The sequence below is a fragment of the Electrophorus electricus genome, unplaced genomic scaffold (assembly GCF_041902795.1).
Source record: "Electrophorus electricus isolate QZ-2024a unplaced genomic scaffold, ASM4190279v1 Scaffold40, whole genome shotgun sequence".
Classification (NCBI taxonomy): domain Eukaryota; kingdom Metazoa; phylum Chordata; class Actinopteri; order Gymnotiformes; family Gymnotidae; genus Electrophorus; species Electrophorus electricus.
Window position 1 is genome coordinate 1020931 of NW_027658693.1, and position 72089 is coordinate 1093019.

At 41.2% G+C, this 72089-nt stretch overlaps 2 protein-coding genes and 1 long non-coding RNA gene across 3 annotated transcripts; 2 read left to right on the forward strand and 1 right to left on the reverse strand.

Annotated features, from left to right (window-relative positions):
- Positions 1–927: 927 nt before the first annotated feature.
- LOC145643366 (ubiquitin carboxyl-terminal hydrolase 29-like) lies at positions 928–6231 on the reverse strand. The gene is made up of 13 exons (XM_081709392.1): positions 5997–6231; positions 5531–5816; positions 5400–5439; positions 5008–5178; positions 4629–4760; positions 4380–4506; positions 4085–4221; positions 3563–3656; positions 3355–3434; positions 3111–3236; positions 2555–2624; positions 2340–2478; positions 928–1473 (listed from the first exon to the last, which is right to left on the reverse strand). The coding sequence occupies exons 4-11, from the start codon at positions 5160–5162 to the stop codon at positions 2573–2575; spliced, it is 903 nt and encodes a 300-aa protein (XP_081565518.1). The 5' UTR covers positions 5163–5178; positions 5400–5439; positions 5531–5816; positions 5997–6231; the 3' UTR covers positions 928–1473; positions 2340–2478; positions 2555–2572.
- Positions 6232–23799: 17568 nt separating this feature from the next.
- LOC145655923 (protein NDRG1-like) lies at positions 23800–27964 on the forward strand. Its single transcript, XM_081709388.1, has 13 exons — positions 23800–23897; positions 24009–24129; positions 24567–24629; positions 24743–24803; positions 25157–25243; positions 25722–25808; positions 26353–26456; positions 26562–26612; positions 26713–26764; positions 26887–26934; positions 27111–27146; positions 27235–27286; positions 27519–27964. Exons 1-13 carry the CDS (start codon positions 23834–23836, stop codon positions 27632–27634), a joined length of 942 nt encoding a protein of 313 aa, XP_081565514.1. The 5' UTR covers positions 23800–23833; the 3' UTR covers positions 27635–27964.
- Positions 27965–43495: 15531 nt separating this feature from the next.
- Positions 43496–43827, forward strand: LOC145655929 (uncharacterized). Its single transcript, XR_014121755.1, has 3 exons — positions 43496–43529; positions 43640–43683; positions 43769–43827. It is a non-coding gene; the product is annotated as an uncharacterized LOC145655929 (long non-coding RNA).
- The last annotated feature ends 28262 nt before the right edge of the window (positions 43828–72089 follow it).

Genomic DNA, 72089 nt, shown 5'->3' on the forward strand with positions numbered 1-72089 from the left:
TGTGTGTCTGGAAAGAGAACTATAGGTCCCGGTGAGATTTTTGGTTCAAGATTAATCATCATGCAAATGATTGTGATTAACACTTTGTCTGTTTAATTAAACTGTTATACTATAAACCTAATATTTTAATAGGGCTGGCAACTTTCTAGATCCGATTACTACACGTGTGTGAAGTACAGGTGCTGTAGCTATACAAAATACAAATGTCCACAGTAGCCTAATTATAATATATGCATCCAAAATAAACACCAGAAGCCTGGACTAATGCTAATGTACATAAGTGCATTAAATCTAGGTAGAACTGTTCGATAGGTAGGATAAAACACTTGTCCCGCCATACAAAGAAATGAGAGCGTGATAAGGACTCCAAGTCGCCACCAGATGGCGCCCGAAACCGCTTAAATGTATTCCAGTCGGAGATGCCTTTTACCTTAACATGCCAGGATACACACTCACTGGATGTTTAATCTTTCGAATGGGTCAGCTATATTTTTATAGTCAGGAAAGATTTTTTATTATTATTAATCAGTTAAGTAATTCAAGCTGTTGCATTTTGCTGAGTTGAGGGAATATTGCATAACCCTGTAATAGCCAAATAATTAGATTTGATGTGCTATTTTGTGGATTAATACCATACCTGGCATGGTTTTAATGGCACATGGTCAGTAATTGCTGTCAAAATACAGAGGTTCATAAGAACCTCCTTCCTTCATAAGGAGACTCCTGTTTTTGAAACTGTTTTGCGCTAACACCACTGTTTCTGCATACTAGCTCTTACTGCTTTTTTGCAACATGTTTATTCTTCGCCGTTAGCGATAGTTTTATCTGTGAGAAGTGTAGATGAATTGCTGTTCTGTGACGTGGGAGACAAGGCAGGATGCAAAGACGAGCCGTGGTTCACATGAGACATGTTTATTAACACACAAAACAAAATGAAACCAAACACGAAGAACATTAAGCACTAACATCGGAGGCTCGTCGCTTTCAGAGTCCTCTGACCCTGTCTATAAACCACAGGAAGGATCCTCATGGCGGGCCTCCTCCACCTCCACTGATGGATCCTCAGAGCGGTCGGATTCGGTGTCCGACCTGAGGCCGACGTCAACATACTCCTCACTCCTGCTGTAATCCTCATAGTCCTCCTGGTAGTCCGTGGGGGGAGAGTAGGACCCTGCAGAGTCAGACCCTGGATATTGGTAGTCGTAATCGTACGGGTCCCGGTAATCCAGTGAAGGTAGGCAGGACTCTGCAGCATCTGATCCTGGACCACCACCAGGGCCCCCCCAAAATCCTCCAGAGATACTCTCCCCCGATGTGATGACAGGGAGTGTTCCCACAAGCATGGAGGATTCTCCTGCATGGGTTGGGTAGAAGCAGCTACACTGCTTCTTCCCCTTTTTCTTCTTTCCCTTGGCTCGAGGCAACCTTCAACGGTCGGTGTTCCTGTGACGTGAAGCCGGATGCAAAGATGAGCTGTGGTTCAGATGCCACAGACGTTTATTATCATACAGAACAAGACAAAACCAAACATGAAGAACATTAAGCATTAACACTACTTAGAACATAACAGGCAGTCTTAAAACACAACAAAGCAGCATACATGGGGTCAAACACTGACAAACAACAACAAAACAAGGGTTTAAATATGTGTGCTCACAATTAAAAGAACTATAGACAGATGCTGGTTCACTCCTAACATCTGCAAATTAAAATACAAGTTGGTTATTTCTCAAAAAGGACTGAAGCTCTTCCTCTGTCAGTGAAGCACCCTGGTAGTGTTCTCATATGTGGCGATGGAAGTGACGTCCATGTAAATAGGTGTTTAATCACTGCCATGTGCTACTTGGAAAAGAAATGTATCTTTTAGTATGAACAATGTTGGGGATAAATAATGGGGACTTGTACATCTCCAATAGCGATTAGAAGACAATAACTGACACTAGGACACCTCATCTAAATATGTTGACTTGACAAGTATAGTATTATTCATGTTATAAATCTATGGGATAAAAATATGGAAAAAGTGTTTTAACAAGAACGCCAGAGGGGGCATTTACTATTTTGTGGAGAATAAAAAATGGCTCATTTTAATGGGTTAAAATTTTTTTAATTCTTTTACAGAGAGGGAAGGGTGAAAGGACTGAGAAAGAAGGTTAGCACCTGCCAACCGGTGCTGGGAGTAGGCCTCACTCACCTGTCATGCACAAAAGACCTGCAGTCCCAGGGCACAGTAAAGGCTAATTTACTCCCTACATATATAAGCTTGTAAAACTTGTTTCTGTTAGAGTGCTCCTAGACTGAGGTACCTACATTCCTAAGTCTGAAAGGTGAGATTCTACCTGTGCACGTAGAAAATCAGGTAGGCTGTTTTTGTCCTGCTCTTCAGGATGGCTGGCTCAGTGCTTCTTGATACTTTTAAGTCACTGAATGACAACCAGCTCTGTCCTTCTCCCTCAGCTGTGTCACTGATATAGTGGCCTGTCGGAGTAGTCGGTGGTCCTTAGTCATTTAATAGTTTCTACTGCACGTGTATAAATAATGTCAGATTACTCACCATGGTCCATGCTGTCACCTAAATGAGAAACCACCGCCTGGAGTCTGTAGGTGCCAGTGGGTGCACATTCCTGCAACAAACAAATACATCTTTTTTTTCATACGATTAACTGAAAACGCATCACGGATCGAACGCCATCTCTGTATTAACAGGCCTCTTTCATTCTCTCTCATTCTGTCTCTGTGTCTCTCTCAGCTTGCATCTCTCTTCTTTTTGGTCTCTCTCTCTCCTCACCGGTAGGCTTACTTGCTGTCCTCTAGCTCCCTGTCCTTCTCCTCTCTCATTTACTACTGATGGGTTAAAAGAACTTAGTCATTATGGCAGATACTAATACACAGCCATATTATCACTCCACTGTAAGAAAATGGCACAGCTCTACCTGGCTGGGGACTGGAGTTTTCCCCCAGTTTATCATTTTGCATTTCTTGCGGTTTGTCCTGGGTTCCCGCTGCTCCACTGAGGACAAACCACAAAGCCATTCAGTCGGCATTTTGTAGCTAAATGGGAATGGGTGGACAGAGAAGTATGTGGGCACGGGTTGATGGTACGAGCTCACCTCGACTGCTGCCTGAGAGAAGCCACCCCAGGAAGGGCAGAGAGATCCAGCTCGGACGGGACGTCCATCACGTCTGAGAGCTTTTGGCCCAGCATGTCAAACCGCTTAAGGTGGAGGACGAAAATACTGTTCCAAGAGGAAAAGTGACTTAAGGACTGGAAGTGTGTGTGAGTGGAGGAGGGTGTGTGTGTTGGACTGGTTTAAAACTCATTCTTTAAGGTCATCTACGTCAGACGAGACTCACCGTGGCAGTGTGAAAAACTCCACCTCTTCAGTTGCCTCGCAGCCTGCTTCACACTCACAAAAACGCTCCAGTAGTGTTGGCTGAAAAAAGAAAGAGGCCCTTTCATTGAGAGTGATAAAATCAAAATGGTAGCATGTCATAACTGTATTCTCTCCTTTACAACAGGGTAATGAAGCCTTATCCAAAGAGGGTGTGTGAGGTGACCGACCTTAAAGTAAGTGTGTAGGCTGTCAGTCGTAGCAGGGCTCAGATTTACAGAGAGGTGGTTGTAAACATCCACTCTGCAGCTCTGCTTTCCACAGCTTTCACAAAATGGAGAACAGAAATGTTACAACATTTGCACAGAAATAATCTCCTGCATCCCTTATACAGTTTGAGTTATCACATGCTAATATGCTCAGTTTTACAAGTAGATAACATCTTATCTAATGTGAAGCATCAGAGCAGAAAACATTTAGAATGCTCAGTCCATGTCTGTTATGTTTTCCCAAACTCACACACTCTCTGAGATTTGAAAGCTATGTGATGAATACAAGCTGAACTTGTGAGCATTTTAAATGTTCATATTTAAGTTATGTATGTTATGAAACTTTCATGAATACTTTAAACAGAGATGTCCGGAGAAAGCGCCTACTCTCTGTGAGAAAATGTACTTTAAACAAACACGTTAAGACTGGTTAAGACCAGTCCATTAACACAAAGGAGATATGCAACAGTGATACCTAATTACCTGGTGCATGTGAGCACAGACTTGATATGAAACTCAAAGTTTGCCACAGGGCAGATGTAAGAGAAGAAAGAGGCCCTGAGTCTCTCTCCCTCCTCTTTCAGCTGCAGTAAGCAGAGCATCAGGAACTCATGAGCATCCTGTGGAGGACAGCACAGGAGAACATCAGAGGAGGATTTGCTCCTGGACTTCAACAGCAGCACGGTGAGAAAACAAAGGTGGCCGTGTGCAGTTCCTGCAGGGTACTGCGTGAGGTTCTGATGTGTTCTGAATGGCTGAGGGGGCCATTTAGCTGGACCTGTTCATAGTCCTCTTCGAATGCAGGGCAGCGGGCTGAAACACACTCAAGCAGGGCTCCCAGGAGCTGCACCTTCTGCTTTGTGCTGCGAGTGGTGAGCCGGGCCTGCTGCAGATCTGAAAAACATCTACACACAGCAACAGGGAGACCAAGTGGTTTATATCTCTGAGCATCACAGCACCTCCTTAAGCACTCATGATTAAACAGTTCATTTAGACCCATGTGAAGCCTCTGGTTCTGAACGGGTACCTGAGCATCTGGCAACTAGAAGGATCCGTCAAGCAGGATGACTGAGCTCTGATGGGTCTCCAGAAGCAGGAGATACTCAGTAGGCACTGCAGAGTGGCGTTCATATAGCAGCTGTTCCCAATGTTGGGAAACCTAACAGGTCATCCATGTTAAAAATAGATTTAGTGCACAAGCTCTGAAACATCCAGGCCACTACATGTCAGTATAATGGCTGTTTCATAATGTGAAGAAGAACTGCTAAATGACTTACTGCTCATTTAATTACAATATGTTTGTATTTGTATAGGAGAAAAAGACTGAGCTTCACCTGTGTAAACTGTAAAATCATCTACTCTTAATAGGCTGTGTAGTAAAACGCGGTGTGTATTCTCGTCTTTACCCGAGCTGCCGAATGTTGAGGTGTTCGACAGCGGAATGGATGGGGGTGTGGCCTTGGCCCTCACCCTGACCAATCTGACGCCTCCTTTTACTCCTGAGGACGTGCAGCAGCTGTCCCAATAAATTCCGCGGCTGAACACGAGTGTCTGCTTGCATCAGAACAGCCGGAAACCTGAGAGACAGAAAAGAAGGGAGAGATGAATACACAGTGGCCAGTTATGCACAAAATGTTCACATAACAACCCTTAGACAGATAAAGGTGTGAAGAATGAAAAATACAATGATGTTTTTTCTCGTTTTATGCCCCAAGGAAGTTACAATGGCAGTGCCATTGGGTAACCACCATGCCACACTTTTCTCTGCCACGAAGATTAATTTTGATAATGTACCCACCTCTCAATGCGCACGGAGTCCACATCTTTATCTGCAGCCTCTGTATAGAGAACAGAAACTTGGAGTAAATGTCCTTAACCAAAAACAGACTATGCATTTGAACAACATGATCAAATCTGCTGAGCTCTAACCAGGAACAATCACTGCTGTAGTCCTGAGCGACTCATATGAGGAGGAGGAGGAGGAGGCTTGACCAGGAAGGCACGACTGGGTAGAAGAGGCATTGTGGGATATGTCCACAGGTGAAAAGGAAGAAGCAGTACTGAAGATCAGGGACCCCTCAGAGGAAGAGGGGCAAGAAGTGGAGGTGGTCACATTCGCGGCGTGACCGTCTAATGCCACGCAGGAGTCAGACACTTTGGAGGATGAGATTATGTGTCTCCACCAACTTCTATTCGTTTTCTCCTTCTTCTTTTTCTGTAGAAAAGCATTGTAGAAACGTATTGATTTGTATATGAAGTATTATCGCGACTTAGCGATATCTCGGTATTCTTACAAGAATCTCATTTTGATTTAAAAAACAAAACAAAAAAAACTTTTTAATCATCTGCATTTGCGCTAGTTTTTTTAACAGGAAAATGCTAATTAGTTACGCACTGTAACGGCCCGAGTGCCGCTGGTCAAGGAACAGGACGTACAGACTCGCTCCACGGAGACGTTTATTAACGATTATTAACATACGATACAGACACCGGCACTCACGTATAACACAAACTGTGACCGTGAACACGAACATGATCAACGACTGACAATAAGGCACACACTAACAAGGGTTTAAATACATACAAACATGACAAGAGTAAACCGATGCAGGTGTGTGCTGAACAACATAGGCAAGGTTACGCACGAGACAGTCAACGAAGAACTCCCAGTGCACGCGGCGGGCCATACCACGTGACCAGTGGAAGCGTTCCGTGACATGCACAATAAATCTTAATCCTTTTCAGATTATCGTATTTAAAATCGTTCCCAAAGTGTAGGAAAAAACATACATACCTTCATACACGAGCAAACACAGCCCATCCTGTTCGAATCTGTGATCTACTCGATTAGAGAATTAAGTAAAATATCAAATATGGTTTTTACAGGTCCTTTAACTGATATTCGCGATACAGCGCACCTCATTGTTTTGTTTTAAAACGGAGTTTTGACTCTTAGATGTTATGAATATGTATTATTTCGTCATTACTGATGCAAGTTCTCAGTTCTCATACGTTTTCACCCTCTTGAAAATAAATATTATTTACGTGTGTGTGTGTGTAAGCGTTTCAAACGTAAGATTCTTTAACTTCCGCAGTATAGTTTGGTAAATTCAGGTAGCGTAATGTTTTTCCTAAAATCCTCACTGTCTCGCCCTGTGGTAAGGAGAAATGTTCCAAATATGACAGGTTACGTTTTATCATAGATAACTGGCTACAAAGTTACATTTGCGCCCTAATTTCTCTAGACATACATCTATAAGCATTGTTACTTTAAAACGCAATTAGTCTTGCGCTCTGGCAAACGTGTGCACCTGTAAATAATTACAATTATTTTAATGTACAACTTATTTTATTGTATAACCACACTGTAAATAGAATCCATAAGAATGTATTCAAAGCCAGAGTTGTAACGTTCAGTTATTTTTACAGGTAGCGGATTACTGTGCTTCTACTATCTCTTAGCAACAAGTGATTTTTTTTTCTTCAGTATGACATGTGGGATAGTTTAGGGAACCTGGTTTTTTTGTTAGATAAATATGTGTGGGTTTTGACCGTTAAAAAGACCTGAACAAAAAAAATGTTTGGATTTTTATTCGCTGTCACCTTTCATCACGGGCAACATAAAAAATCATACTACTGCAATATCGCTAACATGTTACTGGCATGCGAATAAGCCACCTGAGCACAGAGAGAAACCCAGTGTTATGATTACAGTTGACATTGGAACTAGCTAGATAGCTCATATTAAGACACTTCTTTGGAGAACACGTGCTAAAGTGTTTTCCCCACAATCTATATGCATAATTTATTTGCCAACTGTGACCAGAGAGAGAACATAGCTTACTCACAGCCTAGGACTTGAATGGATTTTGATGAGGACTGCATATGTCTGGGATCAATTCAAACACGTCATGACGATGATATAAAACCTGATGAAACAAGCTTGACAAGCAGCAGTTCCGTTTTTCCGTGAAAGTATCAAGCACAGATGAAGACGTTTCTATGGTTATCTCGGTTTTATAAATATTAGCCTATAGAGTTGGGCTTAGTACGTGAATAAAAGATGGAATTAAACATGCATAAATTACGGTGTCCTGGAAAACCCATCGTGCTGCAAATACACAAAGCATATTCATCAAAGTGGTAACACACTTTAGAAATGCGGTGCAAATTTAGAAAACGCATACAACTTCAGGAACAAATCCTGTCACAACACAACGGAAGTGCTGTTTCCGGAGGACACGGAAAGGGGTGGACTTCTATGAGATTAGCGTGAAGTCTATTGGAAGTAGTGACAACTGAGTAAAAAGGGTTGTTTTTTTTCCAGTTACCACAGTGTTATCAAGGGTAGGTATGTGATACAGAATGGAAGACTGACCTATTCATGCTCTGCATTCTTGCTTTTTTATACATAAGGCAGCCTTAAAAACATGGGATGGAAATCCCATTTAACACAATATGGACTGTTTTACATTCAGAGTGAAATAAGTAACATTCACCTTTTAATATATATTATATATTTATTTATTTTAAATGTTAAAATTCTTAACTAGGTCAGTGTTTTAGTTAGCTGCAAAAATGCCCCCATATTGAAATTTGTATTTCTAATGTCACAAGAACACTTTATTGACCTATCTCTGCCTAGTCAGCCTATAGAGGTTTAGCACACCCACTTAAATTGCCTTTCTCAGGCATTTCAGCTCTGAGTACCTTTTGAATGAAGCACAATACAGGGCAGCCAATCATAAAGGAGCTCATTTATCTTACATCCGTCTTAAAGGTGCAGTAGCAACAGGTGCCTGTTGAATTCCAAGCGATATCTATAGAGGTTGGAAATTGGTTGTGTAAAAAAAAAAAACAGGCTGAAAACGAGTCGTTTCCGTTCTGTGAATTGGGAGAAAGGGACAGTGTGTGGAAGCCCAACCCCAGTCATATAGGTTTGCTTCAAACAGTACCATTACCATCACCCACTCTGGTGCACTAGTTTGAGTGTATTAGAACTAGTAGCAATGCTGAAGCATTACATGTATCTATAACAAATATTCTGACCATGATGAAGTGATAGATTTGTTAAGGCAAACTGTGTATGCAAAACATGTTGCTTAGGTCACTTGCTCTAATTGTACACAACTCTAAAGCTACACAACTGTACATTAGTTAAAGTCTACACAGTGTCAGTCATGTGAAGTACAACTGAAAGTTCCCCTGTTGTATTCTTCCAACAATCAAGTTCTGCGTAAGTGGGGGCAAAATAATATGAGCTTCACATCAAAGAACATTTTAAACAAATGGACTGTATGTACATCTTTTTTTCTAATGTTACAATTGGAGTCTAAAGTTATATCTCTTATCAGTGGAGGATGCACTTGCTCAAACCTTTTCTTTAGATTCCTTTTGTACACACTACAGACTGTGACCTCGAGATGCTTGAATGAATGTTGAACATTCACACTTGTGTATGAGTGCCGAATGTTAGCTAATGCATCATGATGAGCCTATCCTTTTTGAGTTACTTACTGAGATCATTCTCATAGCAAGTTCATTACACCTTGTGTACTCGATGTAGTGCGGTGAGCAGTTTCAATCTTAGTTACAATCTTAGTTATCAAAGACTCACTCCACCGACCAAAGCCTCTTCTCTTAGACAACATGACAAAACCATAGCAGCTTGAGAGCAAAAATCGAGCCTCGTAAGAGGTGTTATGTTCCATAGGCAGATTGACATCTTAATGCGATACACATGAACTCAATTTTCTTTGCATACATGTACATTGCACTTGTAATGTTTCTGATATTGCTTCTCTCCTGAATAGCTCAGTCAGTAGAGCATCAGACTTTTAATCTGTGGTCCCTGTTCAAGTGAAAATATTGTTCTTTGCCACTAAAGTGCGCTTGAGAAGTTTCTTGAAATACCTCTAGATCAACCTAAGTCAAGGGACAGGACCCTGTTGCCTTGAGCCTTGCCGATTAAACTGACATTTCACATCCGTTTCCCCCAGCTGTGATGCTGTGCATTGGCTGTCATCCCAGGTTAGGCTAGCTAGTTCTGCTGGCAAGCTTGAAATATCAAAATCCTTCCTACTTTAAAAAAAATCATCACTTCTGAGCGTATCCTTTTTGAGTTAATTACTGAGATCATTCTCACAGCAAGTTCATTAGACCTTGTTCACTCATTGTAGTTCGGTGAGCAATTTCTATATTGGATGAGAGAAGGAGCAGACTTGTTCAAGTCACAGAATCCATTTACACTTAAACAACAGGAGCTTGTCAGTGGAGGGTGTACTTGCTCACACCTTTCTTTTCGATTCCTGTTGCATAAGGGAATAAGTGACAAGGGAAGTCATTTTGGAACAAACCTGTGAGGCAACTGTCTTTGAGGCAAAGTGTCTGTATCCAGGGAAGAACATGTGCATGTTCAAGTGCTTGCCCTGTACTTCATTCTCTGAAGTTTACTGAGAAAGACCTGACAGCAGTTGAACACCATTGGTTGTTGTCTGCTACCTTGTCTCTGTCTCTCTCTGTGTTCGCATGATAGGCACCACTGCATGCCATGCACCAGGCCTCCTTTCTTGTGAGGCTGTCCCTCATGACATCTATGGAGTGCATAATTGAAGACTAAGTAAAAGGATTCCCTTAAGATCTGAATACCTTTGGTTGTTGTCGTACATTGTCTCTGGCTCTCTCTGTGTTAAATGCAGACTGCTCAGGTCATGGTGTTGACAGCTTCTAGTATTTTCACTAGATCCAAAGCAGTGTCAAACCTGTTTTTACATTTAAATGTTTTCACTTGGTTTTACATTTTAATGTTAACAAAATAAGAAACAATACACATTATAAATGTTAGATAGCTACATATTTGTACTTCTTGTACAAATTAAGAAAATAATAGAACACTAATTTAGTTATGTGACATATTGACACCTGAGCAAGACATGAGTGAGGGATAAAAAGGCAGGATATTAGTCACACAAAGCACTGCCAAAAAGTTTTAAAAACACAGATGTGTGGAAGCTCATGAAGACAGGCTCAGCTTTAGTCCACAGTATGCTAAATGGGAAACACTGGAGGATGGTACATGAGGGGTTTAAATAGGGAGAGAGTTAATTAGAAGCAGGTGATCGTGATGGTTGATAAGTGTGTGATTGTGAACCGAGCAGTGGTCGTCGTGGGTGATTTGTGCGGATATGTGTGTACGTGTCTGTGTCTGCGTTCCTGGTTCGGTGCGGACCAGAACCTGACAACTTGTTTCCACTTGATATCAGAATTAGTTGAAGAGAATTTCTGGTCCCGTCCTTTATTGCAACTTAAATATAAACATGCTTTTGAGGGACCCTCCGGAGAATGTCGGAGGGGTACACAAGAGTTTAATTCTTATAAACTTTTTCAAGGGCAATTATGTAAACAACCCTCCTTTTTTTCCATATTGTTCTTTGAAGTTTCCACCATTATGCTCAAATTACACATGAAATTATAAAAGCTAGTCACCTATGAACCTGCGGGCTTATATAGAAGGGAAAATAAACTATGGACTATTTGTGCTCTGCATTCTTGCGTATTTATTTATGCTAGGCTGTACATAACGCAGCCTTAAAAACATGGGATAAAAATCCCCATGTAACACAATTCAGGTTCTGTCTAAATACATGGCTAGCTAGCTAGTTATTTTACAATCCCATTTAGCCCATATATCGTCGTGAATGTCCTGAACAAAACGCGCTGTACCTAATCCCCATAAATGACATATCTCTCAGTGAATAAAAACTCGTATGCTTCAACAGTATACAATGGGAGAAATGGCGATCACCTTTAAAAGGATTTCTTACTGTAGGCCTATTATAAACAACATGGAGGAAATAAAAATAAAAATACTTGAGTCAGACCGTGGGCACAGGCTGCTAATAAATCAGGTAAATGAAACTGGATGGACTGCTTAATTTTGTAACAACACAACATTTATGGTGACAAGGATGTTTCACACATACACTCTTAAGTGATGCTGACCTCAATATCCATATTTCACATTGTTACTGTAACACTATAGATGAACCTAAACCTCACATTCTCATCACGTTGATAAGCTTTTTGAAAGTTCCGCTCTGCACGTCTCTGAAAGGCAGGTGAGTTAATCTTCTGGAAACATAAAAGCATGATCTTAAATCTTTCACTTTGTTCTTATATGCGAGTTGTCAATAAGTCAAAATTCTTGTTAAAACTCTGGAACTCTGTTGCAGCTCAGTGTCTCTGTTTTGCATTGCCAGATCACTGGACAGGAGTATGTCCAGCTTTGACACACGTGCCCTGCGCTGACCAGTACCGCCAGCAACCACAACACATGTGGAGACGAAATGCTCTTTAACTACTTGTCCTTCCTCCACGTATATACACTCAAAACTCCAGTTTAGAGTGGTTAATGGCACTTACGCCAGCACACTGTACCGGTTTGTTCACCTGTAGTCAGAGATGCACGGACCCGTTGGTGCGTATGCGTAACTCGGAGCAGGTGCTGCTCTACAAGGTTATGCTGCTGCTTATTGTCACTCTCTCACGACCACAAGCCCTCATCTACTTTAACAAGGCTAAGTCACTGATAATGTAATAACAAACATGTTTGACAAAATACTAGGTCATGGTTTGCAGTCTGAAGTATTTCTGACCTGCTGAGAGTTAGCCTGATTTGATTTAGCTTGTTCTTAACCTTTGTTTAGTATGTTACGTAAAAGCTCACTCATTAGGGGTTTTTTTTAATAGGCTGTAGTAATTTCAGGAGCTCAGGCAGGGGCATACTTATATTTATGAGTGGCTATGCAACACCCACTGAAATAAAAGCTGAGGATGTCATTGCAGAGGTAGGAGGAGCCAGAGCAGAATATTACAGAATATTACATTGCTTGAATAGTGGCTCTGTCTGCCCTGGGGGTATTATTGAAACCCAAAGGCTGAAAGGATGGGAGAGAGAGAGAGAGAGAGAGAGAGAGAGAGAGAGAGAGAGAGAGAGAGAGAGAGAGAGAGAGAGAGAAGAGAGAGAGAGAGAGAGAGCATGTGTGAACATATTCTTGTCACGGTACGGCCCCTCCCCCCAAACGTCTCCCCGTGTGCGTTTGCTTGTGTGTGTGTGTGTGTGTGTTCATCCGTGTGGCCACGCTCACTTGTGTTTCACGCCTGCCCTTCGTTGTGTTGTTATTGTTTGCGTATATAAGTCCTTTGTGTAAACGTTAACGTTGTCAGTGTTTGATCCCACGATAGCCTTATTGCTACGTTGTCTTCCATGTCTCTAAATAAACATCGTTGTATGCATCATGGCTCCTCTTTTGTATCCTGCCAATCCTCCCTGCGTTACAATTATGATAAAATTTGATAAAATACAAGATCATAGTTTGCAGTCTGAAGTACTTTTGACCTGCTGAGAGTTAGCCTGATTTGAGTTAGCCTGTTCCTAACCTTTGTTTAGTATGTTGCGTAAAAGCTGATGGAAATATTTCAGATGTAACATACATCTAACTGACCTAGTAGAGCAAAATTACAGAATTTTAAGGAGGAAGTGACGTTCTTGGGGCATATCATTAAGGGAAATACACACAAGCTGTCTCAAAACCGACCACAAGCCCTAATTTCGCTACCTAAACCATAGTGGCATACTCCCATCTTACTCTTTTAGTCCCACACGCAGTACACCGAATACTGCAGGACCAAAGAGTGTCACACTTCTCAGCCCAGTGGTAGCTGAGATACCACACCACCCTCTTAGATATGCCTAATATAACTGTCAAAAGGTGTATAACACTGAACCCAGCTACACTCCTTCCTACGGAGGAGGATGGAGATCCACAAGACTGCACAGCAATCTTAGCTGAAGTATATATACCGCGGGTTGATCTCTTGGAAGAAGCCATAAGTAACCCAGACCTATGCCTCTATGTGGATGGGTCAGCAAGCAGGGACGACACAGGGGTCAATAGGGAAGCATACGCGGTAGTAACAGATCATGAAATACTTAAAACAGAAGTATTACCATCCTCCTATTCAGCGCAGGCTGCTGAACTAATAGCACTGACGGAAGCATGCAAACTAGCTGCAGACAAAACTGTTAATGATTTTGGAGCCATATGGAAACATAGGCAATTCCTGACAAGCTCGGGGAAATATATTAGACATCGCCATCTTGCTAGAAGCCATTTTGCTGCCAAAGACAATTGCAGTTGTTAAGTGTGCAGCTCACAAGACTACAGAAGACCAAATCAGCAAGGGGAATAATTTTGCAGATAGAGTAGCAAAGGCAGCTGCAACTAAAACCGCTGTGCAAGCAATACAGGAAACCGCTGCTACCCCGCAGGCCACATTACGGGAGATTCAGTCATGGGCTACCGCCACCGAGCGCACCAGGTGGAGATAACTAGACTGCACAGTGTACAATGGTGCTTGGACACACACACCTACGGGCAAACCTTGCCTACCCAAATCATACGTGCAGGGCCTAATCAGAATTGCTCATGGGCGTAGCCATATGAGCAAAGGGGGAATCGTGGACAGCATATTAAAGTACTGGTTGAGTTGGAACTGTGTTGAGTAGGGTGTTAAAGGCAAGGCCTACCCTTTCAACACTCGGAACCGTCAAGAAACCCATAAGATGGGTGTGTTGGTGCTTGTGATACTTGGGGTCTGGCATAGTGTCCACTTGAGTACATCCGAACGTATAACCTGGGATACCTCCTCCTCCGGTTATTGGACCAGGTTAAACAACGGCTATTTTAGCACCTCTAACAAGGAACAAATCCCATGGTATCAAGCCTTCAATAAGCCAGTGCAGCAGACAATTACAGGTCACCTAAGAGAAAACACCACAAAGCAGAGTCAAATCATTAGGGTTCCGTCTGGTTCTTATGATTATTCTGCAAACAGAAACTATGTATGGGACATCAGAACTGATAGTGAAGTTAAACAGTCAATCTTACTATTGCCAGTGCGCCCGGGGATGGAAATGCCATTCAGGTAAAGTTACGAGGAAACTGGAACAATCCCAATGGTAGCTATCTGTGCTGTATAGAAAGGGTGGGGGCTGACATTTGTGTGCCTCTGACACATGTAGCACTGCCACATAGAGAAAATCAGACACAGCTAACACAGTCAGAACATAGACTGCATATTAACATGGATGAAGAATCCCACGACTTATCAGAAGACTTGTTGCCATTTCAGGGTCCCAACGCCACTGAGGCAGAACGATTAGCAGCTAAATGCCAGCAAAATACAGCGTGTATGTCAGTCATTGTGCATGCCCAACATATCGAGCAAGAGTGCCTGGTGTGCCAGCATACCAGTGTTCCATGGACTGTAATCCCTCTGAAAAACGCAGACGTAGGAGAAGTGAATATGACAATCTCTATGTGCCAGGTTATTAACCAGACCTCAAACTGTCCCAGTCCCACTAACCCCGCACCACCGAAAATGATGCTGCATGTGGCAGCTAGTAAGGGTGAGATATTTGTATAGCAGATGAAGCAGCAGGTGCCGGAAGGCTGGTCCAGATGCGTCGACTATGTGCAGGTGCACAGCAACGGCACTTGCAGTGACTCCAATAGCAGTTCCCTGTGGAATTGCTCCATGACAACCCTGCAGGGGTATTGGAATGTAATGCGGGTCGGTGGTTCGGTGGCCTATGGTGAATTGCCACAGAACTGGACTGGATGTTGTTATCCAGCTGTAGTGCGCCCAAGGACACAGGTGTATACACTTCCCCATGCCAAGCAGCACAGGGTGAGGAGAGACATAACCAGCATAGACTCTTGTGGTAGAATTCTGAGGGACCCATGGACCACTCCGGGTGAAACCATTGGTTGGTCCCTTTTCCTGGGCGGTGGCACAGTAGCAGCCCTGCAAAAGATCAGTGGCTTAGCTTATCAGTTACTGCAAGTAGTTAATGACACCTTAGCAGCAATAGGTGCCGTAAAGATAGAACAACAAGCGATAAGGGCAGTAGTGCTTCAACATAGAATGGTATTAAATCTCCTAACCATGAAGGAAGGAGGAGTGTGCAAAATGATTAACACTTCCTGCTGTTTTTACATTCCAGATCTCAGCGCTAATATTACTGATTATATGAATCATATGTGATCTGCCTTCACTCCGCAGCCTACAGTTCCAGTAGCGGCTGTAGCGTTGCCCATTCTGCTACCCATTCTTCTTCTTTTTCTTCTTCTTCTGTGTTTACCTCCTTTTTTGTCATTGCGTGTCAGACGTCTTTCTAGTGTGTTCACCATGCCAGCGCTCAGCGGCCATGCCAATGACCAACCGCAGCTCAGTGAAGACATTCTGCTCCCCAAGATGGGCGGTGCTGGTGATCCACATGAAGACATCGTAGTGCTATTTGCTGAATAAATGTGTGATAATGTGTGATATAGAATAAAGGGGGGAAATGTTGTGGAAATTTACCTTACTTCATTTTGTGGAAATTTACTTTGCTTTATTTTACTTTGCTTTATGTTTCTATAGTCACAGCATAACAGTCTGCAGATAAGCATGTGAGTCAGGTACACCAGCTGCTCACATACCGTTCTAACCATAGAGATAGAAGAAGCCTTCAGCGCTCAGGCTAACCAAAACATGAATTAGCAGATACTCTGTAGGAGTCGTTTTTCTTTTTTTTCTCTTTCTTCTGTTCTGTGTATAAGGGGAGGGGGACCGTACTGCGGGTCAGTCCTCTTACTCTGTTATACAGGGGACAGAACTCAATAAACTTTTACTCTTTACTACTCAATGCATAAAGCTGTCTGTGTTTGATGTGCTCTCATTTTCCCACCACATCCATTTAGCAGTACTTCTGAATAACCGAAATGGCTTAAAACAGCTGAGGGGATGTTTGAAACTGAGTGATAAGATGTTCAGCAATTTATATATGATAATACAAGGCAGTAAATTAAATTGGGCTGAACTGGACAATAGTACCTGGCATGAAAAGTATGTCGTAGAAAGAGTAACAAAAAACTCAACCTCTCACCTCGCGCTCTGAGATGTCTTCGTCACTGTCTGTAGTGTCCTCTAGGATACTTCTGCCCTCACTAAAGTGTGTCAACCTGACCGGGTCAAACATCTCTTGAACATAATAACTACACAATGGAAAATCAGCTTCAAGTGCTGCATTGAGCAAGAGTGCACTGTAAATGGCCAGATATAAATGGCAATGTCAGTAGTAAATTTATATATGCAGTCATGGAACAGGACCTAGCTGTAGAGCACAGCTTTAAGGTGCATATTATGATGTGCTCTTACCAATCATCCTCCTGGCTGTGTCTTGCTCTTTTGGCCAAATGTTTCTCTTCCAAAGCAGACAGACCAGACTCGCTGCATATTACTCTGTGCACTATAAATAAACCACATGTATAATGCCTTGTAAACAATGGAAGAAGGGAAATTTGAACTGTGACTACTCTGTTAAAGGGGCGGATAAGGCACCCCACCCAAACCCCCGAAAGCTGTTCTGTTATCCCTAATTGCTATGCAATAGTCCTGTGATTAACTCAAAGGCTGGAGAAGTTTCACCTTTCTCTATTTGAATCCTGAAGGCTGTTCGGTTCCGTCGCCCACAATCCATCCTGTGTAATTAAACATTCACATCATAACTCGACACCGTGTAATAGGGCAAACTCACTCGGATCGGGGAAAGGATCACAGACTACCTGTACTGCTGCTGCAACTCTGCGGCCATTCCAACAACATCCACATACATTCCAGCAACATCCTATTATAGGACACAGTGTATCTGGCTTAAGTACACCCATTTAATAGCATGTTGGACCTTCTTTGGCCTCCAGAACTGCAGCAATTCTTTCTGGCATAGTTTCCACTATATGCTGAAAATACTCTGCAGGAATCTTGGTCCAATCTTCATGGGATATTTTCTCTCAAATTACATAGAGGGACTGACATGTTCTAAACTGCCTGTTATACCTTTACCCAGGGATGTTCTATAGGATTAAGATCTGGGGACTGTGAAGGCCAGGAAAACATTGAAAATTTGCTGTCTTGATACTGGAACAAATCCGTGATTATACAACCCTTGCGGCAGGGTTTCTTGTCTTGTTGAAAGTGTCCTTCTGCCATAGTTTAAGCAGCTGCATGAAGGGATGCACTCGGTCGCAATACATAGGTAAGCCCTTCTGTTCAAACATCTACTGATTTCAGAGGACCCATGGTGTGCCAAGAAAACATTCCTCACACCTTTATGCCACCTCTACCAGCTTGAACTGTTGACACCTGACAGGAAGGACTCTTTAATTCATGCTGCTTATGCCAAATTCTTACCCTCCCATCATCATAGTGCAACAGAATTTTGGATACATCTGACAAGATGATGTTCCACTGTTTAGTTTTCTGCTCTTCTGCCCACTGGAGTCTTGCCGTTCTGTTTGCCTCAGACAGCAATGACACTCGAACAGATCATCTGAACAGGTCATCCAAATGTGCTAAGGTGATGACCTGTGCATTCAGACATGTTAGTTGGAGCAACAGCATTGTATCTGGCTGCAATTTGCTTGACCGTGCACCACTTGATCATCAGAATTATTCTTGATGTCATCCTCCTTTGATCCCTTTCAAAATATTGGTCCTGGTTAGTCTGGTCCATGCCTCGTTCGCAGTTCGCTTCGCTCAGACCACTTGACTTTCCCATTCTAATGTTTACATGGCGTTTTTTGCAATTAGTCAAAACTGACCTTTCATGACCTTCATTATAAACTTTTCTAAGCAGTCATGACCTCACCCTGTCATAATATTTACTATCATATCTTCCCTGTGTCCAAAGTGATCTCATGGCAGGAATTTTCTAGCCAACCATTTCTAAGTCAAGCCAATTCAAGCAGAAATGCCACTGAGAGTGTTTCTGATGAACTCCTGTCATTGTACTAAGTCGGTAAGAAAGGGTTAACTACATAAAAATAAAAGTGAATGACTTAAAAGTTTGATCATTTTAACTGAATCTATATTTTATGGAATGGTGTAATTAACCTTCATTATAAACTTTCCTTAGTCGTCATGGCCTGTCCCTGCCAGAATATTTACTATCAGATTTTCCCTGTGTCCAAAGTGATATCATGGCAGGAATTTTCCCAAGTGTTTACATTAAAGGAATCTGACTATACTGATTACTCTTTGCCAGCTAACAGCAAATAAAAGATGCTGGATTTTGGATTATGTGAGTATATAACACGTGACTGTGTTTGTGTCAGAGAAGGGAGAGGAGAGGCTTTGTCTCCAGCCTCCCGCTGCTTGCCGCTGTTCAGCTTCTCACTCCTGAGATCCTTCTCGTTCTCCTTCTCCCCATTGCGTCCCACTCCGCCAATGCTGCTGCAACTTCAACTGCTGACAAAGTGCACCAGCTCAAAGCGTGGTCTAGAGCCAAATTTCAACACGGGCATCTTCCTCATTGGCTCATCTCCTCAGAGGGGCAACACATGCACAGTTTCAGCTCCTATCGATGCCTACGTAGAACCTTATAAAATCAAACTGACAATGACAAGGAAACCATATTTTCAACACCTCCAGCACAAGTAGTAGTTTTTAGCAATGCACTACTTTTAGTGGTTGTTGAGCATCTGGAAAGAATGCAAGTCACCAGGGTAACATCATCAAGAAGCCCTTTTAGACTTACTTCCATCAGATGAATTCGGCCTCTTTTTTGCTTCAGTATTTGGGACTAATTCGTAGGAGGGCATTTTGCCAACATGAATCCCCTCTGCCATGTCATGCACTCTCTGCATCAGTTGTGGGCCATACCTGCTAGACCAAACATTTACATTCTGAATACTTTGGCTCAAGTTGTTAAAATCTTAGTATAAAAATCAACACTTTTATCTGTATCTTAATTTCAGGCTGATTTAACAAGTAGATAAGCTAACGTAGTGAGCGGTTGTCTTGGCTTGTCCTAATGGCAGTCAGGGGCCAAAACACTTACTGTAACACTTTATACTTATAACACACTTTCCTTAACTATTACAGATGCCGTTTAACAATGTTCTATTTTTAAAATATGGAAACAGCAACTCAGCACATAAGGCGTTAGACCATACCTGCATGCTAAGAACACATGGTTCACTCAGACCATCGATAGAGACAACAGCTGATCTAAGTCTCTTGCTTCGTAATTTTCAACGTGCTTGTTTATGAATAACTTTCGAGCTAACCACTGCTTATCACTTTCAAAGTGTTGTCAGAATTTATTGATATGAAAGGCTCTCGTCATGCTGATAATTGTCTGGTAGGACCAACTGACAACGTTATTGCCCCGACATACGCCCGGTGAGAAAAGCATTGTGGGAATTTCAAATATGGCCTGTGCAATGCTCGGTTTGCCTGCTAGTGCCTGATCTTCGAGCAGGGAACCTCCAGCTTTGGTCACGTTCTGCCCAGAAATCTATCCGCTTCAAGATTGGTCTAATGGGCCAGTCATTGCTCATCCTCCGCCGCTCTTGTTCAGTCGGCAGAGGGTGGATTTTCATCCTGCTCTGTCTCTGTCCCATTGTCAAATGCGCTAACATTTGCTGAACTTGAATCTTTTTAATTCTATGGCAGGGGTAACATTCCAGAACTGTTGTCAGTGTAGATCATTTGAATAAATGACTGTTCTGTTTGCCTGCTACGAGCTGCCATAGCTGCAGGTGTTTGGTGACTAGACCAGTCAGCATGCAGGAGTCTGCCTATGTTCAGTTAGAACAGGCATCAGTAAGACAAGACTCGCTGTACTCACTCATTATCTTAATACTGTTCATTAAATTAAGTCAGCGGTTTATATTGAGTTTACGTCATTTGGTACGACGACTCTACAGTCTTGAATTGATTTATGCAGTGTAATATGGATATAAATGTTAAAATGTTCTATTACAGAACACGACACCTGTTGCGTTTTATATTGGTAAATATCTGATATGACCGCTGTAACATAAAGTTGCGGTTATAAGTACGTGAAACATTTTGATCAACTGAAATGTAGATGTATGTACATGCAATATATTTGTGATTATGTAAATCAAACAGCTATTCTTATTCTTATGGCTAGCTAAATTGATTGCAATTTCGTCGTCTTCAAGGCATGGCATGGTGTTTATTCATTCTTTGGCATACAAAATGACACCTTTTCACGTTTTGGAACTACAAATATGGCGGCCTTTTTTCTTTAGCGTTTTAATGACGTAAAAGCAGAGTCTCACCGTAAAGTCGGGCAGGAGGATCTGGACTCATTTATTTCTTCGTATCTTCCCCCATCTAGCGGTCAATAACGGGTAGTCTTGAACTGATTTCTATCGCGTAATACTTCGGATATAAATGTTTAAATTTCCTGTTGCAGAACAGACAAAGTATAGTCAACCAGTTCTAACCTTTTGATAAAAACTTGAACTTCAAAGTAGGTGAATCTATTTCCTTAAACCAATCAGATCACAGTTCATTTACATAACATCAATGCTTTGAGTGCTTTAGATATGAGAACATCACAGTGATCTTTCTGCTCACACATCAGTCAGTCTATAATTCTGTATTATGTGTTTCTATAGCTTCCAACTTTCATGAGTTCCTTGAATCTGTGGAGAAAAGTGCAGACCAATGTAGTTTCTTATTTGTGAACATTTATACATTTATTGTAATTTATTTATCATTTAAATGTTTTAATTCTTTTAATTTATAGACATAAGGATACAGAAAACAGTTCATATATGTATAGTACATCAATCAATGTATAACACTTTTAGTACTTAGTATATGAATCAATGTATAATATTTGGACTGCTTTAACACCAGTACAAAAGTTTAATATAATAAAGAAATAATGCACTGTGATTACGTGTGGCGGCACGAGTGCCGTAGGGCGAGGGGCAGGACGCACAGACTCCACTGACTGGGACGAACATTTATTAACATAAATGACAGCGGCACTCATGTATTAGAAACAATAAACATGGACCTGAAACAAATGAAGTTAAACAAACATAATACACAAGAATACATCTAACATAAACACGTTACATTCAGACATTACACCGACAATGACCAACACCCTGTACACTTTAACACGGGTTTATATACATTGAGACGAACAAGGTGCAGGTGTGGTTGCAAACACAGCCCTCCCACTGAACGTGGCAGGCCAAACCACATGACTCGGGGGAGGCTAACATTCCATGACATTATGCTTCATCTTGTAAAAGCTTTACATGACTGAGAATTTCAGCTTTTTCAGAGGACCTATTTAATTCTTTCTTACATTGTACTTCTTTCCATTCCTAGTCTAATCTTGAAATAAATTTAATTTTAATGGAAGTCTTCATAATGTGTGTTTCAGGTTATGCAAATACTTTGGGAGTTGTTTAAATCAGTCAATCTACTGAATTCCCCACCAACAACAGTATGAATAATTAATTGTCATTTACATTTATAACTTTTAACATACTAGTAGCATGTGAGTTTCATGAATTTGTACTTCATTAACTATTTGTATCACATTATTTACATTACTGTTGTAATAGTAATAGTAAAAATTCAATGGTAATAGGGCACATTGATTTGACACAGTTCAATGGCATTAAACTGCTATTAAATGAGTTCCAGTGAAGTAACTTGCTACTTGAGTATTCTTGTAACAGATACTTTCTTACTTTTACTTAAGTAATAATTTAAATGACTACTTTTACTTCTACTTCAGTAGTTATTATTTTAAAGTAACAGTAATTTTACTTGATGACAGTTTTGCCTACTCTACCGACCTCTCTCTGTATTACAGTTAATGTCTTGATCTTTATCAAAAACCCATGTAGTGCCTGCATGGAGGGATTTCGTGTTGTATTGGAAAACTGTAATAAATGTCTATATAACTGTACCCATCTTTCAGCTACGTACTCAGCTGCCACTAAAAATAGGGATTTCACATATTTTTTAAACTTTTGACTTATTTTCCCAATGACCAAAATGTCAGCGCAACCCTGTAGTAACATCACAATGTCTATGACGTCACAATGGCTACGACATCACTACATCTATTTTAAAGGTGAGCGCAAGCATCTATATGTTATTTCACTTGACACACTTCAGCAGTTCAAAGGTTGGGAGACAATAGGGTGAATTAAACCTAACCATAGGTGGTGGATTACTACTGAATTTTACAGAACAAGGTACAGTGGAATCTTTAGTCTCTTAGGGATCATTTTGATGCATTTCAAACAGAGAAGGTCTGTCAGAAAAACAGCTGTAACATCCAAAACATACTTCATCAAGCATTAAAAAGTGGCATGGTGTTCTTGTCATATAGATTTTAGGGAATCTGTCATTAAACTGCTCAAAAGTATTTTAGTGATGTCATAATATTACTATTACAGGAGAGCTGCAAATATTCTAAATTGGAACTGCACAGCCTAATATCCAAATAAGTCTGTACTGAATCTCTGTGACCAAAAGGAAACGACCCTTACAGTGGCACCAGCAATGCAGACGGTATTCAGACAGGGAATCGATTTAGCGAGGAATATTTGCTCGTCAACTTTTGGGATAATGGCAAAAAGGGTAGGTTGGGCAAATGTTTTAAAAAGAGAATACTTGTTTAATACTACCTTACAACCAAGTTTTATCTAACTTTGTACTGAGAATTTTTGCTTCTTAACCCCCAGGCCCTCTATAACCCTCTATTGGAGGATGATGAAGAAACATCTGATGATGCCTTTTGTATGGACCCGTTGTGTCCGGTAAAATAAGGCTGTATTTTCAGACATTGAGTACTGTTAATAGAATAAAGTCTATGGGATGGATCTTTTCACATCCAGAATGAAATGTTACCACTCCAAAATCTATTTTTCTCTGTGTTTTGTCTGAAGGATTTTAAGGGGGCATTTTGGGGTCAAGTTGTGGTAAGTAGCACTACCTTTTCACAGATGTTTCAATAGGCTAAAGCTTTTACCCATAAAGCATGTTTTCAAGCACTGTCATGTGTCTTCTGAGTCAAACATGATCTTTTGTAAACAAATTAACTTGGTTAATGATAAATAATAAATAAATGATTGACATTCCTCATGATAAGAGGCTCATTCCACAGAAGTAGTTCTAAGTGTGACAGAGTAATGTCCTGACACACAAAACCACTGCAGTGGAATCAGACCTCTTTTTAGAGGTTTTTCTTATACATCTAGACCTAGACCTTTATACTCCACCTGGGTCTTATAGGAGGACAATGTGGAGACCCCTTTTGGCACTGTATGCTGCACCATGGCAGGTATCCCCAGGGATAACCGACCGGTCATCCTCACCTACCATGACATCGGAATGAACCGTAAGACTCTGATACTGTTGCTTGTGGCACGTAGCTGATTGCTCTAAAGTCTAAAACTTAGCATAAGCGTCATTTATTGTGTTGTAATGACCCTGGAATGCATGTCTGCAGACAAAACTTGCTTCGACGTTCTTTTCTATGATGAGGACATGCAGGAAATCATGCGACACTTTGCCGTGTGTCAGGTCAACGCTCCTGGGCAACATGAGGGTGCCAGCACCTTCCCTGCAGGGTGAGCGTGAGTGCACCATATGCCACAATGTTCTTTCAGGGGCTGAAAGACATTCCAAGGTTAAATCTAATCTAAAATGTGACCTTCAGCTACCCCATACAATTTTTTCCAGAATGTATATTTATCAGAACGTACTCCATAGCCCTCCGTCTGCCCTCAGACCACTCCTTCCTGGCAGTCAGACAGGACGACTCTATGCCATGGTGTTGGTGCCCACCTAAACTAACATCTGGAGGCCCTGACTGTCAGCATGTCTAGCTGGCACCGGCTTGTCATGCACCAGGGTTTCTTTCATGAACTTTTTTCTTAGCGTTCATATGCTACATTGATGGCTGTGGCTCCCAGTACATCATAGCTAGGTTTAGCAGGTTCAAATCCTGAAGAATCAGTGGCGTCCCTTAGAATTATAACTCACTCAGTGCAATTTTTTCCTGTAGATTCACATATCCCTCAATGGACAAGCTCTCCGAGACCCTCCCAATTGTGCTCAAGCATTTTAAGTGAGTGAACCAGATTAGCCATTTACTCTGAGATTAAACTGTCAATCCTTGTTCTAATCTGAAACCTTGCGCTTTAATGGTTTAAAGTTATGTACATTTTTTTCTCTCCACAGAATTAAGAGTGTTATTGGAATGGGTGTTGGAGCAGGAGCAAACATCCTCACACGGTTCGCTGTGAGTTGTAGCACTGTCTTTCTTCCCAATAGATTTTAACACAATGATCAAACAAGGATTACTCCTTGGTGAAATTCTTGCTTTGTAACAAAGTGTTGATACTTGCAGCATAATCCTAATCATTACACTGTCAAGCTAGCTAGACATCAACTCTCCAGAATACTGACACTTCACTATTGTTCCTCTGCTTGCACATGTAAACAAACCTTTTTCTAAGTGCAATGTAAAGTGCAAGAATGCCAAATATGGAGACTCTTAATTGCTCATTTAACTACAACAGTTTGACATATAGTAAGTAATTTTGCCCTGAAGGTTCATCTCCCTTTGACTGCTCATGCATAAATGTCTTGCAGTTGAAGTACCCAGACTTGGTTGAGGGCCTTGTCCTGATGAACATTAATGCTCAGGCAGAGGGCTGGGCAGACCGGGCAGCATCCAAGGTATCACAGTCTAATGCAATAGTAATTATCATTCTGTTAACACCCTGCTTAAACATCACGATCCCTGTATCTCTACAATTATGTCGTTTAGCTGGTCCCACCTAGCGTCCATGTCTATGGTTTCCCTGTCTCATGTCTTTTGTTTTGCTTTACTTCCTTGTTGTGGTTCCGTTGCTTAGTTTCATTTTCTTTGCTCCTTATTATTTGCACCTGTCTTGTTTAACTCTTATTACTTCATGTATTTAAACCGTCTTGTTCCCTGTGTCTTGGCTGTTCACTGAATCCATATAACTTTCAATGTGATAACAAATAGTTCTCAGCATATTACTCTTAGTTTTCTGCAGTTTCCAGTTAACCTTTCATGCCAATCATATGGTGACAATCGACCCTATATTTTTATTCTTTTGGGATCCTTAGAAAAGTGTCAAGCCTCTTTTAATAAAGTAATGTATTTGATCAAAGCTTATGTGTACTCCAGCCACTAAAGATCAACCCACACTTTCCACAGATTTCCAGCTGGGCCCTTGGTCCCCCCAGTGTTGTCATCTCCCACCTGTTCGGTCAGGTACGAAATAACGCCTAAAATGAAATGTATATTGTATGTATTATTGAGCAGTACTTGTCAACCCAGTCCTTGTGATACATCTGACATCCCACATTTTCCCTCTATCCCAGCTCCTGACAACATCATCCTAGCTCCTAAACCAAGCCATTAGGAAAATGAACACCTGGTACAGGTGTACTGGGCTGGGTTAGAATAAACATGTGGGCCATTTCATGTGTACTGTGGACTGGGTCACTAAACACTGAACTAGAATATTTAAAAGTTAAATGCCTTATTACTAAAGATGAGTGTTCCAAATGAGCTGTCCTGAATTTAGACTGTGTCCTTTTCGTAACTAAAGAACCAGATGCCTACATTATTGTCCATCAAAAGGTCAACAATGTTTTTTTTTTTTACATATTCTTTTTATTATACATTTCTGTCTCGAGTGCCTGTGCAGACTGTGCATATAGAGGAAGAGACATTTAATTTCATATTCACATCAAGTTTTGATGTTTTGTGACTGATTGCGTCTTGGACTGACTCCTTTATGGCACCGTGGCAGGAGGAGATTAAGAAGAAGGCAGAATTTGTAAAGACCTTCCATCACAACATCAGCAAAAGGATTAACCAGACCAACCTTCTGCATTTTATGAAGTCCTACAACAGGTATGACTGACATCTGCATTCTATGGAATCTTCTGAGCTCTCTGCTTCTAGACTTGTTTGTCATATGAACAGCTCCCAGTCTTATTAGATCTGATCAATTTTCAGCCGAAGTAAACTGAACATTAAGAGAACTTCTCTGGGTAGAAAGACTCTAAAGTAAGTGAGAAACTGTTTCTCTTTTATCCTTATTCCATGTTATTTTTTGATGTAAAATGCCCCTGTGCCACCACATGGCTGAAAGGTTTTGTTGCTGTAGGTGTCACACTCTTCTGGTGGTAGGAGATGACTCTCCTGTGGTGGATGCTGTGGTATGTACAGCTTGTTTTACATGCAGAAGTTTAAAAACATTCAAAATCCAACCCAGCATTCAAATCAAACTTCTATATGTACCTGGGAGCCTGCGTGCAAATGTTTGTGTTTTCTGTCGTAGGTTGACTGCAATTCCAAAATGAATCCCTCAAAGACAACCCTCCTCAAAGTTAGTGACCTTCAAACCTCAGCAAAGCAATACTTAAAATGTTATGTTTTGCTTTTTTTATTTGACTCTCATTATAAATGCAGAAGTCATTATATGTCACTGGGGGCTTATAAATCATGAACGTTGTGATGAACTTGTGGTGAATAACATTGTCCTTCATGTTGTCCCTCATGAAGATGGCTGACTGTGGAGGTCTACCACAGCTTGATCAGGTCTGTCGTTACCCATTAAAATAATGCTCTTGCATTCAAACTGAGTGATGCACTGTGTAATCTATTGTGTCCTGTTCTTACCTTATAGCCTGGCAAGCTGGCAGAAGCCTTGAAATACTTCATTCAAGGACTGGGCTACAGTAAGTAAATACTGTAAACACACTGTCAAAAGGTCGAAATTAAAAATCGTTCAGCCTCTGCGCAATGTAAAACCCATAAATCCAGTTTAGAAAAGTTCATTACTGCCTGTTGTAGACCTTCAGGCTTTCACAACTATCTTTAAGTTATGCATGCTTTCTAAATGGTGCAGTTAAGTAGGGACCTTGAGCTATATTACTTCACCTTGTCCTTCTGCTTATCTGCCTCTGACAGTGTCTTCTGCAGGCATGACACACCTGTCTCATTGGCACCCCGCCTTCTCCACCAGAATGGCATTCTTCCACCCCTGGGCCATCACTTCCATGGAGAGCACCTCCAAGCAACGCTGAAGATGAGGCTCTCCTACCCGCTGCTCCATCCCAGTGTTGTCATGCTCAGTTCGGCTCCATTTCAAATAAAAAATACTCTAAATTGAGGGACCATTGATGTGTTGGTGTTAGTGTTTGTGTGTCATTGTCCCAGTGGACTAATTTAGACTTGCACAAAAGGAAAAAAAAAAACCTAAACGATAAAAAGCTGTTTAAAATGTTTATACTTATCAGGCTCAGTGTTGTACCTTTATTTAGTAGCCATAAAAAAGTTGATGTATAGTACATCAATCAATGTATAACACTTTTAGTACTTAGTATATGAATCAATGTATAATATTTGGACTGCTTTAACACCAGTACAAAAGTTTAATATAATAAAGAAATAATGCACTGTGATTACTTGTGGCGGCCCGAGTGTCGTAGGGCGAGGGGCAGGACGCACAGACTCCACCGACTGGGACGAACATTTATTAACATAAATGACAGCGGCACTCACGTATTAGAAACAATAAACATGGACCTGAAACAAATGAAGTTAAACAAACATGATACACAAGAATACATCTAACATAAACACGTTACATTCAGACATTACACCGACAATGACCAACACCCTGTACACTTTAACACGGGTTTATATACATTGAGACGAACAAGGTGCAGGTGTGGTTACAAACACAGCCCTCCCACTGAACGTGGCAGGCCAAACCACATGACTCAGGGGAGGCTAACATTCTGTGACATTATGCTTCATCTTGTAAAAGCTTTACATGACTGACAATTTCAGCTTTTTCAGAGGACCTATTTAATTCTTTCTTACATTGTACTTCTTTCCATTCCTAGTCTAATCTTGAAATAAATTCAACTTAATTTTAATGGAAGTCTTCATAATGTGTGTTTCAGGTTATGCAAATACTTTGGGAGTAGTTTAAATCAGTCAATCTACTGAATTCCCCACCAACAACAGTATGAATAATTAATTGTCATTTACATTTATAACTTTTAACATACGAGCAGCATGTGAATTTCATGAATTTGTACTTCATTAACTATTTGTATCACATTGTTTACATTACTGTTGTAATAGTAATAGTAAAAATTCAATGGTAATAGGGCACATTGATTTGACACAGTTCAATGGCATTAAGTACCCAATGCTCTGCTTTGAAGAAGAATAAGTACAACATTGAATTATTTTACTGCACTTGTACTGCATATTTTCAATGTATTTACATCATTTTAGAGAATGCAATATTAAGGAATAAATAAATAAATAAAGTTTATTTACCTACTATTGTTCTTACGTCCACTGAAGTCCAAAATAATCTTTAAGGCTCTAGGTTCCTTAATAGCAAATATATTTCTGTGGTATTCTGATTTATTTTCTACTTGAAAGACAGGGAATATTCTGATGTCTTTATTAGTAACTTTAATGCACCTAATGCACCCTTTTGGGGCACCCTAAAACTCTGACTAGTATTACGTGAGTAATCGTTCTAGAGCAGGGAATTGAAGATAACAGGATAATTGAGGAAAAAAGGGGAACATTTTTTTTTTTCTAAAATGAATGATGTAGCCAGCGATATGAAGCCCACCCAGCCTCTTTCACTATTTGGTAACTATAGGCCACCACGGCCCTACTCAGAATTTATTAAGGAATTTTCAGATTTCCTTTCTAATCTAGCCACTTTTGTAGAAAGAGCCATTTTTTTTTATGATTTCAATATTCACCTTGATAATGCCCAAGACCCTTTGAGATTGGCCTTTAGCTGTATATCAGAATCAGTTGGTTTCATCCAATGTATAAGAGAACCCACACACTCTGATGGACATGCACTTGACTTACTATTGACGTACGGTGGACACGGAGAACATAGTCAGACTACCCCAGTCGGATGCCATCTCAGACCATTCCTTAATTTCATTTGAACTACATACAAGCCACAATATAATAACCTCGCCTCGCTATCATAGCAGACGCACGATCACATCAGCCACCGCATCCCCTGTAGATTCACACACTGTTCTTTATAAAGGCATCTCTCACAGTTTAGTTACATGTAACATTTTAGCTTTTAAGCATGTAGCTACCTTTCCATATCCTTTTCTAACCTTTAACGGGAGATGTTTCTAGCATCACCTTTGACCACATTTCCATACTTTCAAATGCAATAAATTCTTTACAAGAGGTGGTCCCTGTTATTACTGAGGTAATAACATGCGTGTTTACAGGGAAAAGAGGCCTAACAGTGCATTGGACAGATTAATAACATAAAACATAAGGGAGTTTAGAGATTCTGTGTCCTTTCAGAATGACTTGTATACAGGGCTTCAGGCTTCAGTAAAGGATCCTGCGTAGGCTTTTGGTGGACCTCAGGGTAAGATATATGAACTCTCCACCAGGCTCAGGACCATATAGAAAAACAATCTTCTTTAGGACAAGGCTAATACAAATCTTCTCTTGGAATGTAGTGGTAATGGCTTCCAACTGGTGTGGGTATTGAATAACAGTTTGCATATATTGACTACTGTGTGGTTCAGATGTAATGGTGGTGAATGCAAACACTAATATGTAAAGGAAGGTGGGGTGAATACATAATCACTTCTGAAAAGTGTATAAAAATATCGGTTCTATGTTTGACAGTTAGACCTTCACGAAGGGTGCCTCAATAATGCTTGTTAAGGTTAACCGGCAATAAAGGATGGGACCAGCTCTTCTCTTTAACTAATTCTGAAGGCTGACTGTTCATGTTATGTTTGAATGTTTAACTTTAAAAGTAACTGACTGGGTATTTAGGAACAACATTACTTTCCAAACTTCATTACTACTTTTCATCTCTTCTCATACCTTTCGGTTTCTACCTTTTATCATCTTTGTTAGCTGCACAGCAGGGGCAGGATATTGGTGGAATCCTGCAAGGCATTCCAGCACTCTCTTGCAAAACTATTAAAACTGTTTTTTGCCATATCCATATAAGATATCTCAAATGTGTATAGAATGTAGGTAAGCAATTCTGCTTCCTCCATGGTGCAAATTTGGTATAGATTGAATAACCCTATTTATAATCTTCAGTAGCATATAAGAAATCCAGATCCTCAAATAGCCACATTAGAAATTGTAATTTGGTACAATTTTAAATGCTTGTCTATCACAGGGTAGACTTAGATTGAGACACCATGTTTGACAATTGTATTCGAAACCACCATACCTAGTAAAATTTACTGGGCTCAACCAACCCTTGTAATTGCACATCTTCCTACATCTCACAAGGGACAACTTTCTGGAGGGACATTACTTCACATAATGTCATTCCTTTAATCTAGCATCTTAAACACTGATGATGGGTTTACTCCAGCTACACAAGCTAATGCTAACACTTGCTAATGTCTTCTTTTCTCAGGCCTGATGTACTTCCTCCTTTCTAACAAAAGGCTGTTTAATCCTGTCAATGATTTGTGATACCCAGTTTGTTTTCTTTGTATCATCATTTTAAAATCAAGTGAAAATCTAAGACTTACATTAGTACACTTACATTGCTTTAGGTAGTTTGGTTAATCAGCCTTGGTTACTACCAAAGAGCTGCACATATGTAATCATGATGTCAGGACATCTCAAGGATTACACTATGAACCGGATGGACAAGTTGACTTGTGGAATTGATCACCTGCAAGTGAATATTACAGTAAACCTGGACTGCATGGATAGCCGTTTGTGCTCTTCAGGACTATGACATCAGCCCCAGCCTGAAGACCAAGGGGGGGAAATTTAGGTACCATGCCAATCCAGCAGATAGCAGCACCATCATCACCGCATTGAGCAAACTTGCATCAAATGGAAGAAAGAGGGTGTGCCTAAAAGCAGGTGGAATTCAGGTGTCTTAAATACCCTGATCAACAGACCTTTACACTCTCTCTGGTTTTTCCTCCATCAAGGTTAGACCTAAAAGAGGGGCTTTGTCATCTCTCTCTCAGATACTTTCTTCACTAAGTACCATGTGGACAGTTAACAGCAAACAGCTGAGAATCATATTTCTCCATTTAATTGATCCAAGAGATGGTGGAATCTAGACTAACGTCTTGTTACCACCCCGTCTAGGCTATGGCACCGTACCAAGGAAAAAGAATGATAAACGGCTAAAGGAATGGAACATGCAACTGTTAAAGAGTAACAGAAAGAAACATAAGCACAAATGGTAGACTCTTTTTAGTGTATTGTTGTATAATACAGAAGTTACAAAGAAACACACTGGTGCAATTTCTTCTGAAGTGACCCAGGCCAAAACAATAAATAAGACGCACACCAGCGAAAGAAAATTGAGGTCCAAGCAGGGAAAAGAAGGTCATACACACAAATGATACAATTACAAACAAGCCAAAACCGACTGCTGAACTAGCTGCCACTGCCGCCACCCCCGCTGCCGCCGCTGCCTCACTGCCTCCAACAGCCTCACTGCCTCCCTCCTCTTCTGCCTTCGGGAGGGGCCTTTATATAGGAGTGGCCAGGAGTGGCCAGCAGGCAGGTAGACCTGGGGAGGAACAGAGCAGAGTCAAGTTCAGAAAAGGTGAGGAAACCTGGCACCGGATCTGGATTCTGAGATACACCTAGAGAAAGGAAACACATACACACACGCTTACAGACAGAAATCTGATCAACATTACCACAGCAACAGGTTCACCAAATTTCTTCAAGCAAGGTTGCAAATGCGGTCAGTTCCCTCTTGTTAAACTGCGGATGGAACTCATATTCCCAGCATACCTTGACGACGTCACATTTTATCAACAAGAAACCAGGGGTGAAAATTCCCTCCTAATTGTAGACAAACTGAGTGAGGATGACCAACTGAGATAATCACCAAAAATCATCAACATGTGAGACTTTTACATCTGGGCATAATTTATAGTCGGGCATATCTGGGCAAAAGTATATAGGTTACATTTAGCTGATGCTTTTATCCAAAGCAACTGAGTACAACTTGAGCAATTGAGGGCCTTGCTCCGATGCCCAACAGTGGAGCTTGATCCAGCAACCTTCTGATTATAACTCAAGTAACTCAAGTAACAGCTGCCACTGCTTGAATTAAACAGTAAAGTTTAATCAAGATCCTAGTACTTTCTTGAAAGTATTTGGGCTTGGTGTACATACCATTTTGTTTGGATAATCTTAAGTAATATTTGTACAGACTGGAAGTTCTTTTTCCTCTTTGCATACAATCTCTCTATGTCTTGCTTTTTACTAGCAAACATAGGTATCATCATGTCACTTCAATAGGCACAGACACATTGACCTTATTGTTCATTTAGTAAACCTGCCATCACCCTTTGTTCTAACATCACGTGAGAACAAGCCAGCTGAGCTCATTAACATACAGTCACATTGCTGTTTAAATTCTGCACCATTTTATTGCTGGCACAATAGCATGTCCGCCTCCTTCTCGCTCTCGCGAGCGTGTACCGACCTGCATGAAAGCATTCGCTCTCCTCTCCTTTTACATACTCACACACATAAACACATGCTCGCTATATTTTAGCTTGTTTTTCTGTAAATATACAGATTGTTTATGCTATTGTTTGTGATTTAGAGTAGTTGCGTTAATAAATGTATCATTTATTCTCACCAAGTTGTCTGTCTTGATATCATTCAGATTGTGCTTGTTGCCAATATCCTCAAACAAATGACTGTAATTTAAATCTTTCAGGGATCAAATCATTAATGTTACTTTCTTTGTTAAAAATGAAAGATTGTGATTTCAATATTTGAGATGATTTAATGGGACTGATTAGTGTGTCAAACCACTACAGTGGGCCTGTCCCTCTTGCTGGGCGCCCAGCGCACTGTGACAGCATGACTTTAAACTTAGCAAACAGGAACTGTTTGGATTGCTTCAACCACAGTGGCAACAAGACTAAAGATATGTGAGGAGGCTTCTCAAATAAGCTTCTCACTTTATTCAACATGAATTGGCATTTCATTTTCGTTTTCATCATTTGATGTAAGTTATTTTCTATGCAATACTACAATATATACATTGTTAGTTTTTTTTGGTTTTTTTTTCATATGTAGCATTTTTTAATTCCTTAGCAGAAACAAGAATTCTTGTGTTCCAGTAACAGTGGTGCTGGGTTGTATATGCAGGCACTGAGAAATGGAATTGGTCACAGAAGCAGTTAAGTCTTCAGAGTGGAGCATCTGTCAACATCTGAAATATAAACAACATAAGAAATACTGGTGCTGTGAGCGTGTAACAGCATTCAATTACTGCACGATTATGGCATATGCCAACAATACAAACAAGAAAGTGACAGTAACTGATAACCCAGCTCAGACTCTCTTTACTGTCACTGTGAGGGATCTACAGGAGAGAAACACTGGAGCATATTGGTGTGCAGTGGAGATTTCAGGAATATTTCAACCAGATGTCAAAACACAGCTATATATCACTGTGAAATCAGGTATTACAAATTCTTTATGAATATTGAATATTCAGTTTAGTGACATTTCTCATATTGCATATATTTCATCCATACATATTCATACAAAAGTGCCTTTCTTTGTTTCCAGCTCCTGCTGTGTTTGTGACCAAGAGCAGAGTGAGTGGAGAGGAGGGGAGCAGCGTCAGTGTCCAGTGTCTCTACAGCGCTGCATATAAGAAAGAGGCGAAGAAGTGGTGCAGATCTATAGACTGGACCTGCTACACAGTGGGGAGGACCAACACATCCCAGAATTCAGCAGTGCAGATCAGTGATGATGGGAAAGGCACCTTCACGGTGTTGATGACTGGACTGAAGAAGACTGATGCTGGCTGGTACTGGTGCTCCACTGGAGGTCTAGAAGTTCCTGTTCACTTTGACGTCACTGATGCACTTGCAGGTATATTGTTTTGTATCTAATCAATTAAATGGTGTAAAAATTATTAATGTTGTTTAACCTTTAAAAGATGACAACAGTGATTAAAGAAAGAAAAAAAAACTATGCATAGGGTGCCTTATTAGATTTGGTTATGTCACGTTGCAGCCCCGCCCCTCCTCAAACGTCTTGGTGTGTACGTGTGTGTGTTCGTCCATGTCGCCGCGCCCTTTCGTGTCGTCCACCTGTTCTGTATTATGTGTAATCCTCGTGTGTGTGTATATATGTCTCTTGTGTTGTAGTACGTGTTGTTGGTGTTTGAACGGTGTTTAGTGAGGTGTGCGGTGTTAGATGTGTCATCTGTGTTAAATAAAAATGTGTGTTTGAACGTGCCCCTACCCCACATACTGTTAGCCTCGAATCATCACAGAAACACCAACCAAAGAAGGATGCCTGGGAAGGGCAAGAAGAAGGGGAAGAAGGGGAAAAGACGCACTTCCCCAAATAGTGCCTGCAATCCCTCCGTGCTCTTGGGTACCCTCCTGACTCCTGCTGCAGAAGAGCGTGGTCTGGGGGCAGAGGTGGAGGAGTCACACGGGATTACGTCTGACCATAATGACTGGTATAACTATTTCCAGTCCTCGGAGTCGGACACCGCGGACTTTTCCTGTACCAGGGTGAGGCCATCACTCATCCTGTCTTCGCTCCATGGGATCACAACAGAGCAGGGACCTGCTGGGTACTACGGAGACCTACCTATTTATGAGGACAGGTACTTGGAGGTGGAATCCGCAGAGTCCTACATGGACCTTACAGAGGGATATGCGGAGTATGGCGAGCGAGGGGAGTGCCGTAACGTCACCCTAGAGTCAGACTTGGGGTCGGATCATGAGGAGGACCCGTCGATGGAGGTGGAGGAGGTACCTCAGGGGAATCTAGGCGCTCTGGAGTCAGCAAGCAGCCCTGGGTGACTGGTGGAGAGATGGCATCATCACCAGAGGAGGACATTCCTCCCCCTAGGGCGAGGACCTATGCCTAAGTCTCGGGGAGGTAAAAAGGCAGCGGCACCGAGGTCTGCTCTGCCGGGGTCTGGCAGGGTCACCAGGGTCTGCTCCAACACCTGATGGTGAATGACATCTCAAAACTATTCTTGAACGTACTTTTTCAGATTTGAATTCCTTACTGAGAAGTTTGAAAGAACTTAGGAGTCGTTGTTGAGTTACGAAAAAATGTGTCTGGAGTGTGAATGGCCATCATAACTTGCATTTTTCATCGGAGCCTTGCTCACTAAAGCTGTTATTTTAACTAAGCCTACTCGCTGGTTGAGTTAGCTAGACAGGCAAGCTTGTTAAAGTTTAATTCCCGAAGTTTGGGCCCTGCTGTCGGCTTGTATGTCGACACGTAGCCCCCAGGAGAGAGAGTTTCGTCTGGTTTGGGCTCCTACGCGACAGCAAGGATTGTATTTTGCACTGGAAAACTTAAATCAGATTGTGAGCTAAGAAAAGGGGGAGAGAGACAAGTACTCATGCATGTGAGCACACAGCTTGACAACATGGAAAAAAGACACCCAACATGCAGCAGGAGTGGCTAAAGCCATACAGAAAACAACGCATCTGGTAATGGGACATCCAATCACGGTACTAACCACACACAGTGTAATAGCATACGTGAACTCACAAGCCTTCACCTTGACAGCGCTAAGGCAACAGAGGATCAGCAAAATTTTGGAAGCACCACACATCACATACACACATGAAGGAATCAACATGGCAGACATGATGGGAGGAGGAGAGCCTCATCAGTGAGAACAGGAAGTCAAAAAGCAGGAGAAGGTGAGACCAGACCTAGAAGGAGAACCAATTCCAGGAGCAGGGAACATGTTCACTGATGGGTGTGGATTTAGAGGACCAGATGGGGATATAAAAGCAGGGTATGCAGTGGCTGGCAGAAACACAGGGAAAAGTAGATGAATTTTGGACGGTGAAAGCAGAAAGGCTGAAAGGTTAGCAATCAGCACAGCGAGCTGAGGTAATGGCAGTAGTGGAGGCCTTGAAGTTAGCAAAGGGTAAGGAAGTGAATATTTATACTGACTCTGCTTACACGGTAGGGGCAGCACATGTGGAGCTAAGACAATGGATGAGAGCAGGGTTTAGGACAGCGGGAAACAAACCAATTAAACATGAGGCAGAAATGAGGGAGCTGGCAAAGGCCTTGCAGGGACCAGAAAGAGTAGCTATCATAGAGTGCAGGGGACATGTAGAGTATGTCAACAGTACAATCCCAAACCTACAATTAAGGTGGCACCCGGTAAGTATCCGTTGTCATTAACACCAGGGGAAGAGATAGTAATTGACTACACAGACATGGTGGACTCAGCACAGGGGTACACGTACGAATTGATGTGCGTAGACAACTACACAGGGTGGCCGGAAGCGTGGCCAACAAAACGGGAAGACAGTGCTTCAGTGGTAAAGTTCCTGGTGAACCAGTACATTCCTCACCATGGGTTTCAGAGAAAGGTGAGATCAGATAATGGCACTCATTTTACAGCGCGCAATTTGCAGGAGTTAGAGAAAATGCTGGGTCTGAAACATTCATTTGGGGCAGTGTATCATCCTCAGTCTCAAGGTAAGGTGGAAAGGATGAATCTAAATGCGAAAAACAAAGTGGCCAAAATCTGTGCACAGACAAAATTAAATTGGGTTGATGCCTTACCTTTGGCAATAAATGAGAAAAGAAAAACATCTCACACACACATCATACTTTAATGAATTGCAAAGTATCGTTTCAGCTTTCTCCACGCAGGAGGGGGACCGGACGGGGAGCAGACAAACCCAGACGATACCCGTTACGGACTGGGGGCTGCTGAGAGTCATCAAGAGAAAATGGAGTGAGCCGAGGTGGACAGGTCCATTCCAGGTGACAGAAAGAACCAACCACGCCGTACGCCAGAACGGTACAGGGGAAACGTGGTTTCATCTGAGCCAGTGCGCCGCCGCAGAGTCACCGCAGAGGAGTCTGCAAGAGACAGCGAGGGACCTTGCTGAAACATCACCTAACTCACCTGACCTGGAAGGGGCAGAATAATCCCCAGGAGCAAAAGGGTCAAGGTAGTCCACCCTTAGACCCCGAAGTAAGAAGAACAGAAAACCAGTGATGACTTCTGGACAATTGTGTTGTTTGATTATTTGTTGGTGTATTGTGTTGTATGTTTCAATTTACAGTTTGGTCACGCTTGGGTTAAATAATAGCATGGCAGTAGGAAAGGATTAAAACATTAACAACAAGACGGTGAAGAAGAATGGGGGTAGAGATTGGTGGATGTGTAGCATGTGCAGCCGCAAGACCCAGACCTATAACCACCCCGGCACCCCTATTCCCACAAAAAGACCCCAGGGGTTATGCGTGCATGATTGGCCTGACTAAGGAAAGAAACCCTAAGAATTGTGACACTTTGAGCGTTATTTTCCCCCCCATCAGTAACAGAACCAGGATAGGACTATTTTCACCCGAAAAGGGGGAGGGGAACTACACGTGCTTCGTTAGAAGTTCAAGCACACCTCAAGTACGCTTGGGGCACATCCCGGCGGAATGGTGTAACCGCACGGTCACTGGGAACGAGTCTGTGGGTTCATGGGCACGAGCAGGATTGTATGATTATTGTGGAAGGATGACTTTGGTTGTTAACATGCCAGAGAACTCGGAGGGGACATGCGCCATGGTCAGGTTAGCAGCTCCTTTATTACTGATAGGCAAAAAACTACACAGGGACCCGGTAACTGATGCAGCAAGACAGTAGCGAGAGGCATACCATTTTGATTTAACAAGGAATACCCCCACATACATAGATGCAATAGGAATACCTCGCGGAGTTCCGGACAGATATAAGTTAGCAGACCAGATAGCAGGGGGATTTGAGAATATTCCGATACTTTCTGCATTATTCCCCATTACTCCAAATAAAAATGTGGATCGGATTAACTATGTACATTATAATGTCCTCAGGCTAGCCAACCTGACTAGGGATGCAGTGGAAGGACTTAGAGATCAGCTGGGACCAACCTCACTGATGGCGGTGCAAAATCGTATGGCATTAGACATGTTGTTGGCGGAAAAGGGGGGTGTCTGCGCTATGCTTGAGGATATGTGTTGTACATTCATTCCTAATAATACCGCTCCGGATGGGTCAGTTAGTAGAGCATTGGATGGTTTGAAGACCCTATCAGAGGAAATGCATGAGAATTCAGGCATAAACAACCAGTTGGAATCCTGGATGGTGAGCCGGTTCGGTCAGTGGAAAGACTTAATTGTGTCATTGATGGTTTCATTAGCCACATTCACGGGAATTGCTGTGACATGCGGGTGCTGCTGTATTCCATGTATTAGGGCGTTAATGGTTAGACTAATCTCAGCTATGATAGAAAGGAAAGATGTGCATGAGGGTACCACGATGATGCCACTGATACAGGGGGAAAGGGACGTAGAGACAGGAGATGCCAGAATAAAGGAGTGTGATTGGTGATCTCTTTGTAGAGATCAAAAGGGGGAATTGTGGAGTTTCAGAAATTAAATGAATGCTAAGCTTACACTAGTAGAGAATAATGTGCAGAATGGAATAGGACTAATGCTTGAATAAATAAAATAATTACTGTATGTCCAGACATAACAGGAAATGCCCTAGACGTGCATATGTGTGATTATGCAAGAAGACATGTGTACGAGACAGTCAAACAGAGGTGACGGCTGAGATGGAAAAACACAAAAGCAGAAGTGGCACAAGGCGAGAGAAATATAAGTCTGTCTGTTGCAAAGTTATGCTTTAGATCTCACTCGCACTGTGTTGTGAAGTGACATCTCCAGAGCTCTGCATTAATAAAAGGCCACAGGGTAACACACTGTTTCCTGTCTCTTCTTTCCTGCATCAACGGACACGACACTAACTAATGATATAACAGAATCTGGCCCTTAGCTATTTTATTAGCTTTTTATCAGGGCACGCTTAGTAAAACGTCACATCTCTACATCAACTTTTTAGAAAAATTAACAGGCAATCAAATTATTTTGGCTATACTAAAACCTGTCCTGGAGCAATGCCTAGCTAGCTGGATAGCTAACACTAACATGCAAGACTGGGTTTGTTTTGCAGAAGTAGCAGATGCTAAATAGCTGCCTTGTAAAAGAGGTTTGCATTGGGGACTGTTTGTATTTGATGCATGCACTTTAGGTATTATTGCATAACGCTATTTGTGATGTATTTTTGTTTTTCAATCAGTCACATTCCGAGCCAAACTTCTCTTAGGTATCTTGTATCAGTGGAGAACTACTTTTGAAGGCATTGTTACTAGCTAACTGTTAGCTAGCAAGGTAACAAGGTAACTCTTTTTAAACAACAAAAAGAAAAAACACTTTACTGTGATTAACAACTATGAATTTACTAAGTTGTGATTGTTTCATAGAAGGTCTGATTAGCTAGCCTAGCTAAAGCTATGTTTGATACGTTTTGATACGTCTAACGACACTGGCATTTTTGGACAAGAGTAGCTTTATAGTTGCTTAGCTAATGTCACAGAATTAAAAGTAGAATCAGAAGGAAATGTTGAATATTGTGTCATTGCACCAGCCATGAGGCATTAAAGTGTCTGGACAAGAACATAGCTAGCTAGCTAACTGGCTTAGATCACTACTGCAGCTCTCACACCTCGGTTTATTACATCATAATAGGTAATGTGGAATTTTTAAGGACCATTGTTGCGTCTGATAACCCGTTCAGAAAAGGTGTTCTTCAGCTGACTGAACAGATACTGAAACGAACACTAAAGAGATCATCCAACATTAAAGATATTTCAGTAGACACACTAGTGGAAGAGCTGCTGAGGTTCCTGAGCCATGAATGTCCGGCCTCTAGCATCTACTCTGGACAGGTATGTCACCGCCTTGCACCAGGACGCAGAGATCCATGAGCATGACTGAGATGTAATTATAACTATATACACCTCATTAGTCTGATGCTAATGAGCACACATGCACACCTGCCGTCCAGTTCTTTAACATCCATATCCGTCACCTTGATTTATCTTAGTAAGTTGCTGCTGAAGCTCTGTCTCTCTTTCTCTCTTTCCCCATGCCTCCTTCCCTTCCTGTAGGAGTGTGGATACACCAATGGCGTTGTTGCCTGATGCACCTCCTTTGGAAGAGGACACGGTCCACTGTCAGAACTGGCAGGAGACAGTGGAGCCGCACACACTCGCCTCTCTTGGCTCCCGGGAGATCGAACGGCAGGCTGTCATATATGGTAAAACAGCAAATGTGGTGCACAGCAACTGACTATAAAAGACAACTCCCAGTACACAGTTAACATGTAAAATGAAAAAAATTATTTACTGATCTAACTTAAACTAAATAGCTACTAAATCTTTTGAACATACAGTATTCTATTTATTATGCACATATGATAATTCTATCCTGACTCATGAAAATGTGGAATTCTGAATTGTGTAACGTTTGTAAGAAATTGTAGTGACTTTGCTATATCCTCTTCCTCAGAGCTGTTCACAACGGAAGCATCTCACTTGCGGACTCTCAGGGTTCTCGATCAGGTGTTCTTCCAGAAGATGAGGAACCTTTTGACCGTCGAAGAACTTTCCTGTATCTTCCCCAACCTGACCCAGGTCTACAGTCTTCATGGTCAGTCTCTCTGTGTGCGAGCGTGTGTGTGTGCGTGTAAATCTGCTCCATTTGTCTTAGTGTGTTTTCAAACCTAAATTTCTGAAGCCTACTTGGTGTCTAAATCATAATCAAGATTAAAGACGTGTAAAACCCACCCAAACTGAGAATTTAATGACAGAACAATATCAGCTATCGGCACCATGCCATTACTGTGAGCAGGTATGGTACATGTTGTTTCTGCGGTGGCCTTCATGACACAAGTAGAGTTCTGTTGCCCACTGACACAACTTTCTAACAAACCACATATACACTGGCTCGCTTAAACAGATTCTGTTTTGTGGTGTTGCATTTGTGTTTCAGCGAATCTGTGTGAGTCCATGAAGAGGCTGAGGGACTCTTCTATAGTTCAAGGCATCGGAGACATCATGGTGTCTAGAGTGAGAGCTGGCTAGTGTTACTCCCTTTCTAGTTCACATCATCTTTTGGTGCTGTCTAAAATGAAGGGGTTGTTCTGTGTAGTGTGGGATATACTTGTTGCTTTACTTGATATGTCAGTAGCTCATGTGTTTGTGCGTGTGCGTGATAGTTTGAAGACGCTGCAGGAGAGGAGTTCCAGGAGCAGGTGTCTCACCTGTGCAGTCAGCAGAGTCAGGCACTGGAGCTCATTAAAAATAAATGCAAAGACCCGCGTTTCGCGCACCTTATACAGGTAACACTTTTTAGAGGTATAAAGCCTTTGGACAAACCTACAAACACTAGAGCTTCTGCCATATTTGTTAGTGGGCTGGGTTGTGAATTGGTTGACCCATACTTTGAATTGGAGACTATCCAGTCTTTTATATTTGACTTTTATTGCAGCACATAACTTCTAGTGATGCTGTTTTAGGTATAAATTGGTGTTGCAGTCAACAGAATCCACATTTGGACTTAGATGTCCTTGGCTCATTCGTGTGTGTGTGTGTGTGTGTGTGTGTGTGTGTGTTAGGAATGTGAAGCCAGCCCTCACTGCCGCCGACTACAATTAAAGGACCTTCTAGTGTCTGAGATGCAGAGACTCACCAAATACCCCTTGCTGCTGGATAACATCATCAGACACACAGAAGGCATGTATAGAAACACTCACACACAATGTATTGAACCATGAAAACACTTCAGTATACACACACATACCAGTTTACCAAGGAGGCAAGCACACACACCCTTTCTCCTGGATTAACACTAGTATGTGCCCCCACAACAGCTGGTTCTCCAGACCTGCAGACATTGGTGAGGGCACAGGCGTGCTGCCGTGGGATACTACGAGCTGTCAATGAGGTCGTCAGGGAGACGGAGCACCGGCGACTGCTCAGCCGTTATCAGCGCAGGCTAGACTTGTCCCCTCTGGAGAGGCAGGCCAGTCCTGTCGCTGCTCAGTTCAAGGTATGGCCTTACTATGTATCCACCATCTGCCTTCCAAACAGCTTCTCTGGTCTTGGAGCACCTGATCCAGAGTATGAATTATTAACTATATTCTTTTTCTATGTAGAATCTGGACCTGACCACTAAGAAAATGATCCACGAAGGACCGTTGACTTGGAAAGTTAGTAAAGATAAAGCTATAGGTAAGAGATCATCACAGCTGAACAAATCACATTTTTGTTTTTCCTCTTGCAAATGATTACTTGACAGGTCCATTCTCACTCTGTGTGTGTGTGTGTGTGTGTGTGTGTGTTTCAGACATTCATGCTCTGCTTCTCTCAGACCTGTTGGTGCTACTCCAAAGGGGTTCAGGTGACCGTTTGATCTTGCGATGTCCTGCGCGCTCACTGGGTGGGGTTTGGGGTAGGAACACGGACCTCAAAACCCCCTTTTGCCCCGTTGTTCGCTTGGATTCATCTCTTGTCAGATCTGTGGCTACAGGTATATTTGTAGTTATTCTTACAGCTATGAATAGCCAGAATAGATGAATGGGTCTGGAATAACTAAGTCTTTATTTTATTTAAAAAAAATTAAGAAGCCAGTTACAAATTGCATTTGGGTTAGTTTGAATACATTGTTTGACAGCCTGCTCTTCTCTATCAGATAACAAGGCCTTGTATGTGATCAGTACATCAGAGAGACAGATATACGAGCTGGTGGCTGGGACTTCCTCTGAGAAAAACACGTGAGTTTGTTTTTTTGTCTCTCTCTGACCCACCATCTTCTCATCAAGGTCAACCAGTCAGCACTGCTGTGTCTGTTTTGTGATAACATTTATGGTGTCAGGCCATTTATGTTCAGATGATTTTAACAACATTGTGCTGTTGTAGAAATTGGGACCTGATGGCTTTAGCGATGTTTCCACAGATGGAAGAACCTGTTAGAAAAGACCATCTCCTCGGCCTCTGGAGGCATTGAAGCCACCGAGCAAGGATCAACAGCTCCGTAAGTACTCAGGATTTTTAAAGTTTTCTAATGCTGCTGTAATGCTGTTAAGAGAAGGCAGAATTTCAAAGATGCACTTACAATGATTGGACTCCTGACATCTCCTCTAGGTCTGCGGTTCTACGGTTGCATGGTAATCATGTCGGTCGTCTAGGTAAGCCCATGTTTGTTTTTGTTTGTATACAATGTCATAGGATTTGCTCTCTTTGGTACTTATGGCTGATGCCTTTGGTCTCTAGATGGCTCCCTAACAGAAGAGTCTGGTTCTATAGAGAGAGATTCACAGAGTGAAGATGAAAATGTACTCACACCTACTATCCCAACTGACCAATCAGAAGCCTACATGCATACTGGTGGGCAGGGTTATGTGGGAGGACAAGCTAAAGTGGCTGATGCTGCTTTTCAAGATGGTAAGAATTTGTTACACTCCATTACACAGTCATTGTTGCACTATGATAGTTAAACAGTATATTTCTGGTGGTGGTGGTGTTTTTGTAAATAGAATTTTAGCAGGCTCAGATATTTACCAACTTTTTTGCACCCTTTGTGTTCTGCCAGTCAGGACACTAAGACTGTTGATCCTTGGATCCTTGGATCCTTTAGAGGCTGCCAGTCAGAAGCAGAAAGTGACATCATTGTCCTCACAGCAAGAAGGGCAGGAGATGCCTTGCCAGTCACCAAAAGGCCGTTCACACCTGGAGATGCTGAGGCATGAAACGAGGCCCTGCCAATCACGAGCAATCATACGGCAGCGCATGATAAAAAATGTGGATGGAATCTTTCAAAGAATGGAGGGACTGATGAAAAACCTGCATCAGCTTAGGGTAAAGTGGATATATTACTCACTCTCTCTCAAACACACACACACACACACACACACACACACACACACACACTATCATTGCAGCTAGCTAGCACTTTCATGTTATGTTTTAAAAGAATGGCTTTGTGCACTTGTGAGATCCTGGTTAACTCCTTGTTTTCATTTTCATAGGAGATTGAAGCACTGTAGACTGCTTACAATGGTGAGAAAAAAGTTACCTGTCAGTCAGTTCAGATGACACCATCCATGGGTCTTCCTCCATTATCAGGACACCATCTATTTATCTTGGGTCGAGCGATGGTAAGTGTGTCAAAGAAGCAATTTATAAATACTGGGGCTAAATCTGTTTAATGCTGTACCACAATTCTTTTTGATTGTACCAAAAAAAAAGATCTAGTCTGGAATCACTGGGATAATTTGGGTTGAGTTTAAATGGAGCCCACTGTTATCACTCATAATCCGGTTTCAGTTGTGAACTGTCTTTTGTGATGTTTCTTTAACCCAGTCCCCCACTGCGAGTAAGCCTGAAAGGCTGGGCCAGGCCAGCACTGAAAGCATGCCTAGACTGCTCATGCTGTCCTCCACCAACGAGCTGCTCACATGCCTGGGTGTGTTCTTGTGCCGGCGTTGCTGCCTGCTGAAGGACCTGACTGCTGACGAGCCTGTGCAGTGGCTGCGCATTGTGGACTGCTACGTGACACTGACAGAATGGCAGGAGCAAAGCTTCCTCATTCCAAGCACCGTGGTCTTTCTCTACATGCTGTGCCGTGACATCATTTCAGCTGAGGTGGCCACCAAGGAGGAGTTGCAGGCCGTGCTGCTCACATGCTTGTATGTGTCTTGCTCCTACATGTGTGAGGAGATCAGCTACCCAGCCAAAGCTTTCCTGGTGGAGGAAAACAAAGGGGCCTTCTGGGCCCGATCCCTGGACATTGCTAACCGCATGAGTGGCAAGATGCTGCAGATTAACAATGACCCGCAGTATTTTTGGCAGGTCTTCACTGACCTGAAGAACAAGATGGTTCATTAAAGGATTAAACAATAAAATATTTTATTAATTAAACATTTTGTTAAAAAGTTCAAGTTCAAGAGGTTTTATTGTCATTTCAGCTATATACAAGTACACAAAAAAAACAAGACAATGTTCCTCCAGGACCATGGTGCAACATAAAAACAACAGTGCAACAGACAACATGCTACACAAGTGCAAACAGTCCAATATACTGCAAAATGTCATTAAATAAACATTAAATAAACAATAATAAATACAGGACAGGACAAATACAAAATACAAAATGAGTAGACAGTGCAATTTAGTACAGTACACAGTACTGGGCATATGTTAAGTGAGTTGTGCATAGCAATCAGTGATATGCTACCCTGAACATAGCAGTCACCGGTAGCAGCCAGAACAGTTCAGAGTACAGTGCTGGTTTAGTACAGTACTCTAGCAGCAAGTAGGATAATGTGCAAGACTGCAACAGGAGTGCATAGTTTATTTGTGTGATGTTTGACTTCAGCACTAGTCCGATGCAAAACAATGTGTGAGTGTGTGTATAGATATGTATGTATGTACGTATGTATGTGTGTGTGTGTGTGTGTGTGTGTGTGTGTGTGTGTGTGTGTGTGTGTGTGTGTGTGACTGTCTATATGCATGTATAAAAGTGCCCATTTTGGAATCTGAATTGGAATTGGAGTTAGCCAGAGTTCAGGAGTCTAATGGCTTTAGGAAGGACACTAGCGTTGATTTTGATTCTAGCCACAGTTCTAGTAATAAGCAGAGTTACAACTCTGCATGCAAAGTCACTGAACGTTTGACTGTTAATTCTGTAGCAAGCATAATTGAAAAAATTACATGTCCTAAATGCATGTGTGGTAAATACATTGACATTAGTATTTTTAATTAATTTCTAACATTCGGAGACATTCAGAGGTGTTTCTATTAGGCCCAGAGTTAGCTAGGTCCCCACTGTCTAATTACTCAATGAACCTCAATGGTCTCCCAATCACATCTTATCTAACGGTTAAAGATCTTGGAGTTATGGATCCCACTCTCTCGTTCAAAGCTCATGTAAATAAATAATGTTTCTAGGACCGCCTTTCTCCATTTTTAAATTGACTTTATTAAGAAAATTCAATTCAATTCAATACAAACACTCCATCACAAAAACCTCACAAACAATATCTACCAGAGGGAACAGACTACCTTCACTCTATTAACTACATTAATAATTAACAACACAATTTACATCTGTAAATTAGGTATACATCATCCATTTATATGTCCAAAAGAGTCCAGGAAATTTTTCCTCTCATATCAAACGTCTTCAACCTTTTTAACTCACACACAATCTGTTTAAAAACTATTTCTGCAGGTATTATACATTGCTCAATAATCATCTTACATCGTGTTTTCCAAATCTTCGAATTTGGCACACAAACAATCATCCAACAAAGGTCCTTCACATTCTCAGTCAAATTCTCATTAAACACTCCATACATAATACTTTTCCTGTTACGATCCCATTTAAACCCAATACCTTTCATTTTCTCCCAAATTTCAATAGTCCTTGTGCACTGCAGTAATATATGTTCTATCATTTCATCGGCTATGCAATTTTACATCGTACAGGCAATCTTCCAACAGATATAAGCCATGCAGTATCTCGAACATTTTCCGAGATACTTTTAGACTGCACATCTTTAACACAGGTTTCACATTCTGTCACTGTCAGACCCTTATAATTGACATTCCCCCAAAATCACAGTCTTGTATTGTTTTATCTATCATTTTATTTGGGGACTTATTCCAATCAATATTAAGCTGCCTATATTTAAACAAAAAATCTCCATATAGTAATTTAAAATAAGGAGGATGTTTCCTTGACTTGCCTCTTTTCTTTCCACTGATTTACATCTCCTACCCAAATTGCTTTCCGAAATATAGCTTTCGTTACATTTTTGCAAAAGGCATTTTCTAATTTCTGAGCTAACTCAACTCCCCCTAATCCGCCTTTATTTTTTGACTTGTACATAATTTCCCTTTTTGTCACTTCTGTTATTTCCCCAAATAAAACGAACACACATTTTATTCAGCCTCTTAATACATTTCTCATCCGGAGGGAAAACCATAGCCAAAAACAACAATTTCGAAAAAATAAAGGTCTTAACCTCCTGTATTCTAGTCTTATAGTTTGACACCCTCCATTTTCCCAATTCTAGTTTAATTTCACACTCCTTTTTCTCCCAATTCCGTTCGCTACATCTACCATTTACTACCATCAAACCTAATATTTTTATTTCAGTTTTTATTTCTACATCTATTGGTACAGGTTGCCCATCTCCTGTCCATACCCCTTCACTTTTACTTTCATTTAATTTTGCTCCAGCCACAACTTCATACATTTCAAAGTGCCTCTTAACTATAGGAAACTCATTTTGATTCTTGACATAAGCCGTCACATCATCTGCGTACGCAGATATTTTCCATCTTTCCATACCTAACATGTGAACACCTTGTAATTGCTGATCATTATTAATTTTATATAATAGTGGGCTAATAGCGATGACATATAATGCAGCACTCAATGGGCATCCTTGTTTAACCCCTCTATGTATTTCAAAATCTTCAGTTAACACACCATTAACATTAATTTGGACTTTTGATTTACTATACAATAATTTAATCATATTTACAAACCTCTCTGGAAATCCATAATGTTCCAATGTACACCATAAGTAGTCTCTAGAAATATAATCAAAGGCCTTTTTCTGATCCAGTCCAATTATATAAAAATCCCTCTCAGACCCTTCAATAACCAAACTCCTTATTACCCCTAAACTATCCCACATGTATCTTACTCTTATCACACATATCTGTTCCAACTCTATGATATCATTCAATATTTCTGACATCCTATTAACAATTATTTTTGCACAAATTTTGTACTCCAAGTTTAATAGGCTGACCTGTCTCCAATTATCCAACTTACAAGGATCTCCTTTTTTTATATATTAATGATATCACACTATGATAAAATGAATCATGCAATTGCCCCCCATCTAATGCTTCATTAAAAACATCAGCTAGAAGATCAGCAATTTCACTAACGCACACCTTATGAAATTCAGCAGGTAAACCATCGGCTCTAGGATTCTTGCGTGGGTTTCATTCCTCTATTGCTCTGATAACTTATTTTTTCCTAATTCATTCTTCCAACTCCTGCAGCTCCTCCCCTTGAATTCTAAAATAATCACCTGGAATGTAAACCTAGCCTAGAGGACCTTTAGAGCTTTATTATTAAAAAAAGACAGACAGATGAACAGAAAAATGCAAAATGTATATAGAATATTTTTAAGTATTCGCCATCTCCACCATTATAGGAATGATATGTGTGTGTGTGTGTGTGTGTGTGTGTGTTTATGTATGTATGTATGTATGTATATATATATATATATATATATATATATATATATATATATATATATATATATATATATATATATATATATATGGTTACGTGCGAGTACATGTATGTTGGATTGTATATGTACACGTATTAGAGTGTGATATTTATCGTTTATGGATTGGCTCTGTATGGATTTTATCAATGGTCTCCAGTCTAGATGATTGGTTCTGTTATTGATTAATAATTAATAGAATTATTCTATTGATATATAGTCTATCAATAGATTTTTCTATTGGGTGACACTAATATCATTTTTTGTTTTCCAGTTCATGAGTATGTTTTTTTTGTTTGTTGTTTTTTTGCAATAATATTTTTATTATATCAATATAATAATGTTATACATAGTATCCTGTCATATTGGTTGATGATATGTCTCCTAGGAGAAATAAAGATGGTGTTGGATGGCTATGGTTATTTAAAGCATGGGATATGTTGGTGATGATGACTTGCCAAAATTGCTTGATAGGTGTGCTCTGCCACGTGGCGTGAATGTAATCGTCAGCTGTGTTTTGAGTAAAATATGTACAGATTGCTGAGCTTGTGAAACCAATTTTAAACATCCAATGTGTAGTATAATGTACTCTGTATTATTTTGTACTGAATGCATTGTAGGTTAGTGTTGCTGTCATGTGGTAATTATTATTACACATTTTAATCCAAACTGTGGTATCGGGGGCTAGTAATAAATCTTCCTCCCATTGTCTCGATGGGAGAGTAACTGTGAGATTTGATTTCACTATTGTTTTGTATATCTTAGATAATAGGTTTTTTGTATTAAGAATGTTTGTTTATAAAATCTGATATGGATGTAGGTATCGGAATTGATTTTTGAACACATAGGTGATCTTAGCTGATGGTATTGTAGGAACTAGGGGCTTTCTATACCATATTTTGGGGCTAGTTGTGGGCGTGACATGAAAGAAGTCTTATGATAAATATGTTTAAGGTGTGTAATGCCTTTTTCTATCCAAGAGGTAAAGTTTAATATTTTTGTTCATGGTAAAGTCTGGATTGTTCCAAATGGGAGAATGACTAGTTTGTGTGAGTGTGGAGTTTGATATCTTGTGGAATTTCCACCAGACTGTTAGCATCATGGCCACCTTCAAACTGTTGAAACATGGATATTTTTGAATATGAGTCTGGGCACATTTGAAACACCTGCTGCAAACATTACTGACATTATTTCTTGTTTATGTGATTGGCTGTGTTTCTCTAGTCACAAGTACTTCTGAATGCTCCTCCAGAGCACCCAGAAACCCTCATAGTGGGTTTCTCAACTTGCTCAGACTCAAATCTGAATATCGGCATCTGAAACATCTTGGAGAGGAACAAAAAACACAACACATTTGATTAAATTGTTCTGGTCACCAGGACCGGAGCTCAACCCAGCTCTGGTAAAGGCTACCAGTGCACTGAAGGGGTCCATGCTCTAAACTCTGGAATCCCACCGGACTGAGGCGTTGGGAAAGCGGTTTCTCTGTATGCCCAGTCATGATGAAAAGATTGTGAATCTTTTATGTGAATGTTTACGTAAATATGAGATTTTACACTCAGAATGTAAATAAAGGTAAGTAAATAAACACATTGTAGTTGATGGTTTTAACAATACCCAGCGTTAGCCTACTTGATCGAATAAACTAATATTATTAACCTATTAATAATACAAAAAAAAAATCTGTATTAACAATTTACTATTTGCCATTACAACTCTGCCTTGAGATCTGAAGTAAATGACTTTATGTAATATAGAATGTAATGTGAAAAATAAATTCGGTAAATTCTGGCTTTAAAAAAGTTCTTTCAGTGTTACTACCACCTGTTGTAGATCGACAGTCACACACCCCCTCTGACAGCCGTGCTGGGCGGTTGAATGGGGTTTGTGTGTATAGGATATACTAATACTGGACGCTGCAAGCAAACGCGCGGCCACATGCTCTACGTCGGCCCTGCAACGAGTTGGGGAGTATACGGCAGGAGGAGAGAGAAAGCTTTGACTAAGTGCATCCTCACCTGGGCACACTCCGCATCATTTCCCCTTATGGAACATCCATACCTCCAGGGCGCTACACTCCATCACTCATACCCAGCACAGCACATACTCACCTGGACACACTCCTCACCATATCCCACTCTACATTCCGGAGCTCCAGACCTCCAGGATTGCAGCGCACCAGCCGACCCTTTAGGGACCACACTTAAGCCCCCCTCCTTGGGCTAAACCTCTTAGATTGGATCAAGGGCTAATTTTCAATGGATCGCAGCAACGTAGCTGCTCTGCCACTCACAAGAACCTGGCCCAGAATCAGGTCATTTAAGGTCAATTAGCACCAGGTTCTCCACAAACATGCTTTGCAGCTGAATCCCTGGTCCGTTCACACGTGTCTTTGCTCACTGGGGTCCGGGAGGATTCTGATTTGGAAGCGTTCAGTCATAATCCCACAGGCACCAAATGTCTGAACCTGCGGTTCCTCTCATACTGAGCAGGATTACTGTTGCAACACCACATCATCAGTAGGGTAAAACTAACCTGTCTCATGACGGTCTAAACCCACCTCACGTTCCCTGTTAGTGAGTGAACAATCCAACGCTTGGTGAATTCTGCTTCACAATGATGGGAAGAGCCGACATCGAAGGATCAAAAAGCGACGTCGCTATGAACGCTTGGCCGCCACAAGTCAGTTATCCCTGTGGTAACTTTTCTGACACTTCCTGCTTAAAACCCAAAAAGCCAGAAGCCTCACTTTCACGGTCTGTATACCTACTGAAAATGAAAATTAAACGAGTTTTTGCTGTTCTGCTCCATGGGAGGTTTCTGTCCTGCCCGAGCTCACATTAGGACACCTGTATTACGCTTTAACAGGTGTAACCCCCCCCAGTCAATGAGAACATTTTTAATATCTGTGGGAAAAGAGGGAGAAATGTATCCAACAACTTTCTTTTTTAATGTGCAACACAGTCAAAATTGTGAACTCATCTACATGCAAAAACCACAAAAAGCATTTACAAACTGGAAACTCTTACTGCATAATTAAAACATTATACAACTTAAGAAAAAACATAACATAAAACATAAAACATCGGTAAATATGAGAATTCAAACAACAAAATGAACCAAGCTTATTCAAATTGAGAAGTAACAGCAGTAACTCTAGGCATGACCCATGGCCTTGAGGACCTGTTCGGCAGCGGTGTGGTGGGCCTCCTCCTCCATGTTGTTGTTGTTGGGGCAGGGGAGAACTTCGGCAGCACCGCAGAACGGTTCGGATAACCCTGGTACCAGCACGCTGTAGTTGACACAGAGTAAGCCATTGGTGTTGGTATGATAGCGCACGTTGTAGAGTGGCACGCCGAACCCATACATTTGACACAGGAAGTGCACAGCATTGCACGTCCGCGAGAAGTGCTGTGGGCGGGGGTCGTGGGAGGCCGCCCCCACTGACTGGAAGCGCGTGGGTGTGAGAAGAGCCTGGCGGACAGGTGTAGGACCCGGAGAGGCGAAGGCGCCCACTTCTTCACGCTCGTCATGTCTGCGCTTGGAGCTGCCAGAGAACCAGTGGGCAGTGACGAAGATTACTCATATAAACCTTACTCATATAAACACCACCTGGATTGGCTTTGACATATTCAGGTGGATTTGGGCATGTCATCCAAAGCACACAGAAGCAATAATCTGTTAATACACCATAATTCTATAATCCCAACCCATCAATAAGAACCCTTAACGGCAATTGAATAGAGAAGGCAGCATACCGTACTGAGTCTGCATTGTCTAGGGTGTTGGAAATTCAGGTTACTGGCCATCATAAATATATTCCAGGTATACAGTCAATGAGAGGGAGATGGTACTGTCTCTCCATCCATCACTACACCTACGAAACAGTCTGTAAGGAGGCCACACTCTAAGTGATGTGAAGGCGTTTACTCCAGACCTTTTTGTGTATTAAATGGGTTTGTTCTAGACCTTTGCTAGCTCTCTAGTGCAGGATCTAATAACGTAATGACAAACAGCTGGCTGAGAAACAAGCAGCCATGGGGCCAGTTACTCATGGTCCCGTTAAATAAGAGGATTCAGAACAAACTGAGCAGTTATTACTGTATAGTTCATCCATTATTGATGTTGATTTCTCAAATTAAAGATGTGGTTTTGCAGCTTAATCTCAATGGAATTTTTTAAATTTAAAATGCTCTGAGTTAGACTACAGAGTCAGTACAGCATATGTGTGTGTGTGTACACATGTGCATGTGTGTGTGTGTGCGCGCGAGTGTGTGCGTGTGAGCACGAGTGTGTGTGCGTGAGTGTTTGTGCGTGCGTGCGTGTCTAATTGCGCACAAACGTTTCTTGTGCAATGTGAAAAAACAAAGAGCTAGACAGAAAAAGAGAGGGAGATTGATCAAACAAGGAGGGAGGACCTAGCTAAGCTAGGACTGAGGGGAATGACTTCAGGGCAGAGGTGGGGAGATGAATGGCTAAGATGATGGACTGTTGGATGGACTGATGGTGTTCAGTGTAGACCCAAAACAGGGCCTTCAAATCCAGCCTTAGGGGAAACCCACTTAAAGACAGACAAGTGAAGGTTGTAGGTCACATACCTACAATGTGCTTCCCTCACTGTCTATCCATCGGTACGTTACTGATACATACCTGTAGATGGATAAACAGATACATACATAACAATACATACCTATAGAGCGATAGATACATACAAACATACATGCACACAGAAAGACATAAAGAAGAATTTTAGGTCTACCTTTGATATCGAAGAAATCAAGAATTGTCCTACCTATCACACACACAGGCACTAGGTTAGCTAGCTAACTATTCGACGAAACTGAGTACACAAACGCTATGGTAAAAACCTGTGTAAAAAGACCAAAACCTGAAGTAAATTGTTAACTGGAGATGGTAAATGTCATTAATGCATTATGAGCAAAAGATAAACTCGTATGTCAAATGAGCCAGTATGAAGCAGAACTAGCTAGCTAGGTTTACTCTTTAGCTTGCTAGCTAGCTGGTTTTTGTGGCTCGTTTAATGGGGGCGAGTCTGCACGCTAATTAGCTGCTATCACGGCGAGCGTATTATAGCAAAGAAACTAATGTTAGACTATAGGCACAGTCTATATTGTGAGAGACACATTACCCCCAGATATTCAGATATGCTCAAAATGTCCCCCATATAACGAGGTAATAAATTAAAATATTGCACACACTAGTTGTGTCAGCTGCTGTTGGTGAGACATTTTATGTTATAACACCCACCACTGCTGTCTATTGTCGCACTTAATTTCAGACAATATTACTTTTTTTCTGTGTAAAGTCCCCTTTACTGTCTTGCTGGAAGCTTAATTCTGGACATGGACATGAGTGTACCAGTGCGGTGGTGACTTCTCTGGGTCAGGATAGTCAGGGTCAACAGGGGTGTGTGAATGCCAAGGTTTTAGCCTTTTGAATTTTCCTGTGCCCATAATTACAATAATTTTCTAATAATTAATCTGGGTTTTTTTGTTTTTTTTTTGTGGTAGAGACATGTTAGGCAAGACAGTACAGGTTGTACCCTTACTGCTTTGCTCAGAGCAAACTGGCTTTCAAAACACATGTATTTCATTTTTTTAGTTCTAACATGTTGGCTTTACCTGAAGTTCTTCTAACGACACTTCAGTGTGGCAGATTCTCTTCTGACTGGTTATCACTGGGCTACTACACTGAAGTATTCTCATATGCTATCAGTAAATATGCCACTTACTTCTGTGTCACTCCACATGTAAACATGGTTCTCTTTACAGAAAATAGTTTAGTGGTGCAATAGCTTATCCTCTTTCCTATCAACTTCTATATCACTTCAACTAAGTCAATCAAATCAAAATCAAAATTTATTTGTATAGCGCTTTTTACAACAGTTGTCACAAAGCAGCTTTACAAATGTCCAAGTCCAAGCCTCCAGTGAGCAAGACAAGGGCAACAGTGGCAAGGAAAAACTCCCTAGAACATGAGGAAGAAACCTTGAGAGGAACCAAGACTCAAAGGGGGGCCCATGCTTCTCTGGCCAACAATGGTCACCACAATAATGACAATTTTAAGAGGAAAAAAAAGCAATTAATATCCAGTCTAACTTTCTAGAGGTCCTAATCTTGTCCCTAAGTACACAGAAAAAAAACAAACAAACTCAGCAGGATTACAAGTATATTTACATTTACAGCATTTAGCAGACGCACTCATCCAGAACGACTTACAAAAGTGCTTTGTCATTTACTCATAGAATATATCCAAGTTCAGTATAGTAGGTTAGAATTAAACATACCAATGAACTAGAATACTGTGGAATACAGGGATAAATGCTGATACCTAGAAGTGCAAAATACATAAGGTCTATCTTAAACAACGATAAGTGATATAAACAATAAGTGCTAGAGTTTGTATATTTACCCCTAACTATGCATTTCCTTCTAGCACTAAGTGTTTTCTGCAACTTTACTGTTAATGAAAGTGAATTTAATCCATTGTTTAGGCTACATACTCATCAGTTCCTGGTTCTCACAAAATATGCCTTTAATTGTATTGGAAGCTACATGGTCAGTGTAGTATGACTAAGATGTTAAGTCTAATTTCCTCCCTAGATTGGGGAATTATCACGAAGGAAGTGCTTGGGAGGTCTAATGATTTCCAGGGTTACGTTCTCAGGAATGTTAGCTCCTGGTAGGGTCTCCCATGGCAACCAGGTCTGGGGTGGAGACTAGACAAACACAAGCCATTAACACCCTTATGATCAAAAGTATGAGAAGTATAAGAGGATCAGCCCAAAGAGACAATGTGGGGGGCTGTGCAGTGCCTGGGCAGTGAAACAGATTATCTCTTAAAGGTTAAATCCCTTAAAGGTCTTAATCCTGCTCATCCCACATGCTGATGTGTGAGTGAAACAGTGCATAGGTGTAGAGACCTGGACTTGGCGAGATGCAGGCCTATCCTTGCAGTCTGGTGCTATTCTGTTACTAGAGGACCTGAACACGCTTCTCCAACAGTATATTCTTCTGGGCCTGATGACAACGCACACACACATGAACACACACACACTCGGGCACACAAACAGACATACAGATACTATTTAATTTCTTCACATCTGTAGATACACTAGCATAAGTTGATATATACGTTTATGAGTTTGATTATGAGCTGATTTCAACTTGACACGTACAGAGTATATAATATACATAGAGAGTGCATAGTTTTACCAGATTGAGTGCTACAGATTCTTGTAATGAAAGGTGACAAACCCAGCCATATGAAGAAAACAAATACAGGGTTAATCCCTTAAAGGTTTAAAGAAGTCTCCCTTAAAGGTCTTAGTCCTGCTCATACCACATGCTGATGTGTGAGTGAAACAGTGCAGAGGTGTAGAGACCTGGACTTGGCGACATGCAGGTCTTTCCTTGCAATTAATGCTGCATTCTGCTGCAGGAGAACCAGAACATGCTACTCCACACACACACACACACACACACACACACACACACACACACACACACACAGACACACACACACACACAGATGCGCACATACAGGTGCACAAATATACACAGATACACATTCTGTTTAATTTCTTCACATCTGCAGACTAGAGTAAGCTGAGGGTATAGTGTTAAACCAGGTACTACATACAAAGTATATAGTATATATACAGAGTATATAATTTTACCAGATGATCATGCTGATCTTTGATCTCCTGGTTCTTCATCTCCAGCGCCACTTTCAGGCTCTTGTCCTCCTCTATAGGCTGGTATAACACACACATATGCATAAGCACACGCGTACGCACGCACACACCCACACACACGCGCGCGCACACACACGTGCGCACACACACGCGCACACAAACACACGCATACACACACACACGCACACACACGCGCACACACACAGGCACACACGAATCATCACTACAGCCAGTACAATGGAAAGGTGGGAATGTGTACTGAATGTGTACTGCCGCTATAAGTGAAAGATGGAGGTACTGGTGTATGTGTACTGACACTATAAGGGATCTCTACCTGCAGTGACAGTCTGAGCTTCTCAAGTTCTTCCTCCAGAGATTTCTTCTCCTGTTCACAGGCCATTTTCATATCTGCCAGAGCAAGTATCATTACTGCTGGATATATATAGAACACAGATTTTATATACTACATAATTACTACTGGATATATAAAATATACTATATATAGTACTATACATATATTAGTATCACTTTTATTGGAGCCTAAAGGCTAACATTCATTATTAGTTATGTTAGTATTATTGCATTTCCATAGTACTTACTCTTGATGGACCTGTTATGCTCCTCCTCCTCCTGCTGTTTCTGCAGGAGCTCTGTCTCCTCCTGCTGCTCGTGTTTCAGCATCTCCTGAAGAACCTGGAGCTCCTTCTGCTTCTGCAACCTCAGCTCCTTCAGCTGCTCCAACAAACTGTTCTCCAACTCCTCCTTCTCACACCGCAAACACTCCAATTGGGCCACAGGCCACACTACTGACACAGAACCACACACACACACACACACACAGAGACAAACAGAAAGAAAGACAGACATATGAAATTAGAAAGCGATATAGGGTAGAAATAGATTGATGTTATTCAGAGACCTCATTTATAAAACTTTGTGGATTCCAAAGTGAAAGTGTGTGTATTCTGCACAAATAACAGGAAATGGCATATATTCCCCCAAAAATTTGATTTCTAAAGACTCGAGTATGAATTATTGGGAGATAGAGGCGACAATGCAACGCTAAAGACAAAAAAGGAATTTTAACCGCAGTTATGAGTGGCAGCACCAGCAACCGCAGGTGTGAGTGGCATTATATTTACATTTACCCTCCACATCCTTTGTGTCTGTATATTCGTCCTCGATGCGTCCAGTACACCATCTCCAGAAACGTCTCATTTTTTCTCTGTCCTCTTCAGTGTCTTTCCACAGACTGATCTGTAAAGGTGTTCATGGGATTCCCCTCACATGTGACATCAGGCCACAGGACATATGGGGTTCTAAAGTTCCAAGAGTGTAGATGAGTTGTTTTTCTTTGAATTTCCTAATTTCATTGCTGCCATAGCAACAACTGGCAATGCAAACAGATGTGTCATTAATGCAGTGACTCTACCTCAACCTGGATTGATTAACCATGTACGGCTCACCGGAGACTGTGATACATATAACATCCCAAAATGTACTTCATTCTGAGCAAAATCTAACTAGCCTCATTACTGCTGAACTATGAGGGGCCATTTAGGGACAAATCAGGGAAACACGACTTGTACATACATATGAAACATTTTCACATAAATAACCTACTACTTACATTTGTGTATAATAATTTAAACTTGCATATACACGCACTTGCCCACTCAATCCCTGGTGCGTAAACAGAGTTGCACTATGCTTATGTTGGTATGGGGTGTCTGTTTGTATATAACAATTTTCTGGGCGCCTGGAAGTCATTTCATTGTAACTTCAAGGCAAATATTTAACATGTGTACAGTGCGTATAATAGACAGAGGAAGACTGTTGAACTATTAATATTACGACAGTTATTGACATTTGTGTAATAAGTAGTGCTTCTCTTAATGACAAATGTAACTGTTTTCCCATATAGAATTGTGTGCTTTATATTGTTTGGAAGAACTTTTTCTTCTCATTTAGAAATATGTTCACTAAGTGCTCAGATTGTCTTATTATTTATTATGCTCAGTCTCAGCATTTTTGGCAGATTTCACCACGTTATTACGAACGTGGATACGTTATCTTATAATTATAAGCAGTGTGAGATGTGAAGCTAAGCGAATCACATGTGCAGAATTTCTAACAATAGCCTGTTTTGTATAGCCTGGCTAACTGACCAATCAGTGAAATTAAATGTGGCTGCTGAGCTTGTTGCAGCTGGGTCAATTTAATTTGATTTAATTGTGTTTAATTTTAAACTCAGCTGCGTGCCATGAGACACAAGTTAATCTGAGCATTTTTTTTTTTGTTCTAGCTGCAAGCTAACGCCGATTTAACATAGCCATGTTTTAGTTATCTTGAAATAATTGAGGTGCATCGCTAGAGGGTGCTGTTCACTTTTTTCTATTTTCTTTTTGTATTATTGATCAGGAAAAAACTTTAAAATAGATGAGGTGGACGTTTTCTAAGTATGATATGGAATTTGAGTATATGAGTGAATGTTACTATGTAAATGTGTAAGAATTTGTGGATAAGATTATTATGAGATTATTTATAATCAAACGACTACATTATACAACCATATCTTCCTTTTATTTACATATTATACAGATATTTTATTTACAGAGCAGCTCCTCATTGGTTCAGCTCAGAAGCTTCTTTTTGATGTCCTCTTTCTCCAGGTACTCCTGCAGAATTTGTAGATAAGATTATTATGAGATTATTTATAATCAAACGACTACACTATACAACCACATCTTCCTTTTATTTACATATTATACAGATATTTACAGATATTTATATTTTACGTACAGAGCAGCTCCTCATTGTTTGGCTCAGAAGCTTCTTTTCAATGTCCTCTTTCTCCAGGTACTCCTGCAGTTTAGGCATCTCATCTGCCAACCGCCTGAGGGCAGAAGAGACGTGGTGTGAAGTTTAGCCTGCTCTTAAAGGCTACAGATATAGTACATCTATGAGGCTAAAAGCAATTATTATATGAAACCTTAAAGAGGTCATTTGGAATGATCTCTTTCGATCAACCCTAATGTAACCCTTACAAACTTTCATGAACTCATTTGAATAACACTACCATAGCCCTTAAGAACTTTCCTAATTTTTTTTAGGATGTTCTGAACAGATTATCTCTTAAAGGTTAAATCCCTCAAAGGTCTTAGTCCTGCTCATCCCACATGCTGATGTGTGAGTGAAAAAGTGCAGAGGTGTAGAGACCTGGATTTGGCGGCATGCAGGTCTTTCCTGGCAATTAGTGCTGCATTCTGCTGCAGGAGAACCAGAACATGCTTCCACATCCAGTATAATTTACTCGTTATTCTTTTCATGAGCCTACACACACACACACACACACACACACACACACACACACACACAAAAAAAAAAAAAAAAAAAAAAAAAAAAAAAAATATATATATATATATATATATATATATATATATATATATATATATATATATATAACATATTTATATTTTTCATATTGGCTTTTACTTTGTTTAAAAAAGGAGGGAAGATAGGTTAAAAAATAAAATATTGTGCAGTGACCATAACTCTTATTAACATGCTCACTCAGAGTTAACACAGATCACCACATGGGAGTGATGTCCGCGTTCAAATACCTTTAAATATAATTTACTTGAATATCAGTTGTCCTTCACTCTGGCAATGGTCATTTTCATGTGTCTTACTTGTCCGTTTTATGCTTATTCATATCCCCCAAAAGTCTGTTTAGACAAGCGGTACGTTTAAGCTCTTTCGTGGTGCTCTGTGGTATCTTTACGCACCGCATGTCTTGTCTTAAACTGGTTGTTTTTCCACAGCTTTATCGTGGACGTTGAGCCAAAGCCATCATTTAGGGCCAGCCGACGTTTATCTGTCTAAAACGGTATCTGGAGAGAGAGTCTAGCTAACTGGAAGATGTCCACTCTTGAAGAAAAATCATGGACAACAAGAAGATGGAAACAGACGGCGGAAAAGAAATCATATCTGCTTATATACACGCAGTGTCCCCGATAAAAAAAAATGTCAACGTGAAACAACAAGTAGTTAAATGCAATAATTCAGATGGGCAGAGATGAACACCACCACTGGAGAAACATGAGGGTCGCGGCTGACAGAAACTACACCAGTTAAATTAATAAAAACAACAAAGGTATTAAGTAAGTAACGATGTCAAATCACTGTTAGAAATGTAACTGTTCGGGCAACCAATGGAGCGCAATGAGTTTCCTAGTTGTACCTGGTTTTGTGATCGCTAATGGCGAACGTTTGCTGCTAGCTAGCTATTTCTATTAGCTCGCTAGTTAGCTCTATATTAGCTAGCAAACGTCAATCTATACCATCAAACCTGTACGTTTAAGCAACACCACATAAGTAGCTATCTATATCACTATAAATGGCACCTTTCCAAAGAATGAAACAAAGTAGCTAATTAATCTTCGCTTTCTTGTTAATAGCGACATAATTGTATGGAAATACAGTTTCAGTAGCTAGTTGGCGCTATAGCTTGCTAGCTACGAAGCCGCCGTCTTAGGATGTCAAACCCAGACTTGCTAGTGGGATGCTTTTTCCAGCATGACGGAGCACCATGTCACAAGGCCAAAATGATGATAACCAAGTGGCTCGGTGAACAAAACATTGACATTTTTGGTCCATGGTCAGGAAACTCCCCAGATCTCAATCCCATTGAGAACCTGTGGTCTCTCCTCAAAAGATGGTAGAAAAAGAAAAAAACTGATCAACTCCAAGCACTGATTAGGCAAGATTGGGTTGCCATCAGTTAAGACTTTGCCCAGAAGATGATATCCAGCATGCCAAGGTGAATTGCAGAAGGGTCAACATTGTAAATATTAAGTCTGCTTAAACTGGATGTATTTGTCAATAAAAAGTAAAAAAATATTATGAAATTACTTCACTATGCCATATAAACATCTGACAAAAGGATCTAAAAACTTGTAAAACCCAAAATTTGTCAATCTCAAAACCTTTGGCCACAATTGTACACACACACACACACACACACACACACACACACACACACACACGCTTAGCGTATGTTTGTATAATGCACAGTAACGGACCTCAATCACACACGCTACAGTTTTTACCAGTGAAGGATATGCAAAATGTCTGCTATTGTCAAGACTGCAGAATTTACCAACCATAACAGGATCTGCAGTTCCCAGATGTGAAGTAATGGATGTAACTTCATCCCCAAAGTAACACTTCCAGATGAATCTTTCTCCTCTTTTCTGCATTTGTAGGTGGGTGGGTTTGATAGTGCTGATCACTTGCAGAGTGTAGAGGCCTGTGACCCCATGACCAACATGTGGAGAGACATCCCCATGGTGCTAAACCCACAAAGCAACTATGGCATGGAGGTGGCAACACATTCTCTCACCAACACACACTCACTCACAGAGGCGGTGATGATGATGATTGCGGCAGTATTTTGTGAAGTAATACAGTCTCACAAAAAGGACTATGCAGGTGTCTGCACAATAAAGGAAGACTACAGTCTTCCCCGTTTCACCAAAGACAGTGGTTACACTGTCACACTTAAAATACACTACAGTTAACACTTTTAATAGAGGTTTAATTGAGGACAAACCTGGAGAGACCTGTAGCTCATCTGAGTGCAGGTAGTGTTGGATTCTCTCTTGGTTGGGTTTGATTAGCTTGACTAATGATTTAAATGAACTGAAAAGCAACTTAAAAAGTCTTTACGTTTTTTATATACCAGCTGTTCTTAGTGACGCATACTCAGATCACATTTGTGGTCTGAAATTTCTGTAAGTGTTTTGTTATTTTGATCATTAGTCATTTTCATAAAAAACATGCTCTAAAACACAATATTTTTATCTGGATTTTGGCAGAAATGTTGCTAGTAGTTTATAGAATAAAACACATCTGCTCAGCCTGGTCAAACATATACCCATCAATTGTAAAATTAGAGAAACTGATAATTTTGTAGTGGTCTTATTTTTTTTCCCAGAGGTGTGTGTGTGTGCGCGTGATGTGCGCGTGTGTGCGCGTGCGTGTGCGTGCGTGTGTGTGTGTGTGTGTGTGTGTTATAATACACCAGCAACATTTAAACTACCATGGTCTTTCCTTGTGTTTCCCTTCTTTCTACATTCACTTTTGTTGTCTGGTTTTCTCATCACTCTTTTACAGCTTTGCTGCCTAGTCAAGGCCGTAACAGTGGTCTGATGATCTAAGTCACAGTGTGCCCGAGAGACATGAGATGCTTCAAGTGCTTGAGGCCTGTGGTTCGGGAGCCGTTGCCATGGACATTCAAAGGGTAACGGTCCAACTATTATTTGAATTTTTCTGTAGTCCTTCGTTCATTATTTTCATGAAGGATGCATCCTGGATTGAAAGAGCCATCTTATTATTCTCTTTGGTCCTCTTAAACACAAGCTTCTGTACATTGAGGTTTACACCTCTTGTGGTGTTGAGAAAAGAGAGGTCAGGCAAGTCACCTTCAGCCTTGGCTGACTGTAGTTCCAGTAGCAGATCACTCAACTTTGTTAATTTAGAAAAAAGGCATCAGTGCAATCGAACATAGCATCTTCTATTGCTTCTGCTGAGCCATAAGATTGTTTCAGTCTGTTCCATATCATAGCCAGTCCTGCTTCTGGATGATTGATGTGTATTGCTCTTATCTGTTCAACATGGTCTGCTGACTCTTTGCCTAACCACTTGAGAAGACAATCCATCTCCTCATTTGGCGGTAGAGTTAAACCACTTTTAAACCGCTGGTAGCAGTCTGAAAGGAATCTTTCCAGGCTCTGTAGTTCTGAGGTTTGTCATTAAATTGAAGTAAACCTGTAGCCACAAGCTAACAATGAGTAAGATATCTCAAAGTCATTCACGTCTGTGTTGCTATCATGGGTGTTTGAAAACATAGGATTGAATGAGGGAGTAGGATGCCATTTTGGGGCGTGAAATATTGCATTGGCAGGGCATAGTTGTTCTCAAACCTAACTCCATGTGGTTCATGGACTTATCCATCTTCACCAAGAAAAGGGTGCTGTGAGTTAAAATGGGAAGTAGTGTTGATTTGAAATTGGCTTTAGGTTTGAAAGCTGAGGGTGGAAACCTGTTGCTAGAGGTTGTTTCTGGTTTTGCTGAAACACCATCCTTTCTTAAATGGAGTTCTGTCGCTTGTGCTATTGCCTGCTCTATCACATACTGTTCAGTACGTTGTGTGGTTTTCAAGGAAACAGAATTTAAGCTTAACTTGCAAGTAAGCTTCTAGCGTTTCTGCTTCAGCAATGCTTCTGTTCTTGCCTTGGCTGTAGAAGTTCTGTTCTCTGTACGTGTACAATACACAAGTTGACAGGCAGAGAAACGTTCTGCTGACAGCAAAACTGAAAAAGATCAGTTCTTGTCCACAGGTTTACTGACGTCATGAGGAAAGGTGAAATTAAACCCGTCAAGACAATCAGCAACACACCCGGCACAACTCGTACCGAAATACACAATGCACCAAATTTCACAGAGAATTGTTATCCACAAAATAATCTGTGATTACAAATAACAATAAAATAAGACATACATACTTGCAACACTTTCAAATGGCATGCAGACAACTGGACTCGCACAGATACAATGAACTATAACTCCTTGTTCTTTCGCTCTCCAATCGCTATACACATCAATCGACTCACTGCTACTGACATCGTGTGCTTCTTAATTACAAGTAACCACAAAAAATGGAAGTTTCTAAACTCAGGACAGAACAGTGTTGCTTTTCAGTGAGTTAAGCTACAGTGTAAGTAAGTGCGTGTATATGCAAGTTTAAATTATTATACACAAATGTAAGTAGTAGGCTATTTATGTGAAAATGTTTCATATGTATGTACAAGTAGTGTTTCCCTGGTTTCTCCCTAAATGGCCCCTCATAGTTCAGCAGTAATGAGGCTAGTTAGATTTTGCTCAGAATTAAGTACACTTTGGGATGTTATATGTATCACAGTCTCCGGTGAGCCATACATGGTTAATCAATCCAGGTTGAGGTAGAGTCACTGCATTAATGACACATCTGTTTGCATTGCCAGTTGCTGCTATGGCAGCAATGAAATTAGGAAATTCAAAGAAAAACAACTCATCTACACTCTTGGAACTTTAGAACCCCATATGTCCTGTGGCCTGATGTCACATGTGAGGGGAATCCCATGAACACCTTTACAAATCAGTCTGTGGAAAGACACTGAAGAGGACAGAGGAAAAATGAGACGTTTCTGGAGATGGTGTACTGGACGCATCGAGGACGAATATACAGACACAAAGGATGTGGAGGGTAAATGTAAATATAATGCCACTCACGCCTGCGGTTGCTGGTGCTGCCACTCATAACTGCGGTTAAAATTCCTTTTTTGTCTTTAGCGCTGCATTGTCGCCTCTATCTCCCAATAATTCATACTCGAGTCTTTAGAAATCAAATTTTTGGGGGAATATATGCCATTTCCTGTTATTTGTGCAGAATACACACACTTTCACTTTGGAATCCACAAAGTTTTATAAATGAGGTCCCTGAATAACATCAATCTATTTCTACCCTATATCGCTTTCTAATTTCATATGTCTGTCTTTCTTTCTGTTTGTCTCTGTGTGTGTGTGTGTGTGTGTGTGGTTCTGTGTCAGTAGTGTGGCCTGTGGCCCAATTGGAGTGTTTGCGGTGTGAGAAGGAGGAGTTGGAGAACAGTTTGTTGGAGCAGCTGAAGGAGCTGAGGTTGCAGAAGCAGAAGGAGCTCCAGGTTCTTCAGGAGATGCTGAAACACGAGCAGCAGGAGGAGACAGAGCTCCTGCAGAAACAGCAGGAGGAGGAGGAGCATAACAGGTCCATCAAGAGTAAGTACTATGGAAATGCAATAATACTAACATAACTAATAATGAATGTTAACCTTTAGGCTCCAATAAAAGTGATACTAATATATGTATAGTACTATATATAGTATATTTTATATATCCAGTAGTAATTATGCAGTATATAAAATCTGTGTTCTATATATATACAGCAGCAATGATACTTGCTCTGGCAGATATGAAAATGGCCTGTGAACTGGAGAAGAAATCTCTGGAGGAAGAACTTGAGAAGCTCAGACTGTCACTGCAGGTAGAGATCCCTTATAGTGTCAGTACACATCCACCAGTACCTCCACCTTTCACTTATAGCAGCAGTACACATTCAGTACACATTCCCACCTTTCCATTGTACTGGCTGTAGTAATGATTCGTGTGTGCGTGTGTGTGTGCGCGTTTGTGTGTGTGTATGCGTGTGTGTGTGTGCGCGTGTGTGTCAGCACGTGTGTGTGTGCGCGCGTGTGTGTGGGTGTGTGCGTGCGTACGCGTGTGCGTATGTGTGTGTTATACCAGCCCATAGAGGAAGACATTATGAGCCTGAAAGTGGCGCTGGAGATGAAGAACCAGGAGATCAAAGATCAGCACGATCATCTGGTAAAACTATATACTCTGTATATATATACTATACACTCTGTATGTAGTACCTGGTTTAACACTATACCCTCAGCTTACTCTAGTCTGCAGATGTGAAGAAATTAAACACAATGTGTATCTGTGTATATTTGCGCAACTGTGTGTGTGTGTGTGTGTGTGTGTGTGTGTGTGTATCTGTTTGTGTGTGGAGTAGCATGTTCTGGTTCTCCTGCAGCAGAATGCAGCACTAATTGCAAGGAAAGACCTGCATGTCGCCAAGTCTAGGTCTCTACACCTCTGCACTGTTCCACTCACACATCAGCATGTGGTATGAGCAGGACTAAGACCTTTAAGGGAGACTTCTTTAAACCTTTAAGGGATTAACCCTGTACTTGTTTTCTTCATATGGCTGGGTTTGTCACCTTTCATTACAAGAATCTGTAGCACTCAATCTGATAAAACTATGCACTCTCTATGTATATTATATACTCTGTACGTGTCAAGTTGAAATCAGCTCATAATCAAACTCATAAATGTATATATCAACTTATGCTAGTGTATCTACAGATGTGAAGAAATTAAACAGTATCTGTATGTCTGTTTGTGTGCCCGAGTGTGTGCGTGTTCATGTGTGTGTGCGTTGTCATCAGGCCCAGAAGAACGTACTGTTGGAGAAGCGTGTTCAGGTCCTCTAGTAACAGAATAGCACCAGACTGCGAGGATAGGCTTGCATCTTGCCAAGTCCAGGTCTCTACACCTATGCACTGTTTCACTCACACATCAGCATGTGGGATGAGCAGGGCTAAGACCTTTAAGGGATTTAACCTTCAAGAGATAATCTGTTTCACTGCCCAGGCACTGCACAGCCCCCCACATTGTCTCTTTGGGCTGATCCTCTCATACTTCTCATACTTTTGATCATAAGGGTGTTAATGGCTTGTGTTTGTCTAGTCTCCACCCCAGACCTGGTTGCCATGGGAGACCCTACCAGGAGCTAACACTCCTGAGAACGTAACCCTGGAAATCATTAGACCTCCCAAGCACTTCCTTCTTGACAATTCCCCAATCTACGGAGGAAATGAGACTTAACATCTTAGTCATACTACACCGACCATGTAGCTTCCAATACAATTAAAGGCATATTTTGTGAGAACCAGGAACTGATGAGTATGTAGCCTAAACAATGGATTAAAGTCACTTTCATTAACAGTAAAGTTGCAGAAAACACTTAGTGCTAGAAGGAAATGCTTAGTTAGGGGTAAATATACAAACTCTAGCACTTATTGTTTATATCACTTATCGTTGTTTAAAATAGACCTTATGTATTTTGCACTTCTAGCTATCAGCATTTATCCCTGTATTCCACAGTATTCTAGTTCAATGGTATGTTTAATTCTAACCTACTATACTGAACTTGGATATATTCTATGAGTAAATGACAAAGCACTTTTGTAAGTCGTTCTGGATGAGCGCAGCTGCTAAATGCTGTAAATGTAAATATACATGTAATCCTGCTGAGTTTGTTTGGTTTTTTTCTGTGTACTTAGGGACAAGATTAGGACCTCTAGAAAGTTAGACTAGAAATTAATTGCTTTTTTTTTCCTCTTAAAATTGTCATTATTGTGGTGACCGTTGTTGGCCAGAGAAGCATGGGCCCCCCTTTGAGTCTTGGTTCCTCTCAAGGTTTCTTCCTCATGTTCTAGGGAGTTTTTCCTTGCCACTGTTGCCTTTGTCTTGCTCACTGGAGGCTTGGACTTGGACATTTGTAAAGCTGCTTTGTGACAACTGTTGTAAAAAGCGCTATACAAATAAATTTTGATTTTGATTTGATTGACTTAGTTGAAGTGATATGGAAGTTGACAGGAAAGAGGATAAGCTATTGCACCACTAAACTATTTTCTGTAAAGAGAACCATGTTTACATGTGGAATGACACAGAAGTAAGTGGCATATTTACTGATAGCATATGAGAATACTTCAGTGTAGTAGCCCAGTGATAACCAGTCAGAAGAGAATCTGCCACACTGAAGTGTCGTTAGAAGAACTTCAGGTAAAGCCAACATGTTAGAGCTAAAAAAATGAAATACATGTGTTTTGAAAGCCAGTTCTGAGCAAAGCAGTAAGGGTACAACCTGTACTGTCTTGCCTAACATGTCTCTACCACAAAAAAAAAACAAAAACAAAGATTAATTATTAGAAAATTATTGTAATTATGGGCACAGGAAAATTCAAAAGGCTAAAACCTTGGCATTCACACACCCCTGTTGACCCTGACTATCCTGACCCAGAGAAGTCACCACTGCACTGGAACACTCATGTCCATGTCCAGAATTAGGCTTCCAGCAAGACAGTAAAGGGGACTTTACACAGAAAAAAAGTAATATTGTCTGAAATTAAGTGCGACAATAGACAGCAGTGGTGGGTGTTATAACATAAAATGTCTCACCAACAGCAGCTGACACAACTAGTGTGTGCAATATTTTAATTTATTACCTCGCTATATGGGGGGCATTTTGAGCATATCTGAATATCTGGGGGTAATGTGTCTCTCACAATATAGACTGTGCCTATAGTCTAACATTAGTTTCTTTGCTATAATACGCTCGCCGTGATAGCAGCTAATTAGCGTGCAGACTCGCCCCCATTAAACGAGCCACAAAAACCAGCTAGCTAGCAAGCTAAAGAGTAAACCTAGCTAGCTAGTTCTGCTTCATACTGGCTCATTTGACATACGAGTTTATCTTTCGCTCATAATTCATTAATGACATTTACCATCTCCAGTTAACAATTTACTTCAGGTTTTGGTCTTTTTACACAGGTTTTTACCATAGCGTTTGTGTACTCAGTTTCCTCAAATAGTTAGCTAGCTAACCTAGTGCCTGTGTGTGTGATAGGTAGGACAATTCTTGATTTCTTCGATATCAAAGGTAGACCTAAAATTCTTCTTTATGTCTTTCTGTGTGCATGTATGTTTGTATGTATCTATCGCTCTATAGGTATGTATTGTTATGTATGTATCTGTTTATCCATCTACAGGTATGTATCAGTAACGTACCGATGGATAGACAGTGAGGGAAGCACATTGTAGGTATGTGACCTACAACCTTCACTTGTCTGTCTTTAAGTGCGTTTCCCCTAAGGCTGGATTTGAAGGCCCTGTTTTGGGTCTACACTGAACACCATCAGTCCATCCAACAGTCCATCATCTTAGCCATTCATCTCCCCACCTCTGCCCTGAAGTCATTCCCCTCAGTCCTAGCTTAGCTAGGTCCTCCCTCCTTGTTTGATCAATCTCCCTCTCTTTTTCTGTCTAGCTCTTTGTTTTTTCACATTGCACAAGAAACGTTTGTGCGCAATTAGACACGCACGCACGCACAAACACTCACGCACACACACTCGTGCTCACACGCACACACTCGCGCGCACACACACACATGCACATGTGTACACACACACACATATGCTGTACTGACTCTGTAGTCTAACTCAGAGCATTTTAAATTTAAAAAATTCCATTGAGATTAAGCTGCAAAACCACATCTTTAATTTGAGAAATCAACATCAATAATGGATGAACTATACAGTAATAACTGCTCAGTTTGTTCTGAATCCTCTTATTTAACGGGACCATGAGTAACTGGCCCCATGGCTGCTTGTTTCTCAGCCAGCTGTTTGTCATTACGTTATTAGATCCTGCACTAGAGAGCTAGCAAAGGTCTAGAACAAACCCATTTAATACACAAAAAGGTCTGGAGTAAACGCCTTCACATCACTTAGAGTGTGGCCTCCTTACAGACTGTCTCGTAGGTGTAGTGATGGATGGAGAGAGAGTACCATCTCCCTCTCATTGACTGTAAACCTGGAATATATTTATGATGGCCAGTAACCTGAATTTCCAACACCCTAGACAATGCAGACTCAGTACGGTATGCTGCCTTCTCTATTCAATTGCCGTTAAGGGTTCTTATTGATGGGTTGGGATTATAGAATTATGGTGTATTAACAGATTATTGCTTCTGTGTGCTTTGGATGACATGCCCAAATCCACCTGAATATGTCAAAGCCAATCCAGGTGGTGTTTATATGAGTAAGGTTTATATGAGTAATCTTCGTCACTGCCCACTGGTTCTCTGGCAGCTCCAAGCGCAGACATGACGAGCGTGAAGAAGTGGGCGCCTTCGCCTCTCCGGGTCCTACACCTGTCCGCCAGGCTCTTCTCACACCCACGCGCTTCCAGTCAGTGGGGGCGGCCTCCCACGACCCCCGCCCACAGCACTTCTCGCGGACGTGCAATGCTGTGCACTTCCTGTGTCAAATGTATGGGTTCGGCGTGCCACTCTACAACGTGCGCTATCATACCAACACCAATGGCTTACTCTGTGTCAACTACAGCGTGCTGGTACCAGGGTTATCCGAACCGTTCTGCGGTGCTGCCGAAGTTCTCCCCTGCCCCAACAACAACAACATGGAGGAGGAGGCCCACCACACCGCTGCCGAACAGGTCCTCAAGGCCATGGGTCATGCCTAGAGTTACTGCTGTTACTTCTCAATTTGAATAAGCTTGGTTCATTTTGTTGTTTGAATTCTCATATTTACCGATGTTTTATGTTTTATGTTATGTTTTTTCTTAAGTTGTATAATGTTTTAATTATGCAGTAAGAGTTTCCAGTTTGTAAATGCTTTTTGTGGTTTTTGCATGTAGATGAGTTCACAATTTTGACTGTGTTGCACATTAAAAAAGAAAGTTGTTGGATACATTTCTCCCTCTTTTCCCACAGATATTAAAAATGTTCTCATTGACTGGGGGGGGTTACACCTGTTAAAGCGTAATACAGGTGTCCTAATGTGAGCTCGGGCAGGACAGAAACCTCCCATGGAGCAGAACAGCAAAAACTCGTTTAATTTTCATTTTCAGTAGGTATACAGACCGTGAAAGTGAGGCTTCTGGCTTTTTGGGTTTTAAGCAGGAAGTGTCAGAAAAGTTACCACAGGGATAACTGACTTGTGGCGGCCAAGCGTTCATAGCGACGTCGCTTTTTGATCCTTCGATGTCGGCTCTTCCCATCATTGTGAAGCAGAATTCACCAAGCGTTGGATTGTTCACTCACTAACAGGGAATGTGAGGTGGGTTTAGACCGTCATGAGACAGGTTAGTTTTACCCTACTGATGATGTGGTGTTGCAACAGTAATCCTGCTCAGTATGAGAGGAACCGCAGGTTCAGACATTTGGTGCCTGTGGGATTATGACTGAACGCTTCCAAATCAGAATCCTCCCGGACCCCAGTGAGCAAAGACACGTGTGAACGGACCAGGGATTCAGCTGCAAAGCATGTTTGTGGAGAACCTGGTGCTAATTGACCTTAAATGACCTGATTCTGGGCCAGGTTCTTGTGAGTGGCAGAGCAGCTACGTTGCTGCGATCCATTGAAAATTAGCCCTTGATCCAATCTAAGAGGTTTAGCCCAAGGAGGGGGGCTTAAGTGTGGTCCCTAAAGGGTCGGCTGGTGCGCTGCAATCCTGGAGGTCTGGAGCTCCGGAATGTAGAGTGGGATATGGTGAGGAGTGTGTCCAGGTGAGTATGTGCTGTGCTGGGTATGAGTGATGGAGTGTAGCGCCCTGGAGGTATGGATGTTCCATAAGGGGAAATGATGCGGAGTGTGCCCAGGTGAGGATGCACTTAGTCAAAGCTTTCTCTCTCCTCCTGCCGTATACTCCCCAACTCGTTGCAGGGCCGACGTAGAGCATGTGGCCGCGCGTTTGCTTGCAGTGTCCAGTATTAGTATATCCTATACACACAAACCCCATTCAACCGCCCAGCACGGCTGTCAGAGGGGGTGTGTGACTGTCGATCTACAACAGGTGGTAGTAACACTGAAAGAACTTTTTTAAAGCCAGAATTTACCGAATTTATTTTTCACATTACATTCTATATTACATAAAGTCATTTACTTCAGATCTCAAGGCAGAGTTGTAATGGCAAATAGTAAATTGTTAATACAGATTTTTTTTTTGTATTATTAATAGGTTAATAATATTAGTTTATTCGATCAAGTAGGCTAACGCTGGGTATTGTTAAAACCATCAACTACAATGTGTTTATTTACTTACCTTTATT

Excerpts from the sequence above, each read along its gene's own strand:
- LOC145643366 (XM_081709392.1), bottom strand. The coding sequence starts at position 5,162 with ATGCAAGCAGACACTCGTGTTCAGCCGCGGAATTTATTGGGACAGCTG. Across the intron at positions 4,507-4,628 it reads TCTAGTTGCCAGATGCTCAG|ATGTTTTTCAGATCTGCAGC; the intron begins GTACCCGTTCAG and ends TGCTGTGTGTAG. Across the intron at positions 3,237-3,354 it reads GAGTTTTTCACACTGCCACG|TATTTTCGTCCTCCACCTTA; the intron begins GTGAGTCTCGTC and ends CTCTTGGAACAG.
- LOC145655923 (XM_081709388.1), top strand. The coding sequence starts at position 23,834 with ATGGCAGGTATCCCCAGGGATAACCGACCGGTCATCCTCACCTACCAT. Across the intron at positions 24,630-24,742 it reads ATTGTGCTCAAGCATTTTAA|AATTAAGAGTGTTATTGGAA; the intron begins GTGAGTGAACCA and ends TTCTCTCCACAG. Across the intron at positions 24,804-25,156 it reads ACATCCTCACACGGTTCGCT|TTGAAGTACCCAGACTTGGT; the intron begins GTGAGTTGTAGC and ends AATGTCTTGCAG.